Genomic DNA, 52,862 nt, shown 5'->3' with positions numbered 1-52,862 from the left:
TGTCCTTTTAGGGCATTGTCTGACAAGCTTCCTCAAGGTCATCTGACCCTCCGGAGAGGAGAATGCAACCTTGTTCCTTTTCTGATCTTCTATTGATCAGGACCCGGAAACCTTACAACTGTGTAAAGTTAGATGTTTCTAAAAATGCTTGCTGGTGAGATGCGGAAGATTTTTATCTGGTAAAGGAATAATTCTAAAAGTTATGACTTGGGACACCTGGGTAGTGCTGTTGGTTAAGCGTCTGACTCTTGGTTTTAGCTCAGGTCGTGATCTCAGGGTTGTGGGATCAAGCCTGTCCAGCTCATAGCTCTGCGGGGAGTCTGCTTAAGACTCTCTCTCCCTCTCCCTCTGCCCCCCCTCAAATAAATAAATAAATCTTTTTAATAAATAATAAATAAAAGTTCTGACTTTTTTTTTTGCCCTGTAGGATATTAAGTCTTTTAAAAAGTATAATTTAGAAATCACAACCCAACCTTTTATCTATCTCTACCACTTATCTATCCACACGCACATGAATTTCTCGTATCTTCCCTTGAACCGGCTTTGTCATTCTGCTGGTTCTCTCATTAACGAGTTAAATGAAACTTTGACATGTGCTCATTATGTATTTGTGTGTTTTGAAAAACATTTTGAAAAATATACTTGAGTATTCCTATGCCCTGTGCATGTGCCCATTAAAATCCAAGCTCTAGGCCACCAGGGGTCAAAAAATACCAGCCGTTGTATCGCTTGCCCTCTGAGTTCAAGTTTTATGGTCACTTCTGCTCTCAGAATTTCTTTACTTTCCTGATGGTTCAACTGTGCATTAAATTAAAAAACCAAATTCAGTGTGCTGTATTGAAGGGGTTCTGTCTGAATGTAGTCTGCCATATCGATCAAAATGGAAATGCTTCCAGCTGATTTTTTAGAGGTTCGCTGTTCATTATATGTTGCTAACCGAGGCCTTCCAGGACCAGGAAAATGCCTCTCCGCTCTCTGGGCTTCCCATCATCTGTGCTTCCTGTGTCTCAGGACCCTGGGGGATGGGAGGAAGGCCAGGGTTGGAAAGGGCAGGGGGGTTCCTTCTGAGCCTAGGCCGGCGAGGAGGGATGGTTTGGGTAGCCCCAGGGCAGCACGGAGGCTGTGGGTGTGTCGGGCACAGGAATGAGGGAAGAGACGAAGGAAGGAGGGCACACCGGTAGGAGGGAAAGGTCGGACCCACGCCAGGGGCTTCCCTGTAGTGAAACTCAGGACTGCGTCCGCCTGGAGCTACTCCAGGGTGAAGAGGAGCTCGGGCCCAAAACTGCGACCTGAGCTGTGGGCGGTGGAGACCGCTGCTGTCCCCGGCTGGAGGCACTGTCCCTGGGTGTTTAACCCCCAAAGCAGGGTTTGCATTGCATTCTGCTCACTCTGTCAGAGTCCCACTTGCTCCTCAGGATGGGGGAGCTGACTGTGCCCAGCGGACTGAGCCCGCGGGAGCTGGAGGATTGGGCTTGCTGTCCGACGGCACTCCCTGGGAGCTCTGCGGCTTGCGTTGGCCCGTGCATGGCATTGCAAACGCCAGCGCGGAGACAAAGGGAGCTTGAGAAGACAGAGAAAACAACAAAACGCTGCCACGTTGTGAAATGCAGTGTGTTTGAGCGTCTACTGCAGGGGAGGGGCTCTTCTGAGAGTAATCGGTTCTTAAGGAAATGCCAGATTTCCAAGATGGTCCTGCTTTCAAATATTCTGCCCTAAAGTCAAACTAGTTGTCAGAACTCTGTCTCCATGCTTGGACTGGAAACTATGTAATATATCCAGACCGTATCGGTTCTTTCTAATCTGAAGTCTGCTATTTACTGGTTAAATAAGCACTGACGAGTCACCTACTCTCTCAGCCTCTGCCTCCCGTAAATGTCTGTCCTCTGGTTCTGCCTGGAACCGCCTCTGTCTAAAGGGAACACCATACCCATTTGGAGAACAGTCCCTCTCCCACTGCAGCCTCCCAATCTTGGGGTTCTACAGGGGGCTACAGTCATCGTTCCCATTACTCCTGGCCTCAGGGGTGGCATATATCTCAAACCAGTTAGAATCCTCCATAACCCCCTCCCTCCCACCCAAATTAAGTGATTCCTCTTCTTTCTATCCATGAAGCTGGGCAGGTAACGCCACCCCTCTTCCCTCCGTGGCTGACTGCTAGATTGGGGTTCCACGGAGCCTTACTGAGCCTGCGGGCTCTCATCCATCCATGACAAGCCATCCCTGTGGCAGACCCAGCTCAGTGTGGGACGGGGAGGGGCTTGCAGGCTCCCAGGAAGCCCCAGCCTTGTGGGGCCCCCTGTGTTCCCTCCCTGCTGTGGGGAGTTGGGGGACAATCTGCCAGGTGGCCAGTGACCCTCTTCAGAACTCCCTGGGATCGTGTGCAATTTTAACAAACACACACCCCTGATGTGCAGGAACTTCTGGCAAAAACCTATTTTGGCAAATGCAGAATCGCTAATGAAACTAAGTAACATTCCAGGTAGCATCTGTTCTGTGACCAATTTACCAGCTTCTGAGAGAACTGGCCCTTGAGCCTGTCCTCAGACACAGCCCACCACCTTCTTGCTTCTGGCTGCAGAGATCCTCTGTGGGGAGAAGGAGTCAGGGAGGAGTGTCGAGAGCCCACCATTTCCTTTTATTATTGAAACCAGCATCTCCTTCCCATTCTCCCCATTTCCACATGAGTCTACCCATACAATTGTAAGAATGTTCTGTATCGGGTAAGTCTTTATTGGTAACTAGTGACAGAAACCTAGTTTTACCCAGGTTAAACCAAAAGGGGAGTTTATTATAAAAATATCAGAGGTATCATGGAGCCCAGGACAGGAACGAGGGGACCTCTGGAACATGGGACTCAAATGTGGTCGGGGCTCTCCATCTCTCAGCTCTGTCCTGCCCTGTGCTTCCCACTCTGTCCTCCTCTCCTTTCTGAAAGTGTATTGTCTCTTCTGTGTGATTCACGCCTGCAAGTAGACCCAGATAGTGAGGGAAAGACTTTCAGTGCAAAATGCATATGGTGCCCACACCCGGACAGGACCACTAACACCACGACGGGATAGGCCCTGGGGTCGCCATTGTGGCCGGGGATCTGCCAGGACCTGTGGCTGGGATCAGGATCCTATTTGAACATAGGGGCTGCTCCTGGCCCCCTGCCTGTCTCCAAACCCTGTTCTTAGAAGCTGAGGGCTTGTTTGGACACGGGTCTGTGCCTATACTGCCCTGAACTGTCTTCTAGGAGCTCCCATGCCCCAAAGGTGTCCTGCCCCAGAGGGTAGACATAAAAACAGGTTCTAAATCTTCCTGAGATTTAGATGGCAGGGCTGGCTCCTCAGCATTTGTAACCTTACACATGTCTAAAATTATCCTAATTTTTAAAATTTACTTGTTTATTGTCTTTCTCTCTCCCTGCTACAATGAAATGCCATGCAAGCATAACCCTGTCATGTGCCCCTCTGAATCTGTATATTTGTATCCTTGGGTAAATACCCAGTAGTGCAATTGCTGGATCGTGGGGTAACTTTATTTTTAACTGTTTGAGGGATCTCCATAGTGTTTTCCAGAGTGGCTGCACCAGCTTGCATTCCCACCAACAGTGTGAGAGCGTTCCCCTGTCTCCGCATCCTTGCCAACACCTGTTGTTTCCTGTGTTGTTAATTTTAGCCATTCTGTCCGTGTCCTACCACTTAATGTCTTCTTTTGTACCCCAAGAGTCTGTCTTTGCCCCAACATCACATAGACAGCCAAAGATGAATTACCCCCTTTGGGGAATAAAGGGGTCACTTCAGAATCTGAAACTAAGGTGGTGAATTCTTGACTTTCTAAGATCAAAGGTACCATTCAGATGTAAGAACAAAAAGATATGAATGGGGATGCTTTCTATTTTTTCTTTTGAATCCCTTTGAAAACTCTAAGCCCGGGCATGGAGAGGAAAGTTAGAGCAGACCTGGGACAGATTCCAAGAGCTGACTCTGCCTTCCGCCTTCCAGCTGAGTCCTGAAGGTGGAGTGAGGTATAAAGATACACGCTGGTTTCTAAGATCGATAATTCCAAAGTGGAAGTGCATCATCTGGACCCCGAGCACCTTGTCTGTGTCCCCTGGGCTGCAATGATGGAAGATAACAGAATAGAAATGGATGGAGGGTTTCAAGGCCAAACGATGCTGAGTGATGTACCAAAACTCACTTGGAAGTCAGAAAGACTTGGGAAGCTAGCCAAGAAAGGACCCATAGAGCAGAACCGGTAGACCCCCAAAGCCTGGGGCTTGAGGTGATGCGTGTGCCTACGAAGACCAAAGCCATGCCAGGACCTCAGGCACTTCGATGAAGGGGCAGCAAGGACAGAAGCCGGTGACTTAGTAGTGGCAGAGCTCACATCCAAGCACCAGATACGACAAACTACACTGTCAAGATTGCTAGGAGTGAGACAGACCAAGAGGGAGAAGCACATGCAAACAACAGCCCCTGAAAGTCAGGCTTTGCCTCCCTTAACTCACTTGCCATCTGGGGTGGAAAGGGAGCGGTAGGAGAGAGTATTTAAATACTCTCCAATTGACCCAGTTTTAAAACTGAAAGTGACTATATTAAATTGCTGCAAACCAGGGAGAAGGGGGTTTTAACGTACTTTTCTTTTTTTTTCTTTTAGATTTATTTAAATCTAAAAGAGAGAGAGAGAGGAGGGGCAGAGGGAGAGAATCTTCAAGCATCGAGTGCAGAGCCCGATGCGGGACTCGATCCCACGACCCTTGGGATCACAACCTGAGCCAGATGCTCAACCGGCTGAGCCAGCCAGGCACCCCTTTAATAGAACTTTTTCAAGCTATAGGAAAAGATAGTTACATTTTGCTCCCCAGGAGCCAGGACTGTGAAATTTATACCTGCCCAGAACGGAAGCCACAACCTTTTTCTGCAGATGAGGAAACTGAGGCCCGAGGAGAAAGACGGGCGGTTCGAGGTGATAATGCCGTGCACAGGCACAGCAAGGAAGACAACACGGATCTCTTGAATCTTGTTCTGGGGTGCCCAGCAACAGGGAATTACTTTCCTGTGTCTATCAAACTCTTGCAGAAAGTACTGAGCCTCATGGATGGAGCAAATGTAAGAAAATGTCTCCCTAGCTTTTTTTTTTTTTTTAAATGGTGTAAAACCGAGAGGCCGAGTTTTAAAAGCTCTCTACTCTCACATGACAGCCAAGTAGCATGGGACATAGATGGAAATGAGCATCTTCGGTTAGTGAATGTCATCTTCCTTCCCCCCTTCCTGTTACTATTCCTGACACTTAGTATAAAATCCCTCCGGGGTGTTTGTAACAGCTGTGAGGCATAGAAGGGCTGGGTGGGAGAGAAGACGTGGCAGCTGGAGAAATGGCTCATTTTGACAAGAGCACTTAGGCAGCAGGTGGCAGAGAGATGGAGGAGGGAGAGGTAGCCAAATTTCCACGCTCTGATGATGACATCCCTGAGGAACAGTGTAGCTCTTCTGAGGCATATCCTTCCCCAGATGCAGGAGACGGCAAAGACACAGAGCGACTCAGAATGCTGGTGTCCGGCACCGTTACCCAGGTACTGCTGATTCACATCAGACACGAAGCGACTCATTCGTGCCCAGCCAGACGAGCTCCAGGGTTCCTGCTGGAATGGACTAAATGACAAGTCATCCATCCGTGCTCCATTTAAGAACGAGTCCTACCTCTCTCCATCCAGCTCAAGTAGACCAGGACCCCGAGATTCTGCTGTGTTCATGATGGTTTCTAATACCATCAGTCTGGAGGCAGTAGCTTGAACTTAGAAACTGAAAGTTGAAATTCCCACCTGGAACTGTGTCTGTTTACGCGATGCCAGGGGCTTTGAAGGGCAGAAAAGAACAGAGGAGAGATGGTGCGGTGTAGGGAACGAGAGCAGAAGTTTGGATTTGGCTGACCTGGATTCAGGTTCTGGCCTCTGTCTTTTCTTAGCTCTGCGACATCGGGCAAGCTGCTTATCATCTCCGAGACTTATTTTCCATTTTCTGTAAAATACAGTTTTTGTAATTGATACAAGTATAAAGAAGCATTCATCTGATGCAAAGTAAACACGGAAAGAATGTTAGAGGGTGTTGCCTCTGTAGCAATTCCTCACCCCGCTCACGAGGGCTACCCAGATGTGCTGAGAGTTCTAAAGTAGAGTGCATACTTTTTATTATGTCCCACCTCATTCACCTGTTACCCTATGTGACAATCATGTCTGCACATTTACAGTTTCAGCTGGAATTAAGAAATGTGTCTTATTTACCTCTCGATTCCTAGTGCTCAGTGAAGCAGACAAATCAATAATTAAGAGAGTGATCCAATTGTGGTATAGGAGATTTCTTTAAGTTTTATTTCTGATTATGGCACTTGAGGGAAGGGAGGTGTATGGCATTAGCCTGTGTTTGGGGGATTTCATTCAGAAAACTAGTATGCTTATTTCTCCATGGAAAAGGGATAGATAAAGCAATGCTATGTTTTGGTTTAAGATATGCAATAAATCAAAGACAATTCCAGAATCAACAGCTAGGCAGAGGCATTGTTGACTTCTGGCACTAAACTAGGTCTCCCCAGATATTGGCAGCAGCGTCTACAGGAATTAAACTCTGTTCCTTTTCCTAGGTCTTTGGAGGAAATAAGCCACTAGGAGCTAAGATTCTGTGTTTGATATCACAGCTCTGATGGAGATGGTGAAAAAGGAGCCGAGAACAGAGACAAAGAGACAAAGGCTGAGCCCCGGTCTGGGGGTGGAGTCGAAGACTTTTGGGTTGCTTGGTGGTACTTTGAGACCTCACTTGACTTTAATGACTTCCTTTGTAAGAACAAGACAAGCAGACAAGACTGGAGGCCCAGGAGCATCAAGAGTTGATTCCCGAGGGTTGTCCAAGATCACACCTGTCACAACCACATCACATGGAGGGAACAGGTGGATGCTGAGTGTGGACCCTGCCCTTGGTCGGGGGTAGGTTGGAAGGATGGCTGGTCGGGTGTCTCAGCTTCTGCTTTGTCTCCTTCTTCAAAGGGCCTCTCTCCGTGTTTTTAAGAGCCTAGTGTTAAGACCATCCCTACACCAGGATGGCAGGGAATGACCATGAACCAAATAAATATGTCTACTAAACCCAAACTAAATGTATCTTCAACTCAACTTCTCCTTAGGTGGATAATCAAAATGCTCCTTGTTCCTCCAACATGAAGTATGATGGAGGGCAGGTTGGAATGCAAAGAAGCTAGATTCAACCAATAGCAATTCAAATATCTTGCTTTTGAAAATTTTACGAAACTCTATGGCCCTTTTCTTCTCCAGGTCCTTGGAAGGGGCCTTTGCAAGTAAAGTGTCCCAAAGTTCACCTTTCATTAGCTTTATAGTGAGTTAGTTTCTGGGATATTTTATTTATTTTTATTTATTATTTTTTAATTAAAGATTTTTTTAAGGGGCGCCTAAGTGGCTCAGTTGGTTAAGTGTCTGCCTTTAGTTCAGGTCATTATCCCAGGGTCCTGGCATTGAGGCCTACATGGGGCTCCCTGCTCAGCGGGGAGCCTGCTTCTTCCTCTCCCTCTGCCTGCCGCTTCCCCTGCTTGTGCTCTCTCTCTGTGTCAAACAAATAAAATGGGTTTTTTTAAAAGATTTTTTAAAAGATCTTATTGACTGATTGAGTGATTGAGTGTGAGCAGGGGGAGGGGCACAGGGTGAGGAAGAGTAAGAATCTCAAGCAGGCTCTGCACTGACTGAGTGCAGAGTCCTACTCTGGGCTGGATCTCATGACGCTGAGATCATGTTTGAGACAAAATCAAGAGTCTGACGCTTAATTAACTGAGCCACCCTGGGGCCCCTGGGATATTTTAAATTGCAACTTGCCCCCTTCCCCCAGAGCACCTCATTCCTCTTATTCACTTTTATTTCCATAGCACAACTGCTCGCTAGGTACTGTATAATTTACTCATGTATTATATCTACTTCTGTTAAAATGTATAGAATGTAAGTTTTATGAGGGCAGTGATCTTTCATTTTGTTCACTGATGTTTCTCAAGTGCCTAGAAAGGACCAAGTGCATTGTAGATACTTCAGAAAGACTTGTGAACAAATGAATGAAATAAATAATGCATAACTGAGTGAATGAATGATCTAGCAATCTACAATTGGAAATTGTAAAATTTGAGTTCTATTTCAGACTCTGACCCTTAACCTTGGCCATGTCCTTTAGACTTTCTGGGCCTCTCTTTCTTCGTGTATAAAATTAGGTGGTTATTTATTCATTCAATTAATATTTATTGCAACACGACTATGATCAAGAGGCTACAACGATGCTTTCCTGTGTTCAAACCTTACTACTTCTTGCAGATTTCAAAAATCCCGCCTCTTCCAAGCCCCGCCCACCAGCCGTGTTTTTCTTTAGACTCCTCCCCGATTCAGCCCAGCTGGCTGCCTGTGTGGAGGCCCCGCCTCCGCTCGGCGCAGTTATCCAATGGCTAAGATACACGGCTAGGTGAATGCCGGGGAGCTTTAGGTGTCCTCTTGACGCCTGACCAGAGTCTTGAGGAATTCAGTTCCTCTTGAATAGTCACTTCCCCGAGTTGCCCCTGCCATATGCAAGATCACCCTCTCTCCCAAGTTCTCTCGGAAGGGTCGGACAAGGCTTTTCAGTCCCGTCTTTGCCCTCCCTAGAAGCCCTGGGTCTTCACTGGACGAGACTCTCGCCCCGCAGCATTCTGGGAGTGGTAGTTTTCTTCCTTCCAGTTCCTTCCAGGTGGACTGCTGGCTAAGACTCGCAAAAGACTACCATTCCCAGACGCCCGAGCGAGTTGCCGGTCACGTGACCCGCAAGGACAAGGGGCTGGTAGGCGGGGGCCGGGTCGGGCCGGTGCTCCGCAGCTGTCTGTGACACCGGGAGCGGGCCGGCCGTCTCGGCCCCAGGAGAGCCGGCCATGGTGCGCGCCGGCGCCGTGGGGACGCATCTCCCGGCGTCCGGCTTGGACATCTTCGGGGACCTGAGGAAGATGAACAAACGCCAGGTAAGGGAGGCCCGCCAGGGGGGCGCGTCCGGGAGCGAGAACCGGCTGCAACTGCGGGGAGTCGAGGCTTTCTGGGTAGGGCTCCGGCAAGGACAGCGCCTGGCGACTGGGGCCGCCGGCGCCTTCAGGCTCCCCCACCGACTTTCAGAGGCCCTGGGTTCAAATTTGCGCAAACCCACGTGTGGGCACAGGTGTGCGCTGTCTTGCACTGACAAGAGCGCAGTGAGGGGAGGCTGGCCAGGAAGGAGAAGAGAATAGGAATCTAGTCCTACGGATGTCAAATGTGGTTGAGAAAGCCAGGAGAGATGACTGGGCTGTGAGTGACAGCTGTCTGCACGGGTTTGAAGGGCCAGCCTCTGGAAGAGGGAATAGATTTCTCTGGGAGGCTTGGAGGTCTGACACCCCGAGGAAGGCTGCCCGCGGATGGAAGGGGCGGAAGGCAGGCGAAAGGAAAGAACTTTCTGACAGTGAGAACTGTCCGGTAATGCCTCCCAAAGTAATTTCTTCCCATTCTGGGACGTGTTCTCCCCACCATGCATCGGGACTAAATAAAGCTCCTTGTGCCTGGCGATCTCACTGGGGGTGCGCAATCGTTTTAGACTGATTCAGGTTTCCAGAGGGGACCCCCAAAGTCTTCACTAATCTCTTAGATTCTGTCATCTGGCTGCACCTTGAATATAGGAAGCAGTTAGCGTGGGGTCTCTGGGCACCTGGGGTTAATTTCTCACTCTTCTGTGACCTCAGAGGAAAACTTCCTTCTTGTTCTCTCCTTGGTCAGCCCCTTGGCCAGCGTCGCTGTCTTTGAGTCTTCAATATAAGGCAAGAGTGAGTGGGGACTGGAAAGGAAGCCCTCTCAGCCAGGAAAAATGCTATTGCTTAAGCTTCTAGTTAGAGAATTTAGGGGACCTGTAGGGCATGATAGATCCTAATGAATCCTAATACTTCTATTGATATGAGCAATAAATTATGCTAAGAAAAATGGAACCATCCTACTGGTAATTTTAATTGTCTTTGAAAATGGTAGCGGGACTCCTGGATGGCTCAGTGGATTAATTGTTCAACTCTTGATTTAGGCTCAAGACAGAGTCCCCAAATGGAGCCCCCGCTTAGGGCTCCCTGCTGGGCGTGGAGCCTGTTTAAGATTCTCTCTCTCCCTCTTCCTCTGCTTCTCCCCTCCTCCCCACCCCCTTGTGCGCTCTCTCTCTCTAAAACAAACAAAAACACTTAATTTGAAAATGATATAAATTCTCATGATTTTGACACATCCTGTCACTTTTGCCACCATATTGTGGAGTGGGATGATGCCTGTGGCATAGCACAACTTATGCCTGTGGACATATGGGGTTTGTTTTGTTTTGTTTTCCAAATAGAATTTCATACTAGTGCAGTAGTGTGGGAGAGTTTGGTGACTCAAGTCACCAAGTCTAAACTGTTGTTTAGAATCTGGTTGTTTCTAGGTGTGCGTAGCTGATGAACTCTTAGGAATTTCTGTGATTAAGATGAGTTGTGGCAGTGATTATCACCAGCTTGAAAAACCAAGAGCTAATTCCCTGAGCACTGATGCTGTTCCCAAGAAAACTCTCCAGAAAATAGAGCGTTCTTTAAAACTCTAGACTTAATTGGCTAGGTTTTTAAAATGTCTCTAAAACTAGTACTGATTACTGGTGGTTATAATTGCAGACTATCAGAGAAGGCCTTCTGATGAATGTCTCAGTTCCTAAACTAGTTTGCCTTTTGAAAGATCTGTATATTCCCACTCTTGGTGATAAGGCCTGTCAGTAGCTGTTGCATTGTCTGTGTTTTGCTAGTTTTCTAATTAAAATGCAGAAGCTCAATTCTGCTGCCTCCTGGTACTTTTTTTTTTCTTTTAAGCTTTGTCCTTTTGTTTCTTTTTCTTTTTCCCTCCAAAATAGCATCTTCTGACACCTTGTCAGGCATGCATGCTCCGCCAATCTTGGAAGTGGGACCTCCTTTCTCTGCTGCCCCAGCTTGCTATAAAGTAAGGCAAGAGCCACATGCAAAAACAAGGACTCTTTGTTCCTGCAGTGAGGAAGAGAGGAAGGAAGAAACACAGCTACTGGCATTTGTGCTGCTTTGTCGGCCAGAATATTGGGTCTGAAATGTTTGTTTGAAACTCACAGACATTGGCTTTTTCGTCTTTGGTTGACAAAGGCTGAGTGTGGGCTTGCTTCTGGACTTTGCTGGCTATGAATTGCCGAGTGTAGAAAGTTGGTAGGTGAAGATGAACAAACACAAGGTACCAGTAAAACGTGCTGGTGTATTTCTTACATCCCCGTCAGTTTGTCAGTAGTTCAACCAAAATTATGTTTCTAGGTTCCAGGATTTTAGTCCTGGACTCGGGTTAGTAGGTTCCTTAAAGTAGAATATTGAAGTAGGATCTGCGGTTCTGCAGTTAGCTTGATTGTTAGGTTTTTGTATAATCGGTTTTTTCTTTAGCCAATTGATGTCTTGCTCAAAGGACTTTTGTTTATTTTGAGAAATTGATTTTACTTCCCCTCGATGAATTTTTCGAGCATAGAAAATCATGCTGGAAAAAATATTGTTAGTACCAGGCCTTTATTACATAAATGGCAAGGTTTTATACTTTGCTTTTATCAGGGTGGAGCCTGATGGTTTGAAAACCTGTCTAAAAATGACAATTTCTGTTTAAAACTGTGGCTTGGGGCTTTCCCAGTCAGAGCTGTAATTCATAATGAAACATTTCTTTATCAAGTCCTTCAAGTCAGGCAGGGCAGGTGGAGAAGTTTTCGAATGCAAGCTATAGTGAACAGCCTCTGCTTTAGACCAATGAGCCTTGCAAGGCAGTTTTACTTCAGAAGCAACAATTTAATGTATTACAGCCCAACGCTTTAACGGTATCCACTTGGCACTCCAGTTTCCTTCTTTGCTCTTCTGGGGATTTAGTGATAGTTTCATCATTTGCTATTGACACAGTAGCCAAAGAGTTGTTGTTTTTTTTTAAAATGGTGTGTAACTTTAATTTTGAATTACATTTATCTTTTTCTTTTCAATGATTACATCAGAATATCTTCACGATTATTTAAAAAAAATTTTTTTTTAAAGATTTTATTTATTTGACAGAGAGAGACAGCCAGCGAGAGAGGGAACACAAGCAGGGGGAGTGGGAGAGGAAGAAGCAGGCTCCCAGTGGAGGAGCCTGATGTGGGGCTCGATCCCAGAATGCCGGGATCACGCCCTGAGCCGAAGGCAGACGCTTAACTGAGCCACCCAGGCTCCCCTAAAAAACTTTTTTTTATTTATTAGAGAAAAGCGGGAGAGAGTGAGCACGAGCAGGGGGAGCAGCAGAGGGAGAGGGAGAAGCAGGCTCCCCACTGAGCAGGGAGCCTGATGCAGGGCTCGATCCCAGAACCCTGAGATCATGACCTGAGCCAAAGGCAGATGCTTCACCAACAGAGCCACCCAGGCGTCCCTCTTCACGGTTACTTTAATTCATTTTTATGTCCCCACTCTCAGTTGTTTCCTCCGTAAATACCTGGAGTGACATAATTTCCCAGACGTGTAGTAGGAGCGCTACGAGCTCTGCTTTTCCTTCCTTAGCGCCACGTCAGACTACGTGTTCCTGTTTTGTCACACTCTTCAGAGGAATTATTTTAACGGCCGTGTAATATTCTGTCAAATTCCTTTAAACATTTATTTTCCCCAGACTTGGGAATTAATCCATGCCCATCACAGAAATTTTAAAGAATAGAGAATAGTTTAAAGAAGAAAGCTCAATCACTAGCAATTCCACCATGCCAAGACGGCCTCTGTTAGCCTTTGAGGGCAACTCCTTGTGCTTGTTTTACAAACTGTTTTGCGGTTAGTGGAGATTCTACTGCAGCCTACACTTTTGTTTTAAATAGTGCAGTAACTTGCCATTATTTTACTCAATCATTTCTTTTTTTTAAAGATTTTATTTATTTATTCGACAGAGATAGAGACAGCCAGCGAGAGAGGGAACACAAGCAGGGGGAGTGGGAGAGGAAGAAGCAGGCTCCCAGCGGAGGAGCCTGATGTGGGGCTCGATCCCAGATCGCCGGGATCACGCCCTGAGCTGAAGCAGACGCCCAATGACTGAGACACCCAGGCGCCCCTACTCAATCATTTCTTGTTGTTGCTCATTTATTTCCTTTTCTCTCTTACTAGAAATAGGACCATGATGCATATTGTTGGGCCATAATTCCCTATCTGTCTTTATTGTAGACGGAATTCCTAAAGTAGGGTTACTGGGCTGAAAGTAGCCTTGTGATGCTAGTGCCAGATTGCTCTCAGAATGACTGTGTCTGCTTGCCCTCTCACCACAGTGCACCCTGGGCCAGCACCGAGTCTTAGCATGAAAAAACAAAAAACAAAAAAACAAAACCCCCAAACTTGAAATTTGCTAGGCATAAAAAAGAAGAGGGGAGGGAGGAGGCAGGATTGGGTTTGAACACTCTGTTTATTCACCACTTGTATTTCTTCTTTGGAAAATTAATAGTTTTAAGCTTTTACCTTTTTTGTTGTTGTTGTTTTGGGGATTTTAGTGTTTTTCTTACTAATAGTTTGTGCCCACCATATATTAAAGATGTTTATTTTCTCACATTTATTCCACAAATTGAGTACTTACTTTTTGCCAGACTTGTGTTGAACACTGGAGGTCCAGCTATGAACAAGGCCAAAATGATCTTTGCCTTTGTGGAACATAAAATCTAATGTAAAAGACACATTAAAAATGATATGTATAATTATGATAGTGATGGATGATATAAAGAAGTAGAGAATGCAGTGAGAATATGTAACAGGAGGACCTAGGCTGGTCTACAGCAGAGAGTAGCAAACTCCAGCCCACCATCTGTGTGTGTGTGTGTGTGTGCGTGTGTGTGTGTGTGTGTTTGTTTGTTTGTTTAGAGACGGGGAGGGGGGGTAGGTTTGGGGGAAGGGCCGAGGGGGGAGAGAGAGAGTCTTAGGCTCCATGCCCAGTGTGGAGTCCAATGCGGGGCTCAATCTCACGTTTCAGAGATCATAACCTAAGCCGAAATCAAGAGACACTTAACTGACTGAGCCACCCAGGTGCATCCCCCATCTATTTTTATAAATAAAGTTTTATCTGAACACAGCCATATTCATTCTTTTACATATTGTCTTTAGTTGCTTTCTCGCTACAATGGCAGGGTTGAGTAATTTCAACAGAGACTGTATGGCTTGTAAAATACTTATTTTGTGGCCCTTTGTAGAAAAAGTTTGCCGACTCCTGGTCTAGTGGGTCAGGGAGGGCTTCCCTGGGGAACTGGTGTTGATTTAGTAGGATTTAGGATGAGTGAGCCTTAGGTATGCTAAGGAGTCTAGGGAGAGAGTCTCTGGGCAGAGGAAATAGCCAGGTGAAGATCCTGGAGTGTAGGAGCACGTGCTCTCCGAAGCACTGACAGATACCGCTAACATACCTGGAGCGCAGTGAGCTGTGCCCCCTGAAGCTAGGGAGTAGGGGAATGTGCCAGACAGGACCATAGGGACCACGTTCATCCTCAGGGTAGTGGCATGCAGTCAAAGGGATGCAATTGAAGGGCAGCTGAAGCAGGACATAGAGATTATAGATGGCCGGAGGGACATTTGCAAATGAGTGTAGAGTGTAACAGGGAGAGTGCATTGGGAGAGGTGTGTACGGACGCCAGCAGACCGGTTAGCAGACTCTTATAGTTGCCCAGTGGGCTCTGTTGGTGACTCAGATGAGTGTGGTGCCAGTGGGAATAGAGAGAATGGAACAGATTCCAGAAATGTTTAGAACGTAGAATGTATAGAACAAATGGTGGTGAGGGGGGTGACAGGAGTCCTGCCATGTAGGTGAGCACATATGGCAGAACAGATGTACGTGGCAGGTAGAGGGGAAGAATTGAATTAGAGACGTGGAGGTGAGCAGTTTCAGTTCCAGGTATGTTGTTGAGAGTATTTGGTTCAGGTGGCGGGAGGACTTTGGAGATGAGGCTGTCTAAGAATTGAGACACCAGAGTGTTGGGTAGGCCATCTACATGGCTCTTCGGATCACCCAGGACAGGGGTTGTGAGGAGGAAGATTGCGGCGGGTACTAGAGTAAGGAACATCCTGGAGGATACTAAGGGCAGATGCCCTGAGGGACTTGCATTCCAAGTAGTAGTAGACACAGTGACTTTTGTCCCTAAAGCCTCTTGAAAGACTGGAGACATCTGGCCCAACAATCCAGCTATAGCCGGATAGGGTGTTATGATGTGGGCGCGTGTTACTTTTTCCCCCTGTTGTCACCAGGGGTTGGGTGTGGCAGGCAGCTGTGGGCAAGGAAGAGCCTTGAGCTTCGGCAGGACAAGCCCTGTGGGTCTTAACTCAGTGGTTTAAGGTGGAATGAGGGCAGCTTAGAACTAGATACTGTCTTGTGTGGCTTTCTGCCTATGTTCTTAACCAGATATTGTTTACTTTTTACTTTTTAAAACATTTATGGAAAATTTAGGGATGCCTGGGTGGCTCAGCCAGTTAAGTGACTGCTTTCATCTCAGGTCATGATCCTAAGGTCCTGGGATGAGTCCCCACATCGGGCTCCTTGCTCAGCAGGGAGCGTGCTTCTCACTCTGCCTGCTACTCCGCCTGCTTGTGCTCGCTCACTCTCTCTATGATATAAAAAAAAAAATAAAGAAGATTAAAGGATTAACCTTAAAAAAAATTTATGGAAAATTTAAACATCCATGTGTTTAAAGTTTTTGTTCACTTTGAAATGTAATTTCAGATGCAGGACAGCCTCATTGCTAAGTACTATAGGATTCTGAAGCCTCATTTGAGGCCTCTTTGGCCAGGCGGCAAATGAGTGGTTCTAGGTAAACCACACCATGCACTCCAGGCTCTCGGGTCTTACGGGCACTCTCTACACGAGAACAAAAGGCCTTTGGGGCAAAACTTGAAAAGTGGGACTCTTCAGGGTTGAAGGTTCTGGGAAATCCCAGAGAGGCAAGTAGAGTCTTATCGAGGCTTTAGCAAAGTAGGGCCCATGGATTGCTCTGGTTTTTTTCTCTCGTTGCTCATTGAAAGAGAGACAGTATACAGAAGGCTCATTCCTGGGACAAAAGTTGAAATACTAACTGAGTTTATAGGTTGTGTGAATTAATGTCCTAAAATCAGAACTTAGCTTTTTTTTTTTCTTTCTTTTTTTTTTTGTAAACAAGCTCATCTCCAGCTTAGGGTTCGTGCATATTCTTCCATTGGTTCTCACTTTGGGTTTGGCCTTTTGCATTCCAGCTGTATTACCAGGTTTTAAACTTCGCCATGATCGTGTCTTCTGCGCTCATGATCTGGAAGGGGTTGATCGTCCTCACTGGCAGCGAGAGCCCGATCGTGGTGGTGCTGAGGTAAATGCTGCACGCTGTCGCGCTCTGCCCCGCCACAGAGAAGCAGGGTCGCCCGAGCGAAAGCCAACACTCAGTGTTGTCCCTGGATAGAGCATTAGGATTTTCTTTGTTGATGCCGTTTGCATTTCGTTCTGGCCTTTGTTGAAAAATCTGATCTTTTTCGACACACACTTCAGAGCTTTGGTGGTGGGGATGCTAACACTGCGGGACAGTATACTTGCTTTTGTATTTTCGTGCCTTAATCCACCGAAGATAACAATCCCGTGTGATTATGTGTGTGCAAACCGGTCCTTAAACATAAGTCATTTAAAACTGTGATTCGGCTTTCTCGGTGCCAGCCAGACAGGAAGTGTGTCTCCCCAGCGCACGGCAGCGCGTGCTGTGTTGTTTCAGGCGTCCGCGGCGCTGCCGTTGGTGGCTGCTCACTCCCTGACACTATTACCCTTCTAAAGCACCGGACGTTAAGTTTAGAAAAGTTAATACTTTAGTTAACTTCATATAGCCATGAAGTCATGCAAGGAGAAAACGTGATCAGTTTGAAGTTAAAGAAGCACGTTTGGGAGCCCTGGGTGCTTCAGGTTGCTCTCTGTCCAGCGCGTCCTGGACCGTCGAGCTTACCGTGGGTGGGGGCGGAGCCTGTGTGTTTCACCGGTGGAGTGGCAGTCGGTAGCAGCGACGGGGGCAGGCTCACCGCTGGCTGGTGCAGGAGCCAAGGCCGGCATGCAGGGTTCGTGGCTCCCAAACAGTGCCCTTGCCCTCCACGGGCCCTGCTGCCACATCATGGGGCTTCGGCCGTGACCCTGGCTTCGCCCGGGTGCCCTTGCGTGGCTGGCCAAGGGGTCTGTTCTAGAGGTACACTGCCCTCATACATGTAGGAGCCTTAGGAGAACATACTGGTTTCTAATTCACTGGTGTTCACACTGTGCTCTAGGAGTGCCCTGGGGTCCAGTGGGTCAGTTAGGAGGAGAAGGGGATCAAATGCATGGATTCTAGACTCCTCAGCCTTGTTTCAGTTATAACAGCTCCATTTTTATATATTCTATATAGGTATGCATCCTGGTAAGATTCATCTGAAGGAAGGATTTTAAGGCTTTTTTTTTTTTTTCTTTTCCCATTAGAAATGAAAAACCCCTGGGGCACCTGGGTGGCTCAGTCAGCCAAGCGTCTGCTTTCAGCTCAGGTGATGATCTCGGGTCCTGGGATCGAGTCCCACATCTGGCTCCCTGTTCAGTGGGGATCCTGCTTCTCCCTTTGCCCCTCACCCCACTCATGTTCTCTCTCTCTTTCCCTCTCTCTCAAATAAATCTTAAAAAAAAAGAAATTAAAAACTCTCACTTAACAGATAAAGAGCCTGAGGCCCGTGAAGGCCAAGCCACTTGCATCTTACAGTTACTTTTGGCAAAACCAAAACTAGATCCCAGATGTTCTGGTTTTCCTTAAATCACACAGACACACTTACACACAGAAGTTGTTGTAACATTGTGGTCTGTAGGGACTTCTTTTTTTTTTTTTTTAAGCATCCTTTATAGTTTTAAATTTGGTTTGTCAACATTAATTGTTGACATCATGAGAGATGTGTGACCTTGGGGAACACTGACCTTTGGGAAATCCCTGGCTCGTGAAGAAAGCAAGTGTAAGTTGATATTAGTGAAACATATCAAAGAAGTGCTTTCCTCATGGGACACGATAATGACTCTTGATGACAAACTGCACTCTTCTGCCTCAGACTTATCCAGAAGGTTTTTCTAGCTGTAGTTCTTAACTGTTTGCTCTTTCTTTCCCTCATAGTCATTTATATTTCTAGCCCTCACTATATTTTTTATTCAGATTTCCTATTTTTGAATGCTAGATCTATTATGATACTAGTGTCACTGGTTTCACTTTAAAGTAAACACATCAGCAGGTACTTAGTGACAGGCCAGTCTCTGCTGTGTTTCTCCTTGCTGATCTGCATGTGCTGACACGTTTAAGGTGGTCCAGGGCCGGGAGGGACAGGAGGGCCAACTTCTTGAGCCACTCCCATTATGAACTCACATTTTCCTTTAAAGCACTCCATTTCTTCGCCAGTCTGGTTCTTCCTCCCTGCATCCTGCCCTCAACAAACTTCTCACTGGTTTTTGAGCATACAGTCCCTATATTGCAATATTGTTTGGTCTTATTTATTTTCTTTCTTTTTTTTTTTTTTAAAGATTTATTTATTTATTTATTTATTTATTTATTTATTTATTTGACAGAGAGACAGCCAGCGAGAGAGGGAACACAAGCGGGGGGAGTGGGAGAGGAAGAAGCAGGCTCTTAGCAGAGGAGCCTGATGTGGGGCTCAATCCCAGAATGCCGGGATCACGCCCTGAGCCGACGGCAGACGCTTAACGACTGCACCACCCAGGCGCCCCTGGTCTTATTTATTTTCTGATGCATTAAGACAAAGCATGAGCATATGCAAAATGAATTCTGTTTTGATAATTTCAGCTTCTACTAGATTACAATTTACTTTGAATCCATCGAAGATGTTTGGCAGGGGTTTAAACCAGTACCATGTGGGATTCTTCATTGACCTCCACTTCAAAAGCAGTCAACACTTGTTAAAATTGGACTTTCTGTAGAATATGGTCTAAAGGATGATGCCCCAGGAGTCCCAAGACTTGGGCTTGAATTTTGTCCCAACCCTCAGCTCGGTTTTTGGATAGATCACTCTTCCAAGGCATTCATTTGTTTGCTTCTCTTCCTTGAATGCCCACGTCCTAGGTGCTGGAGATGAGCCATGAAACGCGAGAATAGCCCTAGAGTATCAACCGGCTTTGAGTCTGTACTTCTGAATGAAAATAGTCATGTATTTGTAGATGTAGGACTTTTTTTTTTTTTTTGAGGCTAAAAATTGGCAGCTTTTACTGCAAAGAGTTCACATTATACTCGGTTCTTTTTCTACCTAATACAAAGTACAGAGGGGCCTGCTACTATCCTTTTCATACTTAATCTAAGAAGCAATCATTTCCTGTCTTACTTGATGTCATCATCGTGAGCAGTCAGAAGGGAACCACTGTGGCTTGTATAATAGCTCCCAGACCTACCTGACGATTGATGGAGGCTGAGACTTTCACTGATGTATTTATTTTTGTGTTCTTCATGAATTGAAAAGTTCCCCAGTGAACCCAGGCTAATAGGATGTGATTTTGCGTTTCTTCGCAGTGGCAGTATGGAGCCAGCCTTTCACAGGGGCGACCTTCTGTTCCTGACAAACTTCCGGGAAGACCCCATTAGAGCTGGTGAGATCGTGGTCTTTAAAGTTGAAGGACGAGACATTCCAATAGTTCACAGAGTGATCAAAGTTCATGAAAAGTAAGGGGGCTTGACTTCTTTTTGGTGTTGTTTTGTAAATTTTGGTTGCTGGATTTAATTAATTAATTAATGAATTTCCTTAGCACTGATTGTTATCCAACTTTTTTTTCCCCTCAGGTTTTTATTTAAATTCCAGTTAGCCAACATACCGTGTAATATTAGTTTCAGGTGTGGAATTCGGTGATTCGGTTTCGGTAGCCAGTTTTCTTGGTTGGTTAGAAAATAGCAGACGCTCTGGATTATGCTCCTAGTCCCGCCATTGACGAATTGGGTGACTTTGGACCTGCTCCCTTACCCAGTCAGTAAGACGGACTGATAACATTATCCTTTCCCACCATGACTCACAGGCGATTATGAGAACTGAACGGACAGGTGTTTCTGGAAGCACTCGGTAACGGTAACTAAATTGCTGCGCAGTGGGAGGTGCAATGTACAAGAGCATAATAGTTATTTGAAGGAGTCTCAGAGAAAATCCAGTCCCGTTGCAGCTGAGGATTATGATGATGTGAGGACCGTTTTCTGAAATGCAGAAAGCTGCCTGTTTCTCTGTGTCACTTCAGACCAAGCAGCATTCACAGCAGTAGCCTTAGCCATGGGTGGCGGCGCGTCCCTGTCTCCGGCCCGGGGTTCAATCATTGTGTGTCCTGCTTCAGTTCTCCCCCCACAAATGGTCTTCCTTTCCTTTAAATGCAAGTGCAGGCTTCTGAAGATACTTTTTGGGAACGGGAAACAGTGACTTCTACCTCATGTGTATTAAGTTCCCAGGGGAGGGTACAGTCACGTGATTAGTGAAAATGCGACCTTCTGTATACTGGGTTATTCATTTACCTCTTGCAGCTTAGTGTAGCATTTTTACCTGCCTGAGTTACGGAATTAAACTGAGATGTGTGTATTTGTGTTTCTTAAATAACAGAGCATTTCTCATCGTGTGTGTGTGTGTGTGTGTGTACACACGCGTGGACTGTAACTATTTGTACATGTCCAGTATCAGGTTCCCATTCCAGTCACTGCTTGCAGGGGTTCCCCAAAGAAGTCGATACTTAAAATCATCACTTTGTTTTGCTGTAAACATTGGAATGACCCTGTTTTCATTTGTGGTACTGCATGACAGGACTTGATGTCCACTTGTTAACTGACTGATAAAGAAATATACATGGTCGTAATGTGACAGCTGACTTAAACATAATTTCTACAGATGAGAAATTATTCAAAGTTGAGGAAATAATGGTGATTTTCTGTAATTTGCATGAGTTGTGGGAGAGACTGCTCAGGGGTTTTATCTTCCTGATTTCCTTTATAACCGCAGCTGCAAATCAGCTTGCTCCTTTTGGCATGGTTTCAAATCTTTGTGGGCTTTTAATATTTTATCTAATTATAATAGTGCCTTTTTTCATTTGTCTTATTGAAAGAAGACCCTCTTTATAGCTCTGTAATGCTGTAATGTTGTGTTTCTAGTGTCAAGGCTACATAAGCACCGGTTTAGAATGTTTAGAATTAATCCCGTGGGTCTCTTTAACACACTGGTTTTGTGCCATTTGTGATTCCTGTTTCTTTGCAAACCAGATTTTATACCGCTTTGCTCAGTGCTGAAGGAAATAATGCATTAACATTTTACATTTGGCAAGGAAAAGTAGGTTTGAGGAGGGGTAAGGGCACACGCGCATTTCAATTAGCTGGGGCTCAGATCTGTGTGATCTGGGACCAAGTTCCTCTCTAGAGTGAAGGGGAATCTAAGCCGTGTTCACAAGTCGGTCTTTGAGGACAAGGAGAGTGAAAACAGTTGCTGGAAGCTGATTGCTGCCTTGCTGGCGCCCTCGTGCTTTGCCGTGCTTTTTGGTTATCAGGGTGACTTGAGCATTTCCGAGTTTGAGTCTGCAGAATCGCCGGCAGCCCTGTGTGTTAGTTAGATGGTTATCTGTAAGCAATCGCCTTAGACCAGGAAAGATCAAGTTACTGTGGAATGTTTGTCTAAATGCCCGTTGCTGGGTAAACTGATTGTTTTCTAATGATGCTGTGCTGAAAATTATTTGTGAGAGGACATTATTTTGCTTTCTAGAGATAATGGAGACATCAAATTTCTGACTAAAGGAGACAATAATGAAGTTGACGACAGAGGCTTGTACAAAGAGGGCCAGAACTGGCTTGAGAAGAAGGATGTGGTGGGAAGAGCCAGAGGGTGAGCATTAACTTTTAAGTTATATAAAAGATTCAGAAACCGGAAAAATAGTTAGTAACAAAGAAACTAGGGGCGCCTGGGAGGCTCAGTTGGTTACACGTCCGACTCTTGGTTTCAGCTCAGATCATGATATCAGGGTTGTGAGATTGAGCCCTGCATTGGGCTCCGTGTTAAGTGTAGAGCCTGCTTGGGATTTTCTCTCTGCCCGTTCCCCCCACACCCCTCCCTTTCTCTCTTTCAGTCTCCCTGTCTCTCCCTCCCTCCTTCCCTCCCTCAAAAAAAAGAAACTAAGAAACAAAGTGTATAGGATAATAGAATCACTTGTTACAAATATTATATGTCAGGAGAGTTGTAAGTAGTCCAATTTACTGTGTAAATGCCACTCAGAACTAGGGACCAAAAATCTAAAACTGAATGCAAGTATATTATCTATATCATTGGTTTAATTATGTTTTTGAAAGAAATCATCACTTAGAGATTAGTTATTTCTGGTTTTAAATAGCAATTACAAGAAATCCTCCCAGAGATAACCACTATTTAACACTTAAGTGAATATTCTAGACATTCCTTGTACCTATACAGATGTGTGTGCATATGTAATATATAATTTTACATAGTAGAATTTTATTTTACCTTCTCATCCAACAAGAAGTTGGAAATAGATTTCTGTGTCAAATCTACACCCATGTATTTTTAAATGGCTACGTACTGTTGTTCCACTGAGAATCATAAAATCATAACTTAGCCGATCCTCTTTTGGTGGACATTTAGACTATTTCCTGTTTTTCTCTACCAGAAACAGTTATGTGATAAATCTTTTAATATTCATCTTTGCATAATTGTTCCAGTGATGAGTTCTCTTCTGACACAGCAGAGCATGTATCCTCTTACTAAAAAAAGCAAAAAAAGGCAATTCTTGCCCTCTCCTAGTGACCCTTTCTTATGTTTAACCCTTGTTAGAAGTGTTTCTTTTCTTTTTTTTTTTTTTTTTTATCTTCTCTAAATCCCACCAGCTCTTTAAGGCTGGAGAACTTGATTACCATTTTCTCGATTTAGCTTTATCAATTAGATTGTGTTTTGAGGCCTCTTTCTCCCCCTTTTCTCCCTCTGCTCATCTTCTAACTCCTTTACCCGGTTGCATTTCCATTGGAATATCTGTGGGGAGAAGGGAGAGACTTCTACCTGGTCAGTTTTCTATTTTTATTTATTTATTTTTAAAGATTTTATTTATTTATTGGTCAGAGAGAGAGAGCACAAGCAGGGAGAAACAGGCGGAGGGAGAAGCAGGCTCCTCACTGAGCAAGGAGCCTGATGCAGGACTTGACCCCAGGACCCTGAGATCACGACCTGAGCTGAACGCAGCTGCTTAACCGAATGAGCCACCCAAGTGTCCCAGTCCTCTATTTTTAGACGTCCTGGGGACAGGCTTTGTATAAAGGAGAGGTTGGAGCTGCTGATTTACATAGGACTGGCTGGTACGGGGTGCCTTCCCTGGTTCCCTGTTAGTGATGTGAGGCTTGGGTCTACTGATTGCATCTTGACATGAATTTTGTCAGCAGAATCATTGGCTAGCTTATGCCCCGGACCTTCTGTTTCTGTGATCATAATCACATGTGGGTATAAGTTATGGGACTCACATCTGTGTTCATTGCCCAATAAGCGTGTTTGTTACATCTGAAAAGCCCCATGAAATGAAAATGATGGTGGTTCTTCCAATTACAAACTAATTCTTCATGTATTTTGAAAGCTTTCCCTAACAGCCGTCTTTATATAGGCTGTCTGGATATGACTTCTCCACCAAAAAAAATTAAAAACTAGCTTGATGGCAGTTGTCGGTTCCATTTGTACAAGTGGCTCAACTAATTATTTTAATTTTGTTACGGTGAATGCAGCAAGCAAAGACAAGCAGCATCTCTATTTGAAATCATGTGCCTGCTTGAAAAATCGTCCTGCTGTTAGTGGTGATGCTTTTGATTAAGAAAGCCTTTTGAGGCAGGAGTGAATGTTAGTCTTACAGCCCCAGTCAGGGCTATTCCCGAGGAAGATTTGTGTCCTCAGGCTGAGTTAGAGTGTTTTTAAATGTTGCTATCATCATATTACAAACAGTCCTTATATTTCTGGCTTTTCATCCCACAATTTAGGTTTTTACCATATGTTGGTATGGTCACCATAATAATGAATGACTACCCAAAATTCAAGGTAGGAATGTGTATGTATGTCTGCGTTAAAAAAAATGTGTGTATATTGGAGCTTTTGCACGTGCAGCTGTAAAGATGCAGTCTTTTAAAAATGTTTTGCTGGTTATTTTTTTTTTTGCAGTGTTTGTATTTAACTGCAAATTAACATAACCATTTAAATTATCAACACTTAAGTCAGTTATTTAAAATAGCTACTTTCATCTTTTGTGTTCATAGTGTATTCTAGAATGGCACCTCTATATTAGTTGCTTTTTATCATGGAAATCTTTAAACATACAAAAAAACGTAGTACAATAAACCCAGTAATGATGATCTCTCAACCTCAATAAAAATGGCATCTATATTTTTTAAAAACCACTTGAAAAACAATAGGGAACCTACGCAAGATTGAGCAGTGAATTAGCCGTGTTTGTTGGGTGCTTGGTCCTTAGTCCATCAATATATTTGGGGGGTTTTAAACCATACTGTGCATTGAACAGCTAGTTTGGAGAACCAGGCATGGGGGAAGGGGTCATCTTTTGATTCTGTCCTCAGTCTAGCACTGAGCAGACTTCATCTGAATACACTTATAGACCAACCGAATTTGTAGAGCTCACAGTAATTTCCCACTGTGTTTTCTTTACAGTATGCTCTTTTGGCTGTAATGGGTGCATATGTGTTACTAAAACGTGAATCCTAAAATGAGAAGAAGTTCCTAGGACCAGAAATGAATTCTGTTGAAAAAGAGAAAATCTAATATATTTGAAATGTTCCACTTTCTGTATAAAAGGAAACAACGTGGAGACATTTTTGTCTTGTCCAAATAAATGATTCATCAGTAAAAATTGTTTTCTTTTGTGGGCTCTGACTCGAACCTGCTCAGTCTCTGTGCCGCTCGTGGTCATTCTAAGCCAAGCACGGGGGTCTGGGCCACTTCTGGACCTGCCGCTGGGGACCATACAGTGCATGGTCCCCACGATGTAGTTGTAATGTCTGAGTTTCAAAACAAGTAGACTCTGATAAGTTAATAAAGTCTAAAACCTTTTTAAAAGGAAAGATGTAATCTGCTTTGTGTTTGTGGTGGAATCTATCTTGAGGTGGGTGGATAAATTATTTGAGAAGTGTTTCATAAATTAGAAAACCAGTGCATCCTCCTTTGAAAACTTAAAAAAAGTGCAGAAGGGTGAGAGGGGCACGTCCCTCTGTAGTTTCCCAGGGACCTCCACTGTGTGAGTTACACACGCACGATACAGAGTCCTGCATAGAACATGGTCCTTCACGAAACTGTGTCAGGCACTTATGTCCCAGCCGCCGCCCTCGGGGCCGGGCTGTGAAGTCGTAGCCTGGATGGAGTTTGCAGCGTGTGGGAGGAACACTCGGATTTCAGGAATACAGTTGCTCTGAAGGAGAATTAAACGGGGTCAGCTGATAGAGAGCCAAAGAGAAGCCTTGCTTTTCATGTAGAGGCCAGGGAAGACCTCTGAGGAGGGGACCTTGAGCAGAGTTAAGAAATCAGGCAGGTAAATCCCAGGGAAGAGCATTCCTGCCAGGTGTGGGAGCCCAGCGAAGGGAGGGGTGCTCTCAAGCTTCAGTGAGCATGCGGAGCACCTGGCTGCCGTTCGAGGCAGGTTCTGACTCAGGAGGGCTGGGGTGGGGCCCGAGACTCCATCCCTAGATGCTGCCGGGGCCTGGACCACGGTATGTGTAGCAGTGTTAGAGGAGTAGAAAGGAGCCAATGATGTTTTCTTTTTTTTTTTGAAAGATTTTATTTATTTATTTGACAGAGAGAGACAGCCAGCGAGAGAGGGAACACAAGCAGGGGGAGTGGGAGAGGAAGAAGCAGGCTCCCAGCAGAGGAGCCTGATGTGGGACTCGATCCCAGAACGCTGGGATCACGCCCTGAGCCGAAGGCAGACGCTTAACGACTGCGCCCCCCAGGCGCCCCCCAATGATGTTTTCAAATGCACTCTTCAGTGGTAACAGAAATGTTCTCTTTTCACCGAACAATGTGATGTTGACATCCTTTCGGTGAGAAGTTACAAGTCTCCGTCATTCTTTGAGGTCTGTCCAAATCTGGTGGAAGAGCTTAGAATCTCTACAAGCCACTTAAGCACCTCTCGGCCTTGAGCAAGCTCATTCCCTCAGCATCGAATGGAGGGCAGGAACTGCACTCAGCTCCCTGGCCGTCCCCAGGGACAGGGAGCTAACTCACTGAATGCTCTTAGCATGGTGCTTGACGTGCGTGCAGTACGCGCTTCGTTGCCGTTACCCGTTGTTAGGTGAGTTTTCTTTTTCAGTGTGAGCCTGTGCCTCGTCACCCACCTGCACAGCTCCTCTGTCACGGAGCCCCCGATCTGGGAAAGAGCGGCAGGAGTGATCCGCGGGGGGCAGCTTGCCCCGTAAGCCTTTCTCTCTGCTGAAATAGACTGTGGCAACAACAATGGCCCTCATCCTGTTGAAATCACCAAAGTGAAAGAAAAAGAATTATAGGACGCTTTCTAAAAACGTGATTCTCTTGTGCCCTTTCATAAACTCCTTTCTTAAGAAAAAGAGATTTTCATTCCTTTAACTAAACATGAAATGTCAAAATGTTGGGTCAAAGCTTTATTATTTTATCGTCTTCCTGGGGGACTGCCGTTGGTTAATAGAAACTTTAAAGAAGTCTTACTGTGGCCGAGCTGATCGTTAATTCTTTCCGCGTGCCTGACATCCTGGCATAAACCCGACTGTGGCTCGGCCTGTGCCATTTGTGGCTAGTCCGCCAGCCCAGCGCTTTGGGCTTCTTAGATGGGTCGGTGCTTCGGCGGTAGAAGTGATGGGCGTTGATGCTGGATGGAAGGTCCTTTTTCTGGGGGTCTCCACTGCAGCCTCACTGTCGGGGACACATGCACAAGAGCCAGGCCGGCATCTAAGCAGACGCAGGGGCACTGCGACACCCAAACAGCTTACACTGGGGTTTTCAGGAAGTACCTGCTTGCTGGGAGCTTTCGGGTGCTCCTGGGACACACATTTCTTATGAGCTGGACAACTGTTTTTCCACTTCCCAAGGGCTTCGAAGTCTCAAAATGGAAGGTGGCTGGGGATGCTGGCCAAACAAGAAATCCCCCCCTGAGAAGGGAGAAGGCAGCAGGTAGCAAGGATGTCAGGACGCCCCCTGGGGTAGGGACAGACAGCCCACCGTTCAGCTCACCGAGGCCTGCTGGTGTTCTAGGAGGACTTAGGAAGTTAAACGGTGTTTGCTCTACTGTGTTTAAATCAATGCAGGTTTCTGTCAAAAACTGGGAAGTTTCCACTATGGGAGTAAGCTTCAGTGTTTTTAACAAGGGAGTGGGAGAACCTCTGTTTTCCCAGCCCACGGGCCTTAGTCGGACTTTTTCTCCTTCGACGGTGAATGTGTCAGTCTTAGTCAAATGCCACACGCACACACATGCGCATGCGCGCACACACACACGCACACACACACGCACACGATCACTGCAGCAACCAGCCTGTGGGCCTTAAACCGCTCTGCGCACATTGTGGGCCTGCCGCTGTCCCCAGCCAGGCTGAGCAAACGAAGCATTGCTGTGAAGTGGAGGAAGTCTGACCATTTTAAGTGAGCAAGTATGAGAATCTTCAAATGAGGGGGAGCGTGCCGGGGCATCTGCACTTCACAAACTCCCACGGTTAATACCGAGTGGCTATTCTGGGTCTTTTTTGCCTCTCCATATGAAGTTTAGAATCCGTCCGTCAGTGTCCATACCGCAGGATTTTTACTAGGTATTTGTATTTGGAAAAAACACACAGTCTCCTACTGCTACATTCTTTGGCAAGTTTCATTCCCAGACCCACCGGTGAAGAAGAATTCCTGCCTTAACATCTCAAGTCGATTTTTATGTGCCTTCCCTGATTCGTGCACTGGTGTAGGAATATCTGAGCCTGTTCTTCCCCTGAGATTCACTGGGAGCTTCCTTGGTTATTTTTCTGTTCTGCTGTGACATGTCCAATATCCTCCGCAGCATCTGTTTATCTGCTGTGGCTGCGTATATATTCCCCCTCCCCCTTGGTTATCAATTTCAAGAGCTCTTGATTAGATCAGTGGATTTAAAGGCAGATAGATTGACTCTGGCTTCTAACTAAGGAAAAAACGCATCATAACAGAATCAGGCTGCCATTTAGAGCCCCTACCTGGTAGCACTGGGAGCATTGGACTGGAGCTCAATAGTGGATGAGAGACCCAAAGGGAGCCTGGTGATCCACTCTCAGAGTTAACAAATCATCCTTAAGATGGGATAATGTAATCCCCGTGAGCGCAAAGCTATGCTTCATGGTCCCACTTCATGCATTGTACATAGGCCCGATGCCTTTTCAAGTCAACATGGGAACCAAAAATGAAAAATAGCGGTAAATGATCATTTTTTCACATTTTTATGCTTACAATGTTGTATTTTCTACTTTCCAACTTTTTTTTTTTTTGAGAGAGAGAAAGGAGGGGGAGGGGCAAAGGGAGAGGAGGAGGGAGAGTCTTAAGTGGGTTCCATGCTCGACACAGAGCCTGATGCAGGGCTCGATCTCACCACCGTGAGATCATGACCTGAACTGAAACTAAGAGTCGGATGCTTAACTGACTGAGCCACCCAGGCACCCCTCTACTTTGCAATTTTTAATAGAAAGTGAATGAACCACTGTGAAACATTTTAAAGCCGAGCAAAGACCCATAAAAGAGCTTCCTTACATGTATGTAGAAAGTTGGTGTTTTCCAAGCACGTGCTTTCACTTGCCCTCTGCCCGTTGGGAGTGAGGACGGCTGCTACCTTAAAGGCCATCGTGAGTAGTCTTGGCTACTCAGAAACTAAGTGAAATAAATATTCCCATGGAAAATATGCTCCTCTGCCGTTTTGAATTTTATTTTCAGAGACTCTCTTGATTGCTTCATAGATAACCAGTCTGACCATATTTTTCCCCTAAGGAGGGTCTCTCTTGGATTTTTCTAGACTTCCTCCCAGACTGAGATCCTGGAGGTGGAAAATTTAGACAAGAGGGCCTTCTATATCCAGAGAGTGAATACAAATGGGGTCATTGCAGATGCCTTGGTAGGTGAGGGAGAGACATTGGGGTGTAGATTCCCCAGGCCTATGGAATCGCATTTGCTTTGATTAAACAACAGGGATTGTTATGCGGTACCCCGCACCAAGCTCCCAGCCACCACTTCTCCCTCAGTGGGTGTAGACCCACCCCCTCCACACACACCCCATGTGCGCTTGAAGTGGTTTTTGATGGATTGGCCAGTTTAAAGTTGTGGTCCAAATAACAAATTTGTGTCATTCCAGCAACTGATAGGAACTTGCTGAGAATCCCAGTGGGGACTCTGACAGGTAAGATGTAAAATGGAGATTAAGGGGTTTAAGAGGAAATTTGAAAAACGAACAGTCTTAGATAAAAAAGATAAGTACAAAACCATGCAGGAGTGAAGCTCCAGACAGCACCTGTAATTCTTCCAGCTCCAGGCTGAGCCACGCCGGGAACCACAGGCTCTCCCTGCCACACTGCCCCCCCTCCCCAGGGATCTGATGGCTCTTCCCGTCAGAAATGGCTCTCGCTTGCAACTTGCAGCCAGGCCTCGTGCTGCTCAGACCCAAGTCTTGGAGACCCCTTTGCGCTGTGGAGCTCCCTCCTCTCTCCCATCTCTTGCCATTTCCACCTTTTGCCAAGTGGGGAGGGAGTTAAGGAGAGGAGGGAAGACCAGTGGTGGGAAGGGAGCAGCTGGGGTAGGCCTAGGGCTTTTCTAACTTAAGTTTTTATATTTCGTGTTCCAAGTTTCTCATCATCAGTGATTTCTAGTCCTGGCCACCCATGAGAATCTCCTGGGCACTTGGAACAATCCGAGTTTCTGGGCCCCACCCCCACATCTGAAAGAGGCCCTTGCAGGTGGGACCAGGTGACTGTCACAGGCGGCCAGGGCTGCCGCTCATGGACTTGAGAGCGGCTTTCTCACCTCTGTGTGGGACAAGGGTGTCCATTAAGCAGGTCAGAAATTCCTCTTCCGGAGGATATTTCCAGGGCAAGAGAGCCCTGCATCCCCAACCCTCTCAATTCACCAGAATTTCTGGAAACTGATCTATCCACCTGGCCTTTACCTTGGGGTAAACACCTTTCCCAGAGAGCTGCTTTTTCACTCGCCTCCTCCCCGTCGGGCACTATCACCAAGCCCCTCTCTTCCCACAGCAGCACAAGAAGTGGGGGAGGGTATATATGAAGAAGCTGGGAGGGGAGGGAGCCAGCACTTTGCTCCCTGCCCATATAGGTGTCCCCAGGTCAGCACTTTTAAACCTGTGTATAGAAATCGCCGGGGGGGGGGGGGGGGTCTTGTCAGAATGTGGGTTCTGACTCAGGAGGCCAAGGGCGGGGCCCGAGAGTCTGCATTCCTAACTCACTTCAGGAGCTGCTGGTGGTGCCGGTCTGGGGCCCACTTGGAACAGCAAGGCCATAAGATGCTACTTTCCTTTACCCTTCCTCGGAAATTTTTGGGGTTTAAATTTGGACCAGCTGCGTTATGTGGCTTCATAGGTGAGAGTAGCAGGATGGAGGGGGACCTGGGGTCCTTGCCTGGGTAGCGTGGGATGTGACTATACTGATTTGGCTCAGACAAGGTCGCAGTCTTGATGTTACCCTGAGACGAGAGCCCTGGTGAGAAGGGGTGTCGTCTCCTAGCGAGGTAGCTGAGCTGTAGGGCTTATCCACAGAACACCATGACCTCCAGGCAGCAGGAAGTCTAGTCCTCCAGTCCGCGCCCTCTCTGACTACCCGTGTAAGGCTCCCATCGTGCTCACGATGGCCTGCTTGTACGGCGATCACCTGCGATCACCCGTCCTTTCCCCAAGTGCCCATTCCTATCCTGCTTCCTTAGTGCTCCAGGAGAGATCGTAAGAAGCAATGTACAGAAAAGTCTTGAGCTGACAGTGGGTACTCAATAAATACATTTGTTGAGTGAATGTGAATAAAATCACTTGAATATTCCACTCCGTATCTCCGCGGCACCAGCATCAGGACGCAGGGGTGCCATTGAACAGGAAATACGAAGTGGGGCCCCCTGTTGCACACATTTCCACAATAGCTACCACCCTGGGGGTTCTTCCCCCAACACTGGCTTTCTTAACTCTGAGCTCTCAGTGTCTTCCGTAAGCCTGTCCCCGGCAGAAGAACCAAACAGGGCCTCGGCCACCCTCTGAGGAAGGCTGAGCCCATTTGCATCTCTAATCTCAAGGAAATAACTACCGACAGCCCCAACTAAAGGAGAAATATTAAGAATGACACTGAAATCCCTGTAGCGGGAGAAAAGTGGAATGTTAATAAAAAGTATTAGAGGCCAGAGCATAGCAGTAAATTGCAGATTATGAAATCATATTTGAAGGCTGCTTGAAACCCAGTTAACTTTGTCCTTGGAATTTGCGCAAGTGTGTTAGGCTTCAACTGGCTGTTTCAGAATTCTTTGATTATGATAGGTCAACATACTATATATATATGGTAGGGGAGCTTACACTACGGTCAAATATGCTGCAAAATGTTAGTTTTCTCCGGTCCTTACTCAAAACTAGCAGCCTAATTGGAGACCCTGTGCGTTGGTCAAAGCAGCACACTCACACGCGGTGTATGTTGCTTCTGAAATCCAAAAAGGCCAAACATTGCGCCTCCTTTTTCCTAGTAGATGGTGCAAGGTGCAGGGATTCGTCTTTCACCGTAGAGGGAAAAGCTTAATGTGTCCCAGACCACTGAACTCCCAGAGTCATTAATTAACTGGTGGATGCCTGAATGAGGTGAGATTTATTCTCACCCTCTAATGTGCACGTGGCTTTAGTAAGGACATCTAGACTAACTTCCTCCTTCTTACTCATCAGATTCAATCAGCATGGCCGTGTGGTACACCAGTGTGACGTTGTGTGGATTGTCAAGCTGACCAAGCTCTGTCTGGACCATATTATGGCAGAGGGCAGGAGTGCTGACGAAGGCCCGAGGCGAGAACGTCAGGGTGTACTGTTGGCTCTGCCAGGGTACAGCTAATTGCTTTGGATGGGCGTTGCACCTTGGGATGGAGAAAAAGGCATTATCTAGGTCAACAGATGTGTACCAAGTGCCAGGGGCTCTCTTGATTTGTTCACGTAAAGATACTACATCTGGGATAGGGGCTGTAATTGGAATCACCACCTGCTTAAACTTACAAGAGTCTATAGACATTCCCCGAGATCTACCCAACTTCCACACAGGCCAAACAAGTGAGTTAAATGGTGATAAATATCACCACCCCCATATCTTTTAATCTTCTGATGATGGCCTTAATCTCTACCCATCCCCTATCTTAGTATGGAGGGGACATTTTATAGGCTTCCCTTTCACCCTTCCTACCCTAATGACCCTTACTCTACGCTCAGAGAGAATTTGGAGATTTGGAAGGGGTCAAGTACATCTGTTCCGAATATACATCTAGGAACTGGGAAGTAACCACGGGATGGGTCTGTAGATCAATGAATCCCACTGTGACTCAGACATGGGCTAAGACTCAATCATTCACTTGACCACTATAAGCCCTCACCTTGATGGGTGAGAACAGTCCCATTTAGGCCCCTAGGAATTAAAGTCAATTTAGAGCCAGTGTCTAGTAAGTCCCCAAAGGTCTAGATATTTCCATTTCCCCAATGTGCCATTCTCTCTAGTAAATGGTTTCAGGTCCTTTTGGAGAAAGCTTTGAGGAAAATTTAGAACATGTATATCAATTATTTGTATGTTTCTAGGATGTACTTTTATGTACATTTTACACATGTACATTTATGTATATGTACTTCCTCGAGAAGGTTCCCTCCAATTAAGGACCGGGTCTGATAGTTGACTTATATCTGGAGATTCAGTGAGTGGTCATGACGGTGAGCGCTCAAGTCAGGGTTTGGGCTATCAGACCTAGACTTTTCCTTGTTACCTAAACCAGTGGTACTCTAGTAAGCTGTCTATCTGTTGTCTTGCTGGGGACACCGAGATCAATTCACCACCACTGAAGATCTTGGAGGCTCCAGGCATTCTTACCACTGGTACATCCCTGCTGCCCTTTACAGATGTGCTCACTTTGACTGGTTTAATTGAATACAGCTGCTTGTTTGCTGCTCCCCTAGGGTTCCTGCATCTCCCCTTGAAATCGTGGAGCCCATTGCAGTGGTGTTTTCCAGTACTGTCATACCTATTGTACGAGGAGAGCAACCACACACTTTTCACGGGTTCAGGCTCTCCCCTCACTTCTGTATTTCTCAGTGCTTCGGTTGAGAGGGTCTTCTGGCCCTTCTTGTGGAAAGTCTTTGGGGGTGAGTGAGAGGGTGCAGATTTCACATGACAAATCCGGTCCCACAATCCTATCTATCCACATTGCAACAGCACTAATCCCACCAAAAGCTGGGGTCTATGTTTCCGCCTTTGAATCTGGGTGGGGACATGGAGCTACCCTGGCCAATGGAGTATAATGGAAATAAGTCATGAGACTTTCAGGCTAAGTAAAAAAGGAGTATAATCTTCCGCCCCCCACCTCCTCTCTCTCATCACTTGCTCTGGGGAAGCCAGTTCCCATGCCATAAGGACACTCAAGTAGCCCTGTGAGGGGGCCCTATAATGAGGACTGAAGCTTTCTGCCAATGGCTAACAACGTTCTAATTCTGGGAGGGAGACACCTGGGAAGGCCTCATTTAAGTCTTCAAATGATTGCCGGCCCAGCCAACATCTGATTACAACCTTAAGATAGCCCAAACCAGAACGGCCCAATCAAACTACTCTTGAATTCCCAGCCCATGGAATTTATTTCGAGAGAATCAATGATTACTGCCATTTTAAGCCACTATGTTTTAGGGCGATTTCTTACACAGAAATGGGTAACTGATACATACACGTTGCTGGTGGATACATACATATGTAATAAAAACAGAGAACAACATGCATGGCAGTGGTTGCTATTTTAGGAGAGTTGTTACTTCTGGGGATAGAAAAAGGAGATGGGACTGGAGAGGAGTCCAAAGTAAGCTTCAGAGGTATCGGTGATATTTTAGTTTTTTAAAAAAAGATCGAAAGCAAATATGGCACATGTTGAGATAGGTTCAGTCTGCCTGATATGCACATAAAATATATTTTATGTTATTCTGTAGTTTTCTATATTCTTAAAAAGTGTAAATTAAAATCCTGAGCGTGAGGGGGTAAAACTTTTGCCTAGATCACGATTTGCCAAGGTTGACTATACTCCAAATTCTCGATGGCGGAGTCTGGTTTTGGCCATTGGTTCCTTACCTGATCTATCTTGTCTTTAGATTTTCATCAGAGACATCCAGATTGCTATTCTTGCCATAGAGAATGTGGCAGAAGAATGTCCCCAAATTACTCTGGCCATCCTCCTCTAAGTAGAGCCGAGGGAGTTTATTTTCTGGAGCTACATGGACACGGAGGTAGCTGTTCATAACCCTCTAAGGGGTTGCTTTTATAGGTTTTATCTCTGTGAGTGAGAACATATATGAGGGAATTAAAGGAACATAGTGTCATGGATCATAGAGTTTTAAGGTGGAAAGGGAACTCGCGTTCACCCTGTCTCCCATGGCGGGGAGATCTTTTACAATGTCCCTGACAGCTAGTGAATCAAGTCCTTCTTCTACGCCCAGTGGTGACGGATACTCACTCCTTCCCGGAGCAGCGTGTTCTGTGCGACAGCATGGGAAGTGCTCAATTTCTATTGAACAGAAGCCCCTGTGACTCTCACCCACTGCTTTTAGCTTCTAAAGCGACATGTAGAAAGTTTACTCTCTTCCCCATGACAACCCTTTGAGTGTTTGAACACAACAATCTGGTCCCTCTTCAGACTTCCCTCCTCCTGGTAATGCATCCTCAATTCCGTCAGAAATTGAAGAATCTAGCAATTCTTGAATATCTCTTTCGATGCCAAGTGGTTTGTATCCAGGGTTTTATATAATCTTCAAACTCCCTGTGATTATCCACATCACAGATGGGGAAACTGAGGCTCGGGGGATTGAAGTAACTTAGCTGACGATCACAAGGCTGACCAAGCACGCCCTGTGTGAGACGCGGGTCCTCGGGGGGCGCTGCGGCCCTCCCTGCTTCTCCTGCCCTAGGGTGCAGCTCCTGAGAGGGGATGCCGAGAACCGGACGTGACATAATGAGCTTAAAGCCCCTTTGTAGTAGTGTAGCTTATTTGATCCTCTCTCCAACCCTCAGAATATGCGAGAAAGGCGTCTGAACTCGCTCAGGACTGCAGATCAGGAAACAGGCTCAGCAAGTGGGTGGTGCAAAGAAATGAACCAACCGTTGTGTGGGAGAATGTGGTGCAAACCCAAGCCTTCGCCTTCAGTGTCGGTCTTTTCGGTTGTGCCAGGGTGCCTCTCCGTGATCCAGAATCCCATCAGCCTTAAGAACAGGTCCCATCCTAATTAATCGGGATTTAAGTATCGTAATTGTTAGTACATAGACAAAAATAGCCGTAGCTCCTTTAGCAGCCTCATGACCCTGTCCTGTAGTGTCTTAGACGGATTCTGTTAGTGGGTGGCCCCCCAGATCTCTTTGTTTTACGGTTACACTTGTGATGTCATAGTCTCTGCACAATAGAGTTTACATTGCTCCTTGTAAACCCCCTCTTCCCTCCATCCCACTGAACCCAGTCCCAAGCTCTAGCCTGGGGGGGTGTTTTCAACTCCCACCGTGTCATCCCACGTAGTAGGGACTCCTGTTAGCACCAGGTGACAAGAACTCTGACAAGCACTTGTTTGCTCTCATTGCGGAGTTCTTGATGCCACTGGGGAAAACCCAAGACTAAGGACGGAGCCTGAGGATGCGGGTTCCCAGCGCAGTGCCACCGAGAAAGATGATTGCGGAGGAGGGGAGTCCACGCGTGTCTGGGTCCCCACTCTGCGCCGTGCTGGGACAGCTTCAGGGGTGTGGTGGGAGGCAAAGCCTGAGCACCAGCCCCCTGGGGACATAGTTGCTCTATACAGTTGGTGGGGGGGGCGAAATTGATGGGTTTGGAAAGAATGGGACACACCTGGAGACCCTCCCCATGTCCTCCCAATAGGAAACCATTCTCCTCATTGATGGTGGACCTGCTCAGCGTCGCAGTGAAGGTTATTCAATGCCGTTGCTTTCCCCCACCTTTGCCTCATTGGTGGGATTCCAGTTTGCAAAAACCCCCTCGCAGCTGCCTCTGGAGCTTCCCCTCAACTGCACAAGCCCCCCTCATACCCGCAGCTCGCCTCTCTCTAACCGCCTAGCCCACTCTCCCTTTCTGGTACCATTTCTCCCAAACAGATGGTGTCTGTAGACAGGAAAGACTTAGCTCAGGAACTTACTGAGCCGCAGGGCTGGTAATCAATACCCTGAAACCCGCCCCCTGAGGATGCTGGTCAGAGGAGGGGTTCTCATAGACGCAGCCACTGAAGGAGCTCAGAGCAGACCCCCCACCCCCACCCCCCAGCCCAGCCTGGTGGCCCGGGCTGTGTGCGGGGACAGGCTGACAATCTATTGTGCGTCACTGACTAGGGGGCATAAATGGATGTGTTTCCTGCGGCTTTTTCTTCTTCGGACTTCAGGGCTGTGTGTGTGCAGGTTTTATGGTTGTGCAGCCAGTAGCAGACAGAGACCCGCTTTCCCCGAGCTGTGGTCCTAGGAGGTGTTTATTGAGCTCCTGCGCGATTCCCGCACTCTCTGCGCGTGGCTGTGGGGACCCAAGAGAAAGGCCGAGCTTCCTGAGCTGACGGGCAGGCTGGGCTGCCAGGGCAGCCTGCCCCTGAAAAATGTCCTGGGAGAAGGGAGAGACAAGACAGGAGGCAGAGAGGGAGTGGGGCGGGCAGTGTGTTTGTGTTTGTGTCCTAGGAGCCACAGGAACGATCCGTAAATGTGGGATCACACGCCCATGCACGTGCAAGTGAATATTTGGCCGCCGGGAATCTGGGGGTGCAAGGGGGGGAGGTTTGGGTTGAAGATGAGGGAGGGGTCTGATTTCTGAACCAGCTGCCGGGGGTGTTGGGATGGAGGGGTGTGGCCGTGAGGAGGGAGTGCAGGGGGGTGGGCATGGAGGGCCCCCCAGATGCTGAGAGAGATCATGGAAAAGGCCACAGTTTCCCCCATCATCCCAGGACAAGGGGTTCCTAGTCACAGACAGGCGTCCTAGTGGGTCAGGGGCCTGTCTGTAAGAGGGCCTGGCGACCCATGGGGTTTAGATGCAGCCCCAAAGCTCAGCCAGTAACTGTTTCAGAGAGAAACCTCTTTATGTCCCCCTCTTCTTCCCCATGAAAAGGTAATGTCTCTTTTGGTCTTCGCCTAAAATGTCTGTAGCAAAGATAAATACGTTTTATACTATACTTTGAGGTAAAGCGTCCCATGCGGCAGGTGCTACTGACAGGGCCAACCCCACGTGGAGTTTAGAAGGACAGGCTGTGGGTTTCACAGAGGCCGGGGATCCCTCCCAGCTTCTATCACTCTCTGGGCCTCATCCTCTTCATCTGGAGTCATATTTGTCAACCAGCACCAAATAGTGACTGTTGGGCACGCACCCGTGCAATCGAGTGGAAAAGGGTCACTGACCAACACGTAAGTGACAGGGTCTCTATATAAGGGGACAAGCAAAGAGAACTCAGAGGACGCTGAGGGACTTGAAGAGGGGAGAATTAGCAAAGACCACTGAGGCTGGCAACTGAAGGCAGAGGGACGCACGGGTCCCCCACCCTGCCCAGAGGCACTCCCAGTTCCCCGCGCTCGGTGAGGGATTATTATCCTGTTGTCAGTTTCTGAAGCAGGTGCCTCGGCTTCCGATCATTAATGTGGATATTTCGCTTGAGTAGAGGAAACTCATTCCCAGGCCAACTGCTAATTAAATATGTTCCAGGTTGAGACTTGGTCACTGCCCCCAAGCCAGATACAGTCTGAATGGGGGGATAAGTACCAGGCAGGTTGAACTGGGAAGGGGGGCGGCGCTCGCTGTGCGTTGAAAGCAGGGGCCCGGGAGCTGGGACAGCCAGCGACCACCAGGAGGAGGGGCATTTTTGGGCAGGACAGCAAAACTAAGGGGGAGCCTGAATAGCAGTGGGGAGCTCCCCTAGATGAAGTGCTTGTGTCCTGCCCTGCGTGTGGCGGGGAGCGGGGGGGTTGCTAGGGATATGTGGGTCCCAGCTGAACCTGGGGGAGGCTCTGATGACAAGGTGCAGCTCAGAGTCAGGCTCCAGCGTAGGGGGAGACACATTGATTTCCTGACGGGTGGGGAAAGAATTGAGAGAACGGAAGGGCAGGAAGATCAAACCACGGTGCCCCAGGGCTCAGATACCACCTCAGAAATTGCAAGGAGAGCAGGACATGCTTGGGGAGCAGGCAGGCTGTGGCAGGGGTCTTGTCAGGTGAAAGCTGGCACTTGAGCTAGGGAGGGTGACGTTGGGGAAGGGCCAAGTGGAGTGGGAGGTTTCCTGATGGCTCTTTAAAGTAATAACAAATCCTAATGCTAATAAAAAATATAATTTAATCAACTCCCCATAAAGATTACAAACTTCCAGGAAATCAGACAGTAAGTCTACCCACGGAAAAAAAAAAAAAAAAAGAGATTTGAACTGGTGTGTTGTCTGACTCTGTTTTCTAGCTATTTCCCTCCCTTGAATCGAGCATGTGTAGACAGCCGTGTCCGTTAGCGGATATTCAGTTCATATCAGTCCTGGCCTTTGAAAGTCACTGTAGCTATGATGTTGTTAAGGTGAATAACGACAAATAAGTGGCAGTTTTTCTTTTTTGTTTTTGTCATTTCCACACGAACTACTTGCATGGCAGAGCAACGAAATTGCCAACCTGAAACCCATTCATGTCTTCCTGTCCCCAAGCTCGTTCCTGGATCATTTTGCCTGAGGCTGGAAAAAATAGTAAAGCATCTTCCTTCTAACTGGGGGTGGGGGGTGGGGAGTGGGATATGCTTTAGTATTCATACTTTTAAGTCAATTAAAATTGGTTTATCTGGTTGCTTTAGACCATAGGAAAGTTAAAAGGTCATGACTTTTTTTGGCTCCAATTAAAGAATTTCCTCATGACCAGCTCTACTGTTAATTCAACCTGTTTCTTTAGGAGATTTAAGCCTCCAGTGAAGAATAAAAAGTCAACCCCAAGGAGACTTAGAGTCTGAGCTGTGATTAAATTTACGCCTCGATTCAAAAATTATAGAAGGTAACTGGGAGCCCCTCCAGCCAAGCCGAAGCCAGGTTTATAACCCCCACTCCATTCATCAGGATTAACAGTTAATTTTAATTCAAAATCGGAGTGAGCGGGGGTCCTCCAGAGAGCCTCCCCGGGCACGCTGGAGCCAGCACGCTAATTTCCTGACCGATGGCAGCTGGCTGTTTTACCTGAGAAGTTCCTAAATGGTGACAGGCCAAGGATTTCAGGCAGAAATGACAGAAGTGAAGGTCCCAGGGACGCAGCACTATTTACAGGTGTCCTCTGGGAATTTGGAAGCCACCAGAAAATTCTCAACGTGCACAAATTCAGATAGGGCAATTCCATTCTTAGGACCCTACCGTGCGGAAATATTCATACACGCACACGAAGACCATGCACCGGGATGTTTATCAGAACGTCGTTCGCGACAGCAGGAGGGGCAGTAACGTAAGTGACCCCCAGTGGGGAGCAGGTTGAATAAATGATTGTACCTTCACACGCAGGGCTAACAGTCCGGCAAAAGAAGGAGGTAGATTTATATGTAGTGGCTGGAACACGTCCTTGGCCAACTGTCTCGTGAACAAAGCAAGCTTCGGAATGGAACGCGACCCCAGCGAAAAAAACAATAGCATCGACATAGGCCACGGCGGGTGGAAACGCGCACTCTGCCGTCAGACCGGCCTGGGTTCAGGTTCTAGCTCTTCTATTTACCTGCCAGTCACCACGACACGAGAAGAGGGCCTGGTTTTCCTCGTCTGCAAAATGGGGCTTGTAAAAGTGCCTGCCTCATACACGCACACAGGCTTTCAGACAAATTATCAAACTATTAGTAACGAGCAACTCTGGGGAGCTAGACTGGGAGAGAAGTGGGGTTTACATTTGTACACTATTAACTTCCAGGCCATGTTATAGTTTTTGTAAGAATGTTTAAACAGACTTTTGAAAAAATGTTGTCTCTGAACTGGAGGCGGACTATTAAGAGGTGACAGCTCCTGCCACGCCCTCAACTGACTGAGGATTAATGAAGGACCTTGAGGATTTATCAAGGACCTTGAGATACTCTGAGGTGCTCCTCGTAGGTGGCAGAGGCCTTGGTCTACAGGAAAGCCAGGCCCGTTGAAAAACACAAAATTCTCTGCACAAATGACTCTCTCCAGACCCCCACACTACAAGGCTTGACCAAACTCTAGCATGGTTTCTACCAGCCCAAAACCGTGTCCCTAGGATGACCCTAGCCTTCTTAAAATGCCTATCTAAGAAAGCTCGACACTGTCAAAAGAATTTACTGGTTGTTCCATCTAAAACCCGACTACAGGTCCCCGATGTCTCTTTTCTTAGAGCAGTTGCTCTGGAAAAATTACAATTATAAATCCTTTCTCTGCCCCTTTAAAATTGAAAACTTCTACCACCCAGAAATGTTTCCTCAAGGATCTGGGAGCCACCCCTATGGAGTGTAGACACCCGGGCCGATGGCTGCCCTGACTCCCAGTCTGGTGCGGAAGTAGGAGCCCCACTGTGGTGGGTGCCTTGCTCCAATTCGTGAACTATCTCCTGTCCTAAAGATATGAGAAGCATGTCTCTCCTCTGGATACGCACCGAATGGCAAATGCCGATGGCCCCATCACACCAACCCCCAGCATGTCCTGCAGTAGTGTTCCTGTAGCACAACCCAGTGTTTAAAAATTCTCCCACCTTCTCTCTCAGTGGAGTAGAGCTTGGTTCTCTGCCGAAGGCTCCCCCTCCTGCCGTCCCTTTCCCAGCTGCCTGCCTCTGTTTCTCTTTGACACCACTGGTGACGGGGGAGCTCGGTCCAATGGAAAGCCACGACCTTGGAGGCGGGAGGCCTTGGGATTGACCCTAATGGTATTTTCTAAATCTCTGCCTCCCAGTAAACATTGGCGGAAGAAGGAGGTCGTGGTGGCTCGCTGTGTAAGAGACAATTGAACTGTGCGAAGTTTGCTTCCCTCATAGGAGCACTAGACTAGCTCCTTCCCTGAGTGCTCGGCAGAGTCCTGGGCAATGTCTAAGCTCTCAATATACAGCATTTCATGAATCCTTAGAGCAACTCTATGAGGTAGGTGCCGTTCTTTTCTTGGACTCGATCCTTCGGGAAGATTATGGAATTTGCTCAAGATCACACAGCTCGTAAGTAGCAAACCCGGGGCCCAAACTCAGCGTCCCTGTCTCCGCAGGCGTTTGCAGGGCTAAGATAAAAAGCGTGGCCGCATGCCCGTGAAGTTACAGCTTAAATTCACTGTTGATTCTGGAAAGTGTTCTCTCCATGGGAAGTAGCTATGTCTTACTATATGGAATCCAAACATGGCCTTAGTAAAATGAAAAGCCACAACACACATCTCTGTGGTCAACATTCAGCCTTAATACCTCAAAACCGGGTTTCAGGCCCCTGAAACGGGTGTCATCAAACAGAACATAGAACCCCGCCTTCTTTTCTTCATAGAACCTACTGGTCTCTGAAGTGTCCTCTCTTGAGTCTCACTCCCCAGCTAGAACACCAGCTCCCTATAGGGAGGGGTTTTGTCTCTTTGGTTAACTTATCTATCTACGGTGTCGATGACTGTGCTTGGCCTATGGTTGGCACCCAGTGTAAATATAGAAAGGAGAAGGGGAGGGAGGGAGGGATAAAGGAAGGGAACTGAAATGGGATTTAGGAATAGACTATCTCGAATTTAATCCCCACCCCCCACCTAAACTTAATGATGAGGGGCTGTGGTCCAGACAGGTGAGGGACTGGCCACAGTGGGGAGCAGGTCTCTATTCCTCAGCCAGGTTGGTGGTGGTGATGGTGGAAGAGAGGACCAGCTTTAGGAATAGCCTAGATATTACATGGTTTCTCAGCTTCAGCACTATTGACATTTTGGGCCAGAAGATTCCTTGCATTTAAGACGATTAACCACATCCCTAGCCTCCCCCCACTTGACGCCAGGAGCACTGCCCCCCACCCCCACCTCTGAGTTGTGACAGCCACAAAAGTCTCTAAGCCTTTTGCCAAATATCCTGGGGCAGGGGCGATGGGAGGTGGGGTTGGGGGTGGGGGGAAAACTGGGCCAGGTTGGGAACCCCTGGATTAGAAGGTAATGTAATAGCTGGCTACCTACCTAGGTAAGAAGCAGGAATTAAACTCTAGTGCTTCTGTTTAGAGAGCGGTGGACGCTTCAGGCTTTTCGGGGGCCTCAAAGCCACTGTAGACACGGTGAAGAGAACAGGAATCTTGGGGTCTGGTATGGTTCCGAACTCCAGAAGCAGAGGAATATTCATCAACACAATGACTCAGGAAATGAGTGTTCTCATGCTCTGCCTGCCATTCCAGGTAAGAATTTAAGAAATTTAATAAGAAAATAGATCTGTCCGCACATGGTGAAAGAGAATCTAATGAGCAACAAGCCAGCAGATTCAAAAGCCTCAAATTATTCTCTCTAATACCGGCACAGCCATTTTTGAACGCAATTATGGACTTGAAACCCCGCAGGGGAATTCAGTGGAAATCATTTAAATATTTATTTGATGTGAAACCTCTGACCCAGGCAATTCATAGAGCAATTAAAGAAGGAGGGCCTGGAAGATTTGACGGAATGTAGTTTTGAGTTTTGCTGACAAATGGTCGGTACAAGTAATAATTAGTGGCATCTTAAATTAGATCTAAACGTGACTAAGAATCAAGGATCCCATAGGCCTCAGTACAGGAAACTGTATTATCCAATATACAGAGCTCATTAACAACCCGGAGGAGAAAGTCAATCCGACTTTAGATTTAGATTAAATTTGCAGATAATGCAAAATGCCTGACAAATGGCAAATGCAGAAGATAAATTAAAATCAAAATTGCCAAAGGAACTGGACATTTGAGAACCCTGGTCAGAGCTAAATAAGATGGCATTGAATGAGAAAAGGGAAAGCATTTCCCTGTTGGGTTTGATTACGTTGGACAGTCTGAGTAACCAGCAGGCACCGGGGAGAGGTAGGGGGTTGCAGGAGAAGCTGAAGGAAACTTGGCCTTCCTCCAACATACCTTGGAAGGTTGGCTTAATAACTTAGCATATTGTGTTTTAAGCAGATTTATTTTGCAGCAGGGGAAGTGGGAAGTGGCAGATACAGACCCACTGTCCTTGCCATCCTAGTTCAGGGGTACAGAGTTTTGCTAACGGCAAACAGAACTCTGGTGAAGTCCAGACCCTTCTGGCTACAAGGTGATTCGGTGCTTTCAAGCCATCATCCTGTCTCCGCCATCATCCTGTCTCCACCATCACCACCACCATCATTATCATCACCAGCGTCAACAACAACACCTACCGAGCTCCTACAGACAGTCCAGACTCTGCAGAAGAACTTTATTTAGCTTTAAAAAAAAAATCCGTGACAAAGGCTGGTGAACATCTATTGTTCCTTGAACGCAGGCTTTAACACGCTTATACTGAAGAAAAGAGCACTCAACAGGATATACAACAGGAAGCTAAAGATTGGTACAATGGAAGAGATTTTGTTCTTCCTGATCACACAGAATAATATAAAAAGCACTTTAAAATGCTGAAGTCATAGAGGACACTTATCGTGATGAGCACTGAGAAATGTATAGAATCGTCGAGTCATTATATTGTCCCCCTAAGCCCTTGTGCACGTACAGCACTGCATGATAATTCCACTTCCGTAAAGAAAATAAAATGCTTAGAGTCATTTTTTTAGTGTTTTTGTTTTTGTTTTTTTAATCTTCACAACAATCCTTAAGAATGAGGAAACCGAGATGCAGAGAGTTTAAATGTTTTGGCCAAGGTCACAGAGTAAGTGGTGGGGAAGGGATTAGCAACCCATATTCCTTGGGGAACAAACTGCAGCAGGAGGAAATCAGTGAGGAAAACCTAGAGGATTCCCGGCAAATTGGAGAAAAGAATTTGATTCTATTTGTAGGCAAATTCTATTTGTTGGCGCTAGTCAAAGAAACATGACGTTTGCCTTCAGTAAGCTACTTCCTTTTTCAGAGTTTGCCTGTATTGCTGACAGATTTATTGGTCTGTAAGAAAAATCGTATCAACAGTAGCTTAAACAAATAGGGGTTTCTTCGTCACATGTAACAAGAAGGCAGAGGTGGACAGGTGCTAATGGTGATTTCCCATTTCAGCAATGTCAGGGCTGATGTCTCTGTGTATTTCTGAGCCTTTCTGTCATGGGGGCAAGATGGCCGCTGGAGCTGGGTGGAATGTCTGCGTTCAAGGCAGGAAGAAGGTGGAAGGTCGGTGCCATCCATATCTGTTTCCTTTATCAGAAAGGCAAAAGCTTTCTCACGGCTGTCGGCTGACTTCCACTGGGGCCCCACTGGCCAAAATAGGTCACGTGGCAGCTCCTGCCGCAGAGGAGACTAGGGAAGTAGGAAACAGGACTACTATGATTGAGTTGAAGCCGCCATGCTCCATGGGGGGAGGCTGGGCCCTGGGGGTAGCAAGAAAGAAAGGAGAAGTGGCCACTGGAAGTGACTTAGTGTATCTACAACAGCCTCCTCCTCTCCTTCTCTCTTCCCTTCAGCCAAGCAACTGGGTTCCTGCAGTGCTTTGATCTGAGTAGCCGACGTACTCTAGCTAACGTGTGAGTCACTAGGGAGCTGAGATGGGCCTGTTCACACTAGTTCACAATAGTTTGTTTTCAATAGGGTGTCTTCAAAGGAACTTAAATCCTAACTCTGTAGAAATGGGTTCTGGAAAGTCATCCCTTTGCAGGGGCAAACATCGATGGAGGAGTTCAAATGTTCACTGGGGTGATGTTCTGGCAAGTATTTATTTCTGGGCAGTAAATAGAATCAGAGGCATTCCAAACATGGAGTAATAACTTGATGGATCACTCAAACAGGGAGGGTTGGCTTTTGTATCAGGACATGACGCTGGACAGCTTTTTAGAGCGTTAAACCTAGAGTTACCGCATGACCAAGCAATCCCACTCCCAGGTACTTACCCCAGAGGAATGAAGACGTATGTTACACAAAGATATAAACGTGCATAGCAACTTCATTTATTACGGCCCAAAACAATGTGCAAAGCAAAACAAAACAACTCCCTCACCTGGCAATTAGAAACAGACCAAATGTCTGTCAACTGGTGAATAAGGAAACAAACTGAAACACAGTCACGAGATAGAAGACTGTTCATCAGAAGAAAAGAACAAACATCTGATCCATGGAACAGTGTGTCTGAATCTCAAAAGCATCACTATAAATGAAAGACACCAGTCAGAAGAGACTACTGACTGTCAAATGCCATTTACATGAAATTCTGGAAAAGACAAACTGATCTGTAGTAACAGAAAGCATATCAGTGATTTACGGAAGCTGGGGGTACATTTGGGGGAGATGGGAAAGTTTTCGATTGGGGTGGTGGTACACATTTGTCAAAATTCAACAAAGTGTATCCTCAAAACAGGTGCCTTGTAATACGTCAATGATACGTCAATAAAGTTGGTTTGTATTTTGAAAAATCCTACCCATGTCTCCATTTTCATGTTTTCTTTTGCTTTTTGTTTCCTTTGTTTCTAGCTGAGTTCCTTTGGAAAATTCCAACTTTGGTGGAACTCCAGGAAAACGGTATTTGCCCAATGCCTACAGGAAATGCAGAGTGCCTTCGAGATTACTGTGGCATTCATGGCTGTTGCCCAAATTTGACAAGAGAGAGAGACAGTATGATGGTTAATTTTATGTGTCAACTTGGCTGGACCTCAATACCTAGATATTTGCTAAACATTATTCTAGATGTTTCTGTGAAAGTACTTTTTAGATAAGACTAACATTTAAATCAGTAGACTTGGGGGAAAACAGACTGCCCTCCATGATATGGATGGGTCTTACCCAACCAGTTGAAGGCCTTACAGAAAAAGACTGACCTCCCCCAAGCAAGAAGGAATTCTGCCTGCAGGCTGCATTTGGATTCCGCAACTCGGCCCTGAGTCTCCAGCCTGCTGGCCTAGCCCATCAGATTTTGGACTTGGAAACCTCCACTATTGCTTGAGTTAATTCTTTAAAATCTCTCGATAGGTAGATGGATAGAGAGGTAGATAGATCGATCAGTATGTATTCACACATACACACATCCCATTGGTTTGTCTCTCTGGAGAACCATGACTAATGCAGACAGGTAGAAATTAGATGTGAATTAGGTAAAGCTCTAGACCCTTAGTACACAAGTTGCTGTACCAGGGTCAGCAACGAAGAGTTGTGATGAACAGGGAGGGCCTGCCCCATACCGCCAGGGTTCTAATGCCAGCTGCTTGACCATGGGCACGTGTCTACATTTTCTAAGACCCTCCCTCCCCAAGAAAAGGAAAAATAAAATCACGTACTTGTTAATAAGGGTGAAATGAAATATCAATACAAAGCAATTCTCACTTTATCATAAATACTGTGACTACGAGAGGGTCACATAGAGTCAAACCTCCAGACTTCTGGAGCACTACTGTTTTCACTGGTCTGGATACCTATGGAAGTGTCCCCTCCTTTGTCTTAGCTGACAGCCAAAAAGACCCCACTTTGAACCTTAAGACGACGAACCCTAGTTCGAACTTGAATTAGAATTCCAATTTTGGCGGAAAGGGTCGTCACATTATTATATTAGGTGCCACGATCGATCATTTTAAGCAGCTAGCGTCCACCTAATTCATTTGAGCTGACGTTATTCTCCTCATCACTGTGGTCAGCAGGCTTCGAGAAATGCCATGCATGCCGCAGGACACTACTGAAGGACCCACCCCTTCCCCAGCCCTCCCAAGAGGCCGTGCTGGGAGGCTGCATGTGTGCACTTGACCCACCAGGCACCCTTGTTCCCGTCATAATGTGATATATTGGTCTGAATACCTGGGTGCCACAGTGCGAGGCGCCATCCAGAAAAAGCATAAGAGAGATGAATAGACGTACCTTGATTTGATAAGCCAAATCAGATTAAACTAATAGCATTTCAGAAACCTTCCTGAATAATATTTTCCTTAGGAACGCACTACTAAACTCAGTTGCAACTTTGCCTGGCTGGAGTTGAGAGGTCACGGCCGGAGAAGCCCGCTGGCGGAGGCAAATGATGATTTGGAGATAACCATGCTTCACGTTGGTGCAGTCGTCTTCTCACAGAGTCTAGAAAGTGCTTTCACATTCGTGGTCTTTTTTATTGTTGCCCTTACAAATATCCCAGGAGAGAGGATGAGGAGCACAGCCTCTGTGGATGGGTCCTTAGGAGAAAGAGCCAGAGAGTTGCTCAGAACCAGAACTTCCCCCACTCTGGCCCTCCTACAGCCCAGGGCTCACCTCTCTGCAGTCCAAGGGGTGGGGACAACGTCTGAAGCCTCCGAGCCTTTCGGGGTTGACCCAAAACAGACAGCAGCTCATACAGTGGCTTTCATTCCCTAGGAGGCCAAGTGAGACAAGCATAATATCTGTGGAAAGTTCTAGAAAATAGTGCCTCTTGCCCACCACATCTCTTGACCCATGCTGAGCTCCCTCTGGGGAGGATCCAAGCAAGGGATTCCTTTGCGGTCACCCTCAGCACCACCTCTGTCTCTCACTTTCTTAAGCTTAAAGGGAACATAGTCACACGGGAGGATGTCCAGATCAGTCAGGATTGGGAGGGGAGGGGCAATCATTACATTTGAGGAAGCATTGATGGCACCGGGAAAATCTAATGTCAAGAAGAATTAGGGCAGGGATGATAGGGTTTGTAGCACTTCAGGGACTGAACAGGGCAGAGTAGGACCACATGATGGGGAAGCTAAAAACACTCACTATAAGGAAGAGTTTTCCAATGTTCTCTGAACAATGTTCTCTGGAACATTTCCAGTGTTCTCTGAAGAGGAGAAGAGTGAGTTCTCCAGCACTGGGGTGTTCAAGGGGGAGCGCAAGGAGCACCGGGCAGGAAAGTAGTTAAGGAGGATGAGCAGTTAGGTTAGACAAGAAGATCTCAGCTGGGGGTGTTTGTCCCCTGCCAAGGGGACATCTGCAATGTCTGCAGACATTTTGGTTGTCACACTGAGGGGTGCTACTAACATCTAACATCTCGAGGCCAGAGCTCCTATTAAATATCTTACAATGCCCAGGGCAGTCCCTGCAACAAAGAGTCACCTGGTCCCAAATCTGAATAGTGCCGAGGCTGAGAAGCCCTGAAGTCCATACACTGTAAGTCTGGAATCCAGGGTAATGGCTCGATCTCTCCAGTCACTCAGAAGACCATGGAAGGTAATCAGTGAAATACCAGGAGCATCCGGATTTCAAGGAGGATCCCGTGGTAGGATGTTCAAGGAGACAGATCTCAGAAATATCTTTTCAGTTTCAGACATGGTGGGCTGTATTTTGGGACTCTGGCCGTCCCTGCTGTAGCCAAAATGATGAGCCTCTCTGGAAAGCAAGTTGATACTTCTGCCCACTTCCACGAGCGAGCTGGAAGGCGATGTGCCAAAATCCAGAGGCAGGGTGGGATGGGGAGTGGGCAACAGCTGAAAACAAGCAAACAGAGAGGTCCGCAGTGAGATTTCGCCCAAAGGCCTCACAATTAATCCCCAATATCCATTCTAAAATTATTTTTGGTATACTTTTTATGTCTTGAGATGAAACTTACCAAACCCCAGAAAAGTTCTGGAACTACAAAGAAGTCCATTTTTACCAGACCTACCAAACTTAGAGCTTGGGAATCAGAAGGATTTGAGGTCGACTCTTGCTCTGCCAATTACCATCTGGGCGTCGGACAAGACAGTTCCTTTTCCGGGCCTCAGTGTCCACATGTATAAAATGGGATAAATAACATCCATGTCCTCGGACAGCTGGGAAGATGACACGAGTGAATGTACAGACGACCAGGCACGGTGCCTGGTACTTAATAGTTGCTCACTAAGTGGAGCTGAATAGCCTGGGGCATTGGGTTAGGCACTGAACAAGGGAATTATGCTATCTTGAAGCTCACAATGTAAGATAAAAATGAGCTTGCCCTGGGGTCCCCGGGTGGCTGAGTCAGTGGGGCGTCCGCCTTCGGCTCAGGTCATGATCCTGGAGTCCTAGGACCCAGCCTCACATCGGGTTCCCTGCTCAGCGGGGAGTCTGCTTCTCCCTCTGCCCCTCAACTCAGCCCGTGTGCACACTCTCTCTCTGTCTCTCTCAAATAAATAAATAGAATCTTAAAAAAAAATTAGCTTGCCTTAATTATATTTCTCCATCATTAATTAAAATAAATAAGCCGTTGCCAGTCGATAAATACAACATGACCTCATTTAATCCTCTTAACACCAACTCGATTTATAGACAAAGAGACGAGGATGTGGATGCTAAGGGGCTGGCCTGAGGTCACATAGTCGCTCCTGCGTGGCAGAGGCCATGTTAGAACCCACGCACATGCCACACACAACTGCCCTGTTCCCGGCCGTGTCCCTCCTCAGCCTTTCTTCCTTTGTTCTGTCCTAGGCCTGGAAATCTCGGGGCATCTCATTGCAGCAAGACCCGCCCTCAAAGCCTTCACAGACACCAGTGTGTAAATGACCAGTGACAGCCAGCAGAGCCCCTCAACCTTAAGCAGAGTCTCCCTACCTGGACAATGACGGGCAATGATAGAAATGAGCCCTGTTTCCATATTTCAAGAAGTCGCCTTAAAAATATACATTTGCACGAGATGAAGCTGAACAGAGATTAACTAAAAATCAATGTTCCACTGACTGAAGCTGGAATTACACTGATCATCTGTGGTCATACTACTTATTTCAACATGATTAGAAATTCTGATGGACAGTTCCTTAGGTCTTTGGTGAGTGAAAATGGGAAATCTAAGCAATATGGTCTGTTTCGCAATAAAAGGCCCATCCAACCTGAATTCTATGGGAGAAATTAATTCTAAAAATGCCCTTAGTGATGCAATGTCTGGGAGTCACTGGGCTAAAAGGAAAAGCACCAACCGTGGAATATCAGGCACAAGACAACGTGTACCTGAGGGTCTGGGGAGAAGGGCCATGGCGCATGAGACAGTGGGTGCCCATCTGTTCATGCCTTCTTTTCAGGGAACACTGCCCTGCCCTGAGCCCCGTGGAGTGGACACTGCTACGTACGGCCCCATGTGTTCCTCACCCCTGACAAGGGTTGACTGGACATAGTAAGATGTTCTCGATGAAGGAAGCAGTTCATTGATTTACATTTTGGTACAAGCTCCTCTCCTCGTAGAACAGCCCTTTGAGGAGGGGCACACGAGGGAACGGCAGCGGCCCAAGACAGAAAGAGCCTGGGTTCCTGAATACCCGTGTGGAACACGGCTACTTTCCAACTGAGAACATCTGCCCTGGCCTGTAACGAGAAAGAGAAACAGGCCTGCCTTTTGAACCTGGCATCGCACTGTGACGTTTCTTTCTCATAGCAGTTTAGCTTTCCCCTAACTAAGCCAGTGGGCTTAATCATCTCTACCTGGCAGGGTTGTGGTGACGATTTTAAAAGGCATAGAAGAGGGACACTTGGGTGGCTCACTTGGTCGAGTGTCTGCCTTCAGCTCAGGTCATGATCCTGGGGTTCTGGGACGGAGTCCTGCATCAGGCTCCCTGCTCAGCGGGGAGTCTGCTTCTCCCTCTGTCTGCTGTTCCCCCTGCTTGTGTGTTCTCTTTCTCTCTCTGTCTGACAGATTTTTAAAATCTTTAAAAATAAATAAAAAATAAAAGGCATAGAAGAGGTTACCCAGCTAGGATCTGTTCGGGCTCATTCAACACTGGCGGAATCAAACATGGTATGGTTTCTTTCTCTAGCTGGTAACAATCCATTGTCTTTTCTGGTTAGCGGGTAGGACTCAGGCTCTTATATCTGCACGACAGTGTATCCATTCGCATCTATGGAGTCTCTTCTCGGTGCCCAGGACTGGGCCAGGCACTGTGGATGCAGCCCTGAGTAAGACTGACACAGTCATTGCCCTTTTGGGGTGCCAAGCAGGTCACATGTCCACGCCCAAGACTGGGTGCAGACAGCCTGTATGCTGGGATGCTTAGAGGAAAACCAGGAGTGGATGGAGGGACCCAGGTATTCCCTGGCCTGCAAGAGACTCAAGAAACAGCAGTTTGCCTGAATGAGCAGAAGAGTTGCACTCGTAGTACAATTGTTCCTACATTTGAATGTACTTGCAGTGGTTTTTCCATGGTCTCACAGGGGCAAAGCATCATTTAAAGATCCTAAAATAATCTTGATTAAACAAAGGGAAGGAACAGTTTTCTACAACTTAATCCGGAAAGATAAAGGTCGAAAGCTTCTCCGAGGACCCAAAGTCGTAGAAGGCATTTAGACCTGACCATTTCTCAGGTGAGTTGTTCATGCGTCAGATACATACTAAACACTGCTGTGACCCAGCTTCTCTGCAGGAGCACAGGGCGACAAGACCAACAGGAGTTCACGGCCAAGGGGGAGGCAGCAAATCTATGGATGATCACTTGACAGTGGACCGTCTGCTTACTGATGGGATGGAAGCAGAGCCTGGCAAGACAGGACAGGTGGAGTCCAGGCCACGTGTGGACTTTTGCTCTTGATTGTCACTTGGGTCATTCCCTCAGGATAGTAGTAACTGCATTTCTGTGGCTAATAACGTGATCTTGAAATTAGCTTTTTTTTTTTTTTTTTTTTTTTTTTTTTTTACCTTATAGCCAGATACATGCATGGAAATACTCTTCCGAGCCCAAGGATAGTCAGTCATGCAATGCGCCCATGTAATCATCTCACAATGGCACAAACGTAGTGAATCACCCGCTATGTGGAGAAACATGTAGGATTTCAACTTCTACAGTATCGACACCAGAGCTGACAAGGAACACCAGGGACCCACCAGGGACCCACCAGTGAGACAAGGCCCCAGTACTGGTGAGGAAGAGCCCTGCAGGAGCACGCAAACAGCCCCCAGCGCTGCCAGCCTAACCGTGGCAACAGCATCCTCCCAGCCCCTGTTTACCCTCGCGTTGCTCTGGTGTCCATCCCCTTTGTATCCACGGCGTCGGAAACCTCGGGAGTTGGGCCCTTGGCCGTTGTTCACATCTGAGAACAGAAGCAGCAGAGGGACGTTGAGCGACTCTAGAGAGGTGTGTGCGCAGCAGTTTGAGCTTTCCGGCAGACGCAGCCTAGGAAAATCGGCATAAAAGCAGCTTCTTCATGGAAGCAATATGCTTACGAAAGGGGCCAGGTGTATAATAAAATTATTGTTAGCTCTGTTCACATACCCTATCCTTCCCGCTGCGACCTGCATCTCACTACACAAGTGGGCAAGGGCAACTCTGAAATGCCCTTTCCGAGGTGGGATGAGGGTATTACTTATTGGTGATGGTGGTGGTGAGAAGGGGACTCCGTAAGAGGGAGGCGAGTGTCTGTGGACTGGGGCCTCGAGGAGGCAGGTGGTCCACGGAGGGGTAAAGGTGTGAGAGTCCCAAGTCCCTTGCCATCCAGGTTCCATCCCCCCTCCAGCAAAGCCCGGCCTGAAAACGTCGCTCCTCTGTGCTTCTCCCCCCCTCCTCACTGCCCTGCCCTGCCCCACCCCTGGGATCCGGCCGCGGGGTCTCGGCTCCTCCTTATAGGATCTGAAGGCGGCTCACCCGGCAGAACCCCGGGTGACGCTGGGGTGGAGATCGGTGAAATCGTGTTGCCGC

At 46.9% G+C, this 52,862-nt stretch overlaps 1 protein-coding gene and 1 long non-coding RNA gene across 3 annotated transcripts; both read left to right on the top strand.

Annotated features, from left to right (window-relative positions):
- Positions 1-8,804: 8,804 nt before the first annotated feature.
- SEC11C (SEC11 homolog C, signal peptidase complex subunit) lies at positions 8,805-24,907 on the top strand. Of its 2 annotated transcripts, XM_026496403.4 has the most exons (6): positions 8,805-9,009; positions 16,264-16,373; positions 19,560-19,709; positions 21,766-21,885; positions 24,027-24,084; positions 24,709-24,907. In XM_026496403.4, exons 1-6 carry the CDS (start codon positions 8,923-8,925, stop codon positions 24,760-24,762), a joined length of 579 nt encoding a protein of 192 aa, XP_026352188.1. In that variant the 5' UTR covers positions 8,805-8,922; the 3' UTR covers positions 24,763-24,907. The 2 variants fall into 2 exon arrangements, with proteins under 2 accessions (XP_026352188.1, XP_057169345.1); XM_057313362.1 differs by having other exon boundaries at positions 8,816-9,009; positions 24,027-24,907.
- A 3,682-nt stretch (positions 24,908-28,589) lies between these two features.
- Positions 28,590-45,913, top strand: LOC130543971 (uncharacterized). The gene is made up of 3 exons (XR_008959778.1): positions 28,590-29,416; positions 31,937-42,579; positions 43,388-45,913. It is a non-coding gene; the product is annotated as an uncharacterized LOC130543971 (long non-coding RNA).
- The last annotated feature ends 6,949 nt before the right edge of the window (positions 45,914-52,862 follow it).

The sequence above is a fragment of the Ursus arctos genome, unplaced genomic scaffold (assembly GCF_023065955.2).
Source record: "Ursus arctos isolate Adak ecotype North America unplaced genomic scaffold, UrsArc2.0 scaffold_17, whole genome shotgun sequence".
NCBI lineage: Eukaryota > Metazoa > Chordata > Mammalia > Carnivora > Ursidae > Ursus > Ursus arctos.
The sequence above is the reverse complement of the archived record's forward strand: the minus strand, read 5'-3'. Positions and strand labels throughout refer to the sequence as shown.

Coding starts and splice junctions, on each gene's coding strand:
- SEC11C (XM_057313362.1), top strand. CDS start 8,923: ATGGTGCGCGCCGGCGCCGTGGGGACGCATCTCCCGGCGTCCGGCTTG. Junction 19,710..21,765: donor GTGATCAAAGTTCATGAAAA/GTAAGGGGGCTT, acceptor TTTGCTTTCTAG/AGATAATGGAGACATCAAAT. Junction 21,886..24,026: donor GTGGTGGGAAGAGCCAGAGG/GTGAGCATTAAC, acceptor CCCACAATTTAG/GTTTTTACCATATGTTGGTA.